The sequence below is a fragment of the Saccopteryx bilineata genome, chromosome 2, assembly GCF_036850765.1.
Source record: "Saccopteryx bilineata isolate mSacBil1 chromosome 2, mSacBil1_pri_phased_curated, whole genome shotgun sequence".
Classification (NCBI taxonomy): domain Eukaryota; kingdom Metazoa; phylum Chordata; class Mammalia; order Chiroptera; family Emballonuridae; genus Saccopteryx; species Saccopteryx bilineata.
The window spans coordinates 355,591,175-355,662,115 of NC_089491.1; the positions used below are offsets into that span (position 1 = coordinate 355,591,175).

Genomic DNA, 70,941 nt, shown 5'->3' on the forward strand with positions numbered 1-70,941 from the left:
TGTTTTTGTCAGATATTATTTAATATTTTTATTAATATTTTAAAACTCTTGTAACATAATCTAGTTTTGCGTACCTCTTTTATTGTTTTTATTTAAGAATTAAATGCATGAAATACTGAACTACCTTTTGGTCTATCATTTTTTTATACCGTACTTAAAACGGTCATTAGGGCAGAGAACTGGTTGTTAAGTTATTTTAATCCCACCACTGAATCTACCGTATACAAAATTCAAAACAGGGGTTATAAGGATGCTCAAAAAACTTAGGGGAAGAATGGATGTACTCAGTAAAAATTAAATAAAGAGACAGTAAGCATAATAAAAGGACACAGAGACAATAAAAAGAACATTCAGAAATGAAGAACACAATATCTGAAATGAAGAGTACACTTGAAGGAATCAATAGTAGCTTAGATGAAGCAGAGTATTGAATCAGTAATTTGGAAGACAAGGTAGCAGAAAACACCCAATCAGAGCAGCAAAGAGAAAAAAGATTTTTTTTTAATATTTTTATTTTTTTAATGGGGCGACCTCAATAAATCAGAATACACATATTCAAAGATAACATGTCCAGGTTATCTTGTCGTTCAATTATGTTGCATACCCATCACCCAAAGTCAGATTGTCCTCTGTCACCTTCTATGTAGTTTTCTTTGTGGCCCTCCTCCTCCCCCTTTCCCTCTCCCTCTCCCCCCTCCCCCTGTAACCACCACACTCTTATCAATGTCTCTTAGTCTCACTTTTATGTCCCACCTACGTATGGAATAATGCAGTTCCTGTTTTTTTCTGATTTACTTATTTCACTTCGTATAATGGTATCAAGATCCCACCATTTTGCTGTAAATGATCCGATGTCATCATTTCTTATGGCTGAGTAGTATTCCATAGTGTATATGTGCCACATCTTCTTTATCCAGTCTTCTATTGAAGGGCTTTTTGGTTGTTTCCATGTCCTGGCCACTGTGAACAATGCTGCAATAAACATAGGACTGCATGTGTCTTTACGTATCAATGTTTCTGAGTTTTTGGGGTATATACCCAGTAGAGGAATTGCTGGGTCATAAGGTAGTTCTATTTTCAGTTTTTTGAGGAACCACCATACTTTCTTCCATAATGGTTATACCACTTTACATTCCCACCAACAGTGTATAAGGGTTCCTTTTTCTCCACAGCCTCTCCAACATTTGCTATTACCTGTCTTGTTAATAATAGCTAATCTAACAGGTGTGAGGTGGTATCTCATTGCAGTTTTGATTTGCATTTCTGTAATAACTAAAGAAGATGAGCATCTTTTCATATATCTGTTGGCCATTTGTATTTCTTCCTGGGAGAAGTGTCTGTTCATGTCCTCTTCCCATTTTTTTATTGGATTGTTTGTTTATTGTTGAGTTTTATGAGTCCTTTGTATATTTTGGATATTAGGCCCTTATCTGAGCTGTTGTTTGAAAACATCATTTCCCATTTAGTTGGCTGTTTGTTTATTTTGTTATCAGTTTCTCTTGCTGAGCAAAAATTTCTTAGTCTGATGTAGTCCCATTCATTAATTTTTGCCTTCACTTCTCTTGCCTTTGGAGTCAAATTCATAAAATGCTCCTTAAAACCCAGGTCCATGAGTTTAGTACCTATGTCTTCTTCTATGTACTTTATTGTTTCAGGTCTTATGTTTAGATATTTGATCCATTTTGAGTTAATTTTAGTTAACTGGGGACAGACTGTAGTCCAGTTTCATTCTTTTGCATGTGGCTTTCCAGTTTTCCCAGCACCATTTATTGAAGAGGCTTTCTTTTCTCCATTGTGTGTTGTTGGCCCCTTTATCAAAAATTATTTGACTATATATATGTGGTTTTATTTCTGGGTTTTCTATTCTGTTCCATTGATCTGAGTGTCTATTTTTCTGCCAATACCATGCTGTTTTGATTGTCGTGGCCCTATAAGATAGTTTGAAGTCAGGTATTGTAATGCCCCTAGCTTCATTCTTTTTCTTTAGGATTGCTTTGGCTATTCGGGGTTTTTTATAGTTCCATATAAATCTGATGATTTTTTTGCTCCATTTCCTTAAAAAATGTCATTGGAATTTTGATGGGAATTGCATTAAATTTGTATATTGCTTTGGGTAATATGGCCATCTTGATTATATTTATTCTTCCTAACCAAGAACAAGGTATATTCTTCCATCTCATTATATCTTTTTCGATTTCCCTTAACAATGGTTTATAGTTTTCATTATATAAGTCCTTTACATTCTTTGTTATGTTTATTCCTAAGTATTTTTTGTTGTTGTTGTTGCAATCGTGAAGGGGATTATTCTTTTGAGTTCGTTCTCAAATGTTTCATTGTTGGCATATAGAAAGGCTATTGACTTCTGTATGTTAATTTTGTATCCTGCGACCTTACTGTATTGGCTTATTGTTTCTAGTAGTCTTTTTGTGGATTCTTTGGGGTTTTTGATGTATAGGATCATATCATCTGCAAAAAGTGATACCTTTACTTCTTCTAGAAAAAAGATTTTTTAACAATGAGGATAGTCTAAGGCAGTGGTCCCCAACCCCCGGGCCGTGGACCAGTACCAGTCCATGGGCCATTTGGTACCTATCCGCAGAGAAAGAATAAATAACTTACATTATTTCAGTTTTATTTATATTTAAGTCTAAACGATGTTTTATTATTAAAAAATTACCGGATTCCCTCTGTTACATCCATCTAAGACTCACTCTTGACTCTTATCTCGGTCATATGATACATTTAGCCGTCCCACCCTAAAGGCCGGTCTGTGAAAATATTTTCTGACATTAAACCGGTCTGGGGCCCAAAAAGGTTGGGGACTACTGGTATAAGGGACCTTTGGGACAATGTGAAGCATAATAATGTGAAGCATAATAATATCTGCATCATATGAGTGACAGTAAGAGAAGACAAAAAGCAAGGAATTGAGAACCTACTTGAAGAAATAATGACTGAAGACTCCCTAATCTGGTAAAGGGAAAAGACACACAAGTGCAGGAAGTGCAGAGAGTCCCAAACAAAATTAACCCAAGAGACCCGCACTAAGACTTAACATAATTAAATTACCAAAGGTTAAAGACTAAGAGAGAATCTTAAAACCAGCAAGAGAAAGACGGTTAGTTACTTAAGACTGTCAGCTTATTTCTCAACAGAAACATTTCATGCCAGAAGGGATTGGCACAAAATATTTAAAGTTATGAAAAGCAAGGGTTTATCAATAAGACTACTCTACCCGGCAATGCTATTATTTAAATTGAAGGAGAAATAAAGAGCTTCTCAGACAAGAAAAAGCTAAAAGAGCTTATTATTACCAAACCAGCATTACAAGAAATGTTAAAGGGACTTCTTTAAGAAATAGAAATACCCCCCCGCCATAGTTATAAATCATAAAATGGCAATAAATATATACCTATCAATACTCATTTTAAATGTAAATGGCTTAAATACTCCATCAAAAGACATAGGATAGTCGAATAAATAAGAAAACAAGACACACACACACACACACACACACACACACACACACACACACCGTCCACAAGAGACCTACCTTAGAATATTAAAAAGAGAGACTGAAAGTAAAGGAGTGGAAGAAGATATTTCATGCAAATAGAATAAAAGAAAATCTGGGGTAGCAATACTTATGTCAGACAAATTAGACTTAAGAACAAAGGCTATAGCCTGACCTGTGGTGGCGCAGTGGATAAAGTGTCGACCTGGAACGCTGAGGTCGCTGGTTCAAAACCCTGGGCTTGCCTGGTCAAGGCACATATGGGAGTTGATGCTTTCTGTTCCTCCCTTCTCTTTCTCTCTCTCTCTCTTTCTCTCTCTCTCTCTCCTCTCTAAAATGAATAAATAAATAAAGTTTAAAAAAACACCAAAGGCTATAATAAGAGAAAAGGAGGACATTACATAATGATAGAGGGAGAAATCCAACGAGGATCTAACCTTGTAAACATTTATGCACCCAACATAGGAGCACCCAAATATTTAAAGAAAATTTTGATAAACATAAAAGGTTAAATAGATAGTAATACAGTGATAATAGGGAATTTTAGCACCCCACTTTTAAATATAGATTATATTTATATTTATTAATTTTAGAAAGAGGATATATAGAGAAAAAGGCAGGGGGAGGAGCAGGAAGCATCAACTCATAATAGTTGTTTCTTGTATATGCTTTGACTGAGCAAGCCCAGGGTTTTGAACCAGCAACTTCAACCTTCCATGTTGATGCTTTATCTATTGTACCATCACAGGTCAAGGAACACCCCACTGGCATCAATGAATAGATCTCCCAGACAGAAAATCAATAAGGGAACAGTGGCCTAAATGACACATTAGATCAGCTGAATTTAGTTAATACTTTCAGAGCATTTTACCCCAGAGAAGCAGAATATACATTTTTCAAGTGCACATGGAACACTTTCTAAGTGGCCACTTAGAAACTAACACTTTCTTTGTGGCCACATGTTAGGCCACAAAAAATAGTCTCAATAAATTTAAGAAGATTGAACTAGTTTTTAATTTCTCTTGAGACTTTCTCTTTGACCAATATACTATTTAGAAACATGATGCTTATTTTTTTTATTTTGGAGATTTTAAAAGGCAAAAGATTTATACGATCTGAAGAGAAACCAGAGCATTTAAAAAATTTTTTTTTTTAATTTTTATTTTTTTACAGAGACCAAGAGAGACTCAGAGAGAGGGAAAGACAGGGACGGAGAGAGATGAGAAGCATCAATCATCAGTTTTTCATTGCGACACTTTAGTTGTTCATTGATTGCTTTCTCATATGTGCCTTGACTATGGGGCTACAGCAGACCAAGTAACCCCTTGCTCAAGCCAGTGACCTTGGGTGCAAGCTGGTGAGCCTTACTCAAACCAGATGAGTCTGCACTCAAGCTGGTGACCTCGGGGTCTTGAACCTGGGTCCTCCGCATCCCAGTCCGACGCTCTATCCACTACGCCACTGCCTGGTCAGACCGGTTTTGGAGATTTAAAAAATTACCTTCTGGCCCTGGACAGTTGGTTCAGTGAATAGAACATCTGCCCAGCATACGGACATCCCGGGTTCATTTCCTGGTTCGGTCACACAAGAGAGGTGACAATCAGCTTCTCTTCCCTCTATCTCCCTTTTGTCCCCCTCTTTCCCTCCCACAGCCAATGGCTCAATTGGCTCAAGTGTCACCCGGGATGCTGAGGATAGCTTGGTTGGTCCAAGTGCTCAGCCTCAGGTGCTAAAAATAGCTTGGTTGATTCAAGCATTGGCCCAAGATGGGTTGCTGGGTAAATCCCTGTTGGGGAGCATGCAAGAGTTTGTCTTACTATCTCCCCTCCTCCCACTTAAAAAATTACTTTTTTTTTTTACAGGGACAGAGAAAGAGAGAGTCAGAGAGAGGGATAGATAGGGACAGACAGACAGGAATGGAGAGAGATGAGAAGCATCAATCATCAGTTTTTCATTGTGACACCTTAGTTGTTCATTGATTGCTTTCTCATATGTGCCTTGGCCGTGGGCCTTTCGCAGACTGAGTAACCCCTTGCTTGAGCCAGCGACCTTGGGTCCAAGCTGGTGAGCTTTTTGCTCAAGCCAAATGAGCCCAGGCTCAAGCTGGAGACCTCAGGGTCTCGAACCTGGGTCCTCCGCATCCCAGTTCAACGCTCTATCCACTGCGCCACCGCCTGGTCAGGCAAAAAAATTACCTTCTTGTTATGTATTTCTAGTTTATCCATTATGATCTGGGAACATATATTTTAAAATTTCAATTTGTTTAAACCTGTTAAGGTAGTTTTTTTATGATTCATGATATGATATATCTTGGTGAAATTTATGTGATATTTGAAAATAATGTGTATTTTGTTGTTCAGTGAAGTGGTCTATAAATGTCAACTAAGTTTTATATTATATAAACATAGTGCAATTTTGATCTAAGTGCCAACAAATATATTGGAAACAAGAAAAAATAACTTTAATATTCATATAGAAGAATGAAAGTCTAAATATGTATAAAATTTTGTGTAAGAAATTATGACAGCCTGACCAGGCAGTGGCGCAGTGGATAGAGCATCAGTGGAGGACTCAGGTTTGAAACCCTGAGGTCGCCAGCTTGAGCACAGCCTTACCAGATTGAATGCAGGGTCGCTGGCTTGAATGTGGGATCATAGACATGACCCCAAGGTCGCTAGCTTAAACAAGGGATCATTTGCTCCTCTGTAGCCACCCCCCAGTCACAGCACATATGAGAACGCAATCAACGAACAACTAAGGAGCTGCAGTGAAGAATTGATGCTTCTTATCTCTCTCCCTCCCTCCCTGTCTGTCCCTATCTGCCCCCCTCCCTGACTCTCTCTCTCTGTAAAAAAAAAAAAGAAGAGAAATAACTTACTCTAAATCTGCTGAAATCAAATTAGTATGATATTAGTCCAAGAAGAGAAATTAAATCAGTGCAACAGACTACATGTCCAAAAATATATACAAATATAGTTAGTAACTTAACAAGTGACAAATTTCTTATTTCAAGCTATTCAAAGAAAACAAAATATAATATATTCTATAAATCAGTTATTCGTTTGAAATAAAATGAAACCAGACTGTTATCTCATACCCTAAACAGAAATAATAAACTCCAGATGAGTTAATTATTTAAATGTAAACATTTTCAGTAAAAAAATATTGAAACAAAATTTAGGTGCACGTATAAAATTAGGATGGGGAGCTCTTTCTAACCAAAACTAGAAATCCAGAAGCCATAAAAAATTGCCAATATTTTTTGATTACTTAAAAATGACAGGAGGTGTGGGGAACATACCAAAAGACATTATGTTGCTAATATACTATTTGAAACCACCTGGGGAATAAGGCAAAATGAAGCACAATCCCACAATCTATCTTTCCTCGCGCCCAATGAAATGAGCAGAGTCACCACCATCGCCATCCTGACCAACAGCTACAGTTGCTCCAATAACACCTAAACTCAGAGATTTTCACATATCTGACATAAATTTTGATAGTGAAGATTTGAAAATAAAAGATATTTAGCATTTTTAGCATTTTTAGTATTTAATCATTTGTGTACTGCTTCTCTGGGAATTTTTAAAGTAAAATTATATCATGTAGCAATAAGACCACTTTCTATCTCTTTCCATCCTCATATGTTTTATTGATTTGTCTTGGGTTTCTTTTGCACTGTCTCGTAAAATCCCACAAAGAATTGGTGACAATGACATCCTTTATCTTGTTCGTAGCTTTTGAGAAATGTTCCTTTTCATTTTACTTCAGGGAAATTTCCTAACCTTTCATCTTCCAATTCAACTAACTTATTCACTAGGTTATAATATTTTTTACTTTCCCCTAGTGTATTTATATGTATATACCCTGATAATATAAAAGAATTTTAAAAAATAACAGAAGAGCATTCCCCAGAGCTGAATAACTTAGTAATCTCAAAAGGAAAAGAGCCAGCAAATTCTATGAACTATGAATGACAGCAATCCATTACCTAGTCCCATTGCTATGAATTTCAAAGTATCATGTAGAGCAATAAAATAATAGAAGTGTTCCATAGAGAAAAATTGGAAGGTAATCACTGAAAGAATAAAAACAAGGTAATTTCTAAACCACTACAAGAGAGAAAATACAAGAAATAAAACAATGATAAATCTATCAAAAGTTAGGAAAGAAAAAAAGGGCAAGAAAATATGGTAGATTAAAAACATGAAATTATGTGGCAGGAATAATGCAAATATAAGAATCATTACATAAATGTAAATAGGTTTAATTCTACTAATGACAGAAACTCACTCTTAGATTGGATTTTTAAGAATCCAGTTACATGATATTTAACACAAAACAACACCAAATGTTAAATAAAGAAAGGGAAAAATATTTTAGACAAATGCTAATAAAAATAGAGCAGGTGAAACATTATATGACAAAAGAGACTTGAGTAGAGGTGGTTATCACCTATTGATTGATAAAAGGTAAAATGCATATAAAAAGACTCATGGATAATTATATATTCAAAGGGGTAGATCCAAATCACAGAGAACAAAAGTTTATGGAAATAGAAGGAGAAACTGATAAAGTTGGGTTCTATTACTGGTCAGGGCACACAGGAGAAGCGACCATCTGCTTCTCCACGCTTCCTCTCTCCTTTTTGTCCTTCTTCCCCTCTGGCAGCTACTGGCTCAATTGGTTTGAGCGTAGCCTTGGGCACTGAGGATAGCTCTGTTAGAGTACATCAGCCTCAGGAGCTAAAAATACCTTGGCACTCCAGCATGGCCCCAGATAGGGTAGCTAGGTCGATCCCGGAAGGTCGTGGCACATGTGGGAGTCTGCCTCACCATCTCCCCTCCTCTCCCTAAACAAACAAACAAACAAACAAACAAACAAACATGACCCCATCTCACTTCACTGCTATATTTTCTCCAAAGTGTTTGTCACCCTGTGACATTATGCCATTTTTACCCATTTATTGTATCTGTCACCCATCAAAATGGAAGTTCCATGAGGCCAGGACCTCATTTGTCCGCTCACATCTGAAGTACGTCTCTACAGAAGGAGAGCATCTGGCATATTGTAGACGATCAGTAAGTACTCATTGAGTAGATGCTTGAATGCATGTGTGCGTGAATGGAGGAACATACCATGTTCCCTGCGGCAATGAATAAACACTGAAAAAGTTAATTCTATCCAAATTAATATGGGAATAAAGTGCAGTATTGTAATAGACACAAAGATGAGCTACCCAGACCCCCTCCCTTCCAGGAAGGACTTGGTACCCAGTGTGGCGAGTGTGGCCCGAGCAGACAGCCTTCTCCTGTGAAGTCACACCCCTGCTGGGGTGACCCATCTGGTGACTGAGCAAGGTGGGTGTTAAAGTCCCAGATTCAGCACAGTGTTGGACACCCTGACAGCCACTGTGGTTTGAAAGCCCAGAACACCTGCTGGATTGGCTGGAGTTTGTGGGGTCTTTACAGTAGTTTCAAGTCTCCCTCTGCCCACTCCTCCCTTACCCCATCCTTTCACAGGTATTGATCCCTAATAGACAGCTTGCACCTCAACTTCAGATAAATATTTATACTAATTAGAATACCAATAAACAAATACAAGCAGGACAAGAAAACCAGCTGGAAACAACATAAAAGTATATCAATAGTGAAATCTTAGTAAGCAAATTATGGTGCATATTATAAAATGAATGAAGAAAAGAAATGAATAAAGGATATTTTATCATCTGAAGTCAAGAAACGGTCCTGGTACATTGTTAATTAAATTTTAAAAAGCAGGTAGCAAAACATAGTTCTATTTTACATAGAAAATATCTAAAATTTACTTGCTTCCTTCCTACTTTTAAGACACTAAATTTCCTTAGTGTTGAAAAGATAGCATATAAAACGTTTAGTTTCCAGGATTAAATTGAGTCCTGTTCATGAAGATAGTGTGTGGGCAGAGAGTCCAGCCCAGGTTACTGGGCAGCCCCATGCGTGAAGTCTGACTTACCAGGCGTGTGACCTTGGGCAGGTCTAATGCAATGGCTCTAGCCTTCGTCCAACATCCAAAATGTCTCCCACAGTTCTTTTGGGAACTGAATTGCTAAAGTACAGCAAGTGCTGACAAAGCTCAAATCACAATGTGATGTTCAATAAAAGTTTGTTAGGGTCCCCAGCTCTTCCTGTCCAATCGGGTCAGAAATCCTACTTTTTATCACCCTCTGCTCTCCTGGGTAGAGAGAGTAAAGCTAGGCTAGAGTGGGGTAAGCTTGGTGGCTGAGGCCCAAGAGGAAGCTCAGATGCAGGGATTCCGGTCATGATTGAGCAAGAGCAGAGCAAAGGCTCCTCTGCACTTTGGTGTTAACGATGGAGACACTGTTAATTCTAAAAAACTCAGATGCAGGAAGTGAAAGGGGTGTGGGCAGAGGAGAACAGAAGACTGCACCTGTGGATGTGTGCTGGAAAGTGTTCTTCTCCAAAAGGTTAATAATGAGGAAGTCAAGAGAGCTAACAAGAAGCTGAAAGGACGAGACACACCCTGGAGGAGGAGAGCAAAGCGGGCCCCATATATAACTCCTTCACACACACAATCTCTACCTGTGTTCCAGTTGTTATCGCCTGTCCAGAGTTCAGGAAATGGGAGATCCGAGATTATAGGCTCCTGGGCTTTCAGACAAAGAGACCAGCAGGACTGCATCACTTATGTGACTCCTCCCTTGGCCACCTCTACCTCACTCTCCAGGACACTCTCATTGTGTCCATCTCTGCACATTGCTGCACAGCAAGCCACAACTCACAGCCTCCAGACTTTGCACAGGTAACTGGGCTGGGATGCAGGTGAGACCAAGGGGACAGGGAGGGAGTTCGAGAAGGCAGGGAGAGGGAGCTGTGGGTCACAGGTGGGACTGAATAGGAAGAGATGTAAAAAGGTAGCTCAGAGACTTAATGCCTGAGTGGAGATTGTAGACTCGATTCAATTAATGGGATTTGGTTCAAGTATGGAGCCAAACCTCGGTCACAAACTGAGACTCACACTCAGCCCCATCTCTAGCCCAATTCCAGCCTTACCTTCAGTCTCAGGCCAGCTACACCCTGAACCCCAATACTAACCACAGTTCCTCTAATTCCCAACTCCAGAGTCAACATGAATCTTAACACCAGCTCCAACAAAAATTTCTAGTTTCAACTTCAGGGCCAAATTTAGGCAACCATGGCATCAACATGAGTATTGACCCAGACCTTGGAAGAGACTCAAATTTAATTGCCACTCCAGTGTTACGCCCACTCCCCGTAATACATTTAATTCCAACTTTACCTGCACTTCAATCTCACAGTCAACCCTGCCTCAGCCCAAAGACCAGTGCTGACTGCACTTCCAACCTCTGCTGCAAAGCCAAGACCATTCCTGTTCCTGGCCCTGACACCTGGCTCTTTCCCAACCTGCACTTCTTCTCTTACCTCAACTCTAGGCCTGACCACAGTTCCAACCTAGACCCAGCCTCCCCTGTCCCCAACCCCAGTGCTGACCTGGTCACAGGCCCTGCCTCCATTTCAGCTCTGACAGCCTCAGAGTTGGCCCTGGCATGTCCATGAAGTATGAAGACCTCCAGTCCTTGGAGGGTGAGAAGAAAAGCCAGATGTTCAAAAATGGTAAGAGGAAAGGAGAAAGGGTGTCTCCTAAAATACCCTCTTAATATGTTTAGAAAGATTACTGCTGTCACCACATGACTGCACCTCTACCATGGGTATTGCTGGGTCCCCACTCTGAAGGAGTCGGGCCCAGGGCCCTGTGAGCTCCCGTGGGAAAAGGATTCAAGGACCTTAGACCGACAGGATAAGGGAGAACAACAGCGGGCCTGGCTGCCTACACTCAGGGGAGGGGTGAGCGATGGCACTAGGGGAATGAATAGTTGTGTTTGGAAAGGAAATGTTTCCTAACCTGACGATACAGATCAGCATGAGCTCACTGAGGGCCTGGCTGCCCCACCTCACTCTGTGCTCTCCTGCCGCCTCCCCCAGCCCTGATAATGAGACCTTACATATTGTCTGTCATCACATGTCGCCAGGCAGTTAGGGGCCTATGTGACTGAGATCTTGTGCTGGTCCATGAAGGGTCAGAGGACTGGACATCCCTGTACCACTGACCTCCCCAGCTTTACCTGCACCAGCCTCCATGCCTGGCAGGTCCCTGTGCCGTCTCTTCCTCCCCTGTCCCTCTTGTCCTGAACCTCCTTGTCCTGATGTCCTCCCTTCTTGCAGGACTGCCTTCTCCCCAGGCCTTCCTGCGGCATCTCTGCTCTGGACCCTGCTTTCTCCTGCTCTCCCTGGGCCTCAGCTTCCTCCTGCTGGTCGGCATCTGTGTGATTGGATCCAAAAGTGAGGGTCACATGGTGGGCCGGCATGGGAATGAGAGGGGGTACAGGGATGTGGCATGATGATGACCATGATGGATAGAGATGGCTGCTGGCTCTGCTGCTTATTCATGGGTAATGTAGTCAAATTACCAAACCTCTCTAAGCCTTAGTTTCCTCATCTGCAAGCTTGGATAACAACAGTGCCTGTCCCTTTGGCTTGGGTGTCTGTGAGGACCCAATGAGACAAGGCGTGTCAAGTGGCCTGCTCAGGGCCAGCACAGAGAGGACCTGATAAATCTGAGCACTCTTTGTCCCATCTGCCTGATCAGCTTCCAAGAATCAGAGGGACCTGGAGACTCTGACAGCGAATTACAGCCACTTCACTTCAGACTCTGCGGCTGAGGTGCAGGCACTGCACTCCCAGGGTGAGCCTGGCTGGAAGGGCTCTGGACTGCGATGGGCCATGGTGGGGAGGGCGTGGGAGCGAATCCTGGACCCTGAGTCCCCTTGTCCTGCAGATGGCACTCTGCGAGAGACAATAACATCCCTGAACACTGAGGTGGAAAAACATAAGCAGGAACTGCAGGCAGGTGAGAGACCCCCAGGAGTGTGTGTGCAAGGGTAGGGCTGGGCTCTCAGAACCAGGGTGGTGGGAGCAGCCTGGGTGCTGAGTGTCCTCCCCTCCAGCCCGTAGCTTGAATGACAACCTGTTTACTCTGGAGAGCAACCTGGAGAAAGAACAGCAGAAACTCGAAGCAGGTCTGGACCCTCTCTCCTGTGCCTGGGTCTGATGTGGTGGGAGGGCAATGCAGATCCTAGCTAGGCTGGCCCCTCTTCTTGTTCCCACTGCTTTTCTTTGTGTGTCCCAGGTTATTCTCAAATCCTCCAGCGAGTCCAGCAGCTGACCAAGGACCTGACCTCCTTGTATTGCCAGATGGCTGTACTCAAGAGCAATGGTGAGTGACATGCAGGGCAGTGCCTGGCCCATTAATCTGTCCACGTCCCACTGGGCAAGCACCTCAGACCTTCCTCTGCCACACCCCCAGGCTCTCAAAATACCTGCTGCCCTGCGACCTGGCTGGAGTATGAAGGCAGCTGCTACTGGTTCTCTCGCACCAGGAAGCCCTGGCCCGAGGCTGAGAAGTACTGTCTGCTGGAGCATGCGCACCTGGTGGTGGTCGACTCCATGGAGGAGCAGGTGAGGGCTGGGAGGGCTTGTTTGGGAGACGGTTTGGTCTATGGAGAGGTCTTTATTCTTTTTCTCTCCCCTCAGGTATTTGTTGAGGAACACACATCTGCTCGGGACACCTGGATTGGCCTCACTGATCAAAATGGTACCTGGACATGGGTGGACGGGACAGACTACAACAGCAGCTTTCAGTGAGTGTTTGCTGTGCACTCTGTCCATTCAGCCCGAGTCCCGCCTTCCCTGTGGGGTGGGTCTGAGGCAAGCGGGCTCTGTGGCTTGACTGAGGGTCTGGCTTCCTGGACCCACATCTATCTGGTCTTTGTAGACACTGGAGACCAGAGCAGCCAGACAATTGGAGCGGACATGGGCTCGGGGGAGGCGAAGACTGTGCCCACTTCGGGTATGATGGACGCTGGAATGATAATGTCTGCACAAGGTCCTTCCGCTGGGTCTGTGAGACAGAGCCGAACAGGACCAGCTAGGAGCCTCCTGTCCTCTCATTTATTTCCTGAACGCCTTCACCTGCTGTGGGAACCTGGATTAGGGAGTCACCTTTCTGAGTACCTCCTGTATTTTCTCATGGATTTTCACCTAGGATTTTAAGGGAAAGGGGCAAGGATGGTGTCTGAGTAACGTAGAATAGTGTTTGATGCGGTGCATAAATTGAAAGCTGTGTCACTTACTGCAATTTCGAGGTTATTACTGTTAACTATTCTTTAAAGTAAAAGGAAAGTTTAAGTCAGTGGTTCTCAACCCAGCGGGGTCGCCTAAAGCCATCAGAAAATACATAATGCATACCAGGTATTTACATTCCGAAACATAACTGTAGCAAAATTACAGTTATGAAGTAGCCACCAAAATTATTTTTTGGTTTGGGGTCACCGCAACATGAGGAACTGTATTGCAGGGTCACGGCATTAGAAAGGTTGAGAACCACTGTTTTAGGTACTAAACGTTTTGCGTTGTCTGGTTATTGGGGATTAGGAATGTGCTTAGTCTTGTTGGCACTAGGAAGCCTTGGGTAGGCAGCAGGGAGTTGTGAGAACTCTATGGGCTTTAGGAAAGATGGCGGGAGTCATTAGTTACAGGTTATGATTGAGGGCAAGTTACTCTACTTTCTACTTCTCAGCTGAAAAATAGTGTTGTTCCGGGGACCACCCTCCTTCCAGCACTGTCCCCTCCCAGAACAGAATCACCCCTGTGTGTTGAGTGCTTCTGAAGCTTCAGATGAAACTCCTTGGTGTTTGTTGTGTGCATTATAGTGAAGACAAGCAGCATCCACAGGCAACACATACAACAAATTAAAGCTGTGGCTATTCTTGACTCATGTTGTGGAATTTACTACAATTTCTCAAAGGTTCATAAACCCCAAATATGCAGCCTCTGGTCTTGGCATGCCCTGTACCTTTTGCTAAGCAGTCCCAGGCCTGGAGTTAACTGAAGCTGACCTTGGTTCACAGATGGGCCTATTCCAGGCACCTCAAGCCCAGCACAAGCAGCAGCCATCTGCAGACTGACTCGTAACTCATGCAGAATGGTCCTGTCAGGGCATATGCAGTGACTGACCTTTGCCTGTACCTCCAGTGAAGCCCCTGAGCCAGTGCACCTGGTGGCCAGCTTCACAACACGCAGAAGCACCATGCAGCCACCTCCATGAGCAACACACACAAGGGCTACTCAGTGGGGATGTAAACACACAATACACTATACAGATGATATAGTATAGAATTTTACACCTGAAAGCTATACAATTTAATTAACCAATGTCACCACAATAAATTCAATACAAAATTAAAAAACAGAAAAGAGATTAAAATATGAATAATAAAATAGCAGTAACTATACAACTATCAACAATTACTTTAAATGTAAATGGATTAAATGCTTCAATAAAAAGACATAGCGTGGCTGATATAAGAAAACAAGACCAGACCCTTACATATGCTGTTCTACATGAGACTTAGTTCAGATCAAAAGATAAACACAGACTAAGGGTAAAGGGATAGAAAAAGATATTTCAGAGAAAAAAATGAAAGAATAAAGCTGGCATAGCAATACTTATAACAGACAAAATAGACTTCAAATATTTTTAATTGGTTGATTGATTGATTTTATAAAAGGATGGGAGACAGAGAGAGAGAAACAGAAATATTGACTTGTTGTTCCACTTATTTATGCACTCATTGGTGGATTCTTGTATGTGCCTTAACTGGGGATCAAATCAAACCCACAACCTTGGCATCCGGCAATGACACTCTAATGAATCAACTGAGCTATGTAACCAGGGCCAAATAGACTTTAAAACAAAGGCTATAAATACAGACACAGAAAGACCTAGCAATTGCACCTCTGGATATTTATTCATATAAACCCAAAACACCAATTTGAAAACACATATGCATCCACATGTTCATTGCAGCTTTATTTACAAGAGCCAAGATATGGGACAACCTAAGTGCCCATCAATAGATGAATGTATAAAGAAGATATGGAAATATATACAACAGAATATTACTCAGGCAGAAAAAGGGATGAAACGTTATCTGCAACAACATGGATGGACCCAGAGGGTATTGTACTGAGTGAAGTAAGTCAGACAGAAAAAGACAAATGCCATATGAGTTTACTTATATGTGGAATCTAAAAAATAAACAAAACAAACCAATTCATAAATACAGAGAACCTTTTGGTGGTTGCCAGATGTGTTGGGGAGATTGGTCAAAAAGCATAAGTGTTTAAGAAGTACCAATTATTAGCTACAAAATAGTCATGAGGATGTAAAGTATAGCGTAGGGGTTTAATGTATTCTCAATACATCTGCTAAGGGCTTAATACCCCAAATTTATAAGGAATTTATAAAACTCAACACCAAAACACAGATAATCTGGATAAAAAATGGAAATGGACCTCAGTAGACCCTTCTCCAAAGAGGACATACAGGTGGCCAATAGAGATATGAGAAGATGCTCAAGCCTGTCCAGGTGGAGGCACAGTGGATAGAGCATCCAACTGGGACACGGAGGACCCAGGTTCATAACCCCGAGGTCGCGCGCTTGAGCACTGGCTCATCCGACTTGAGCACGGGCTCACCAGCTGGAGCGAGGGTTTGCTGGCTTGAGCCCAAAGGTATCTGGCTTGAAGCCCAAGGTCGCTGGCTTGGGCAAGGGGTCACTTGCTCGGCTATAGCCTCCCAGTCAAGGCACATATGAGAAAGCAATCACTGAACAAGTAAGGAGCTGCATGAAGAATTGATGCTTCTCAACTTGAAATATAGAAAAGAAAGGCTCTTAGCATGAATAATTTTGGCAGAACTTTCTTTAAAACAAGAGACGTTTAGCAGGACTTTCTTTTCTAAAAAGACTCCCTATTCCTGACCTTGAGGCTGGTTTCCCAGACTGTGGTGTTGGGCTAGCTTTGCAAGGTTGCAAGTGTTCTCAGAATGTTTCTCCCTGAATTAACCCAATGTAAAAAATCTTGTTTCACTGTTTTGTGCTACTGCTATTCTTCCTCTCCTCCGTATTCCTCATTCAGTAAGTAATTTTGCCTTTAAAAGCTTGTCCTAGACTCGTCAGAGCCGCATTGATTTAAATGACTTAGGTCTCCATGTGATCATGCGGCTGGCTAATAAAGACTCCCTAATTTCTTAACTTGGCTTCTTGATTGTGTGGCAGGACGTCTGTTTCTCGCTGTTCCAGTACAACAGTCTCTCTACCTTCCTCTCTGCTGTCGGTCTGTCCTTCTCTCTTACTCTGACTCTGCCAAAAAGAGAAAAAAGAAAAGAAAAGATGCTCAATGTCACTAATCATCAGAGAAGTGCAAATTAAAGCCACAGTAAGATATCACTCCCCACCTGCCAAAATGGCTATCATCAATAAATCCACAAACAGCAAGTGTTGGAGAGGGTGTGGAGGAAAGGGAACCCTCGTGCACTGTTGGTGGAAATGCAGACTGGTACAGCCTCTGTGAAAAGCAGTATGGAGTTACCTCAACAAATTAAAAATGAGTTTGGCCTGGGTGGCACAGTGGATAGAGCGCCAGCCTCGAGTGCTGTGGTCGCCAGTTTGAAACCCTGGGCTTGAACCCTCAAGGCATATACAACAAGCAGCCAATGAACAGCTAGAGTGAAGCAACTACTTCTCGTCACCACCACCCCCGTTAAGGCAATAAATAAAATATATTTTTTTTAATTAACAATGAAACTGCCTTATGATCCCGCAATTCCTCTTCTAGGAATATATCCAAAGAAACTTGAAACACTAATTCAAAAGAAAATATGCACCACTATGTTCATTGCAGCATTATTTACAATAGCCAAAATATGGCAGCAGCCCGTAGATGAGTGGACAGAAAGCTGTGGCACATTTACACGATGGAAGGCTACATGGCCATAAAAAAGAAGGAAATCTCACCTTTTGTGACAGTATGGATGGACCTGAAGAGCATTATGCTAAGTGAAGTAAGCCAGTCAGAGAAAGACAAGTACCATATGATTTCACTCAGATATGGACCCTAACGAACAAAATAAACTAACAAACGAAATAGAAACGACTCAAAGATACAGAGAACAGACTGAGAGCTGTCCTAGTAGAAGGGGGTTGCGGGCTGGGTGAAAAAGGTGAAGGGTATAAGCCAAGAAACAAGCTCTTAGACACAAACAACAGTGTGGTGATTATGGAAGGGAAAGGAGGCAGAAAGAAGTAGAAGAGAGTAGAGAGGGGATAATGGGGATGGAAGGAGACTTGGCCTGGGGTGCTGAAAGCATGTGCCACGGACAGATCATGTGTTATGGGAAGATAAACTCAAAGCATCTGTAACCTTATTAAGCAATGTCACCCCAATGAATTCCATTTTTCAAATGTTGATGGTGCCCATATTAATATGGGAATACACTGAAGTACTGAGATGAGCTGCCCAGCCCCCTCCCTTCCCGGCGGAACTTGGTGGCCAGTTTGGGGCGTGTGGCCTGGGCAGACAGCAACTCTTGTGAGGGCACGCCACTAATGGGCTGAGCAAGCTGGGTCCAGGCTCAGACCAGCCGAACAGCTCAGACAATCACTGCTGTTTGAACTCCCAGAACCCCCTGCTGGATTGATGGAAGTTGGTGGGGTCTTCACAGCTGTTTAACATCTTCCTCTGCCCACTCTCCTTTGTCCTCCTTCCTTTGGCAGGTGGTAATCCGTAATAACTATTTTAGTTTGCACCACAACTTCAGAAAAACACTAATCAGAACACTAAAAAACAAATACAAGCAGAACAAGAAAACAAACTGGAAACAACACAAATGTCCACCAATAGTGACATCTTAGTAAACAAATCGGTGCATGTTATAAAATGCAATGAAGATGAGAAATGAATAAAGGATATTTTATAAACTTATGACAGGAAATGGTCCTGTTACACAATTGTCGTTCAAATAACATTGTTAGTTGAATTCTATAAAGCAGGTAGCATAGCACAATCCCATTTATATATATAGAAAATATTATCTAAAATGTATTTGCTTCCTTCTATACCTTTAAGACACCAAGTTCCTTTGTGTTGAAAAGTTAGTGTGCGTAGAGATTTACAGTTCCCAGGATTAAATTGAATCCTGTTTATGAAGATAGTGCATATGCAAAGAGCACAGACTGGGGTGTTGGGCAGCCCCAGGCATTGAGTCTGGCTCTTTTGCTTACCTGCTGTGTATCCTTGGGCAGGTCATGCAATGGCTTTGAGCCTCAGACCAGCATTCAAAATGTGTCCCACAGTTCTTGTGGGAACTGAATGGTTAATGTACAGCAAGCACCTGACAAAATCCGGATCACAGAGGTGATGCTCAATAAATGTTTGTTCCTGTTCTTAGCTCCTCCTGTGAAGGGAAAGACCCTGCACAAATATAAACGGTAGTTAACTTCAGAGCAGGGGTTACTGGGAGACGGGAGATCTCGGAGTGTGTTAACCGTAACAGGAGACTGGCCTGGGGTTACTTGAATGCAAGTACACAGGATTCTTGGAGAAATGCCTTCAAGAACCAGATGTCCTTTATAATTGATGAGCTCTGAGACTCTGACTCTTCTCGTGTCCTTGATCATGAGGGAAACAGTAGACGGGCAGGATTGGGGATGGTATGGTTGGAAAAAAGGCTTTTGTAGCTTTCTAGTTTTATCTCCTGAGCTGTGGCTTTTGGAACTCAATAAATGTGCAGTGGCGCAGTTTCTCAGGGCTGATTCTGCCTTCTGAGTTTCAGCCCTCTGTTCTACTACTTTCATCTGATGTGTCTTATTCCTTGTGAGTCTGAACCATAAAAAAAATCATAACACTCCTGTCCCCATCTGGTCAGCAATCCTACTCACCAACACCCTTTGCCCTCCTTCTGGTTAGAGAGAGGAGAGCTAGGCCAGAGCGAGAGAAGCTTGGTGGCTGAGCGAGATTCTCCTTTACCCTCGAGGAAGCTCAGATGCAGGGACTCTGGTCACAACTGAGCAAGGGCAGAGAAAAGGCTCCTCTGTGCCTGGGTGTTAACGATGGAGACACTGTTCTGAGAAACTGATGCAGGAAGGAAAGGGCGTGTAGGGCAGAGGAGAACAGCAGACTACCTGTTGATGTGTGCTGGAAAGTGTCCTTCTCCCAAATGTTAATAATGAGGAAGTCAAGAGAGCTCACAAGAAGTTGAAAGTTCGAAACACACTCTGTAGGAGGAGAGCAAAGCAGGCCTCATATATAACTTCTTCACATACGCAGTCTCTGCCTGTGTCCCAGTTGTTATGTCCTGCCCAGAGCTGAGGAAACGGGAGATCCCAGATTCTAGACTCCTGGGCTTTCAGACAAAGAGACCAGCAGGACTGCATCACTTATGTGACTCCTCCCTCGGCCACCTCTACCTCACTCTCCAGAATTTCATTGTGTCCATCTCTGCGCATTGCTGCACAGCAAACCACGAATCACAGCCTCCAGACTTTGCACAGGTAACTGGGCTGGAGATGCAGGTGAGACCAAGGGGACAGGGAGGAAGATCGAGAAGGCAGGGAGAGGGAGCTGTGGGTCACAGGTGGGACTGAATAGGAAGAGATGTAAAAAGGCAGCTCGGCGCCCATCTGCTTCTCCACCTCCCCCTCCTTCCTCTCTGTCTCTCTCTTCCCCTCCCGCAGCCAAGGCTCCATTGGAGCAAAGATGGCCCGGGCGCTGGGGATGGCTCCTTGGCCTCTGCCCCAGGCACTAGAGTGGCTCTGGTCGCGGCAGAGCAACGCCCCGGAGGGAAGAGCGTCGCCCCTGGTGGGCGTGCTGGGTGGATCCCCGTCGGGCGCATGCGGGAGTCTGTCTGACTGTCTCTCCCCATTTCCAGCTTCTGAAAAATACAAAAAAAAAAAAAAAAAAAAAGGCAGCTCGGAGACTTAATGCCTAAGTGGAGATTGTAGACTCAATTCACTTAAAGGGATTAGGGTTGAAGTATGGAAGCCAAACTTCGGTCACAAACTGAAACTCACACTCAGCCCCATCTGTAGCCCAATTCCAGCCCTACCTTCAGTCCCAGGCCAGCAACATCTTGAACCCCAATACTAACCCCAGGTCCTCCTTTAACCCAAACTACAACTTCAACCACAAAGTTATCTAGAATCTTAACACCAGCTCCAACACACTGTCTTTTAATTCCAACTTACGGCCCAAGCCGCAGCTCCTCTCCACCCATGGCATCAACCTGATTATTGACCCTGGTCCTAGGGGGAGACGCAATCTCAGTTGTGTTTTGGTGTTGAGTTTTATAAGTTCCTTATAAATTTGGGATATTAAGCCCTTAGCAGTGATAAAATCATAAATTTACCAGGAATTCCAAACTGCCCTCTTGATGTTCCGCTTATCTGTCAGACCTCACCCTTACTTACTGGACTATCGCCCCTGAGACAGAGGAATTCCAAAAAGCTGGCAAGCTGCCCCAAGGAGGAACATTCCAGACATACCAGGACTTTTGATTCAACACCTACTTTGCTGAAGATTCTCCTTCACCCTATAAAATTCGTCCCCCTAGCTTGTACTGGTGCCCTTCTCCCCAGAGAAGTACCCGGCAGGGTTCCTTTCTTCCTTTCAATAAAGCCTGTTACTCTGGTCTTTTCGGACTCCCATGGATTCCAACAAGCAGATGTATTGGAAATACATTAAACCCCTATGCTATACTGTGCATCCTCATGACTATTTTGTAACTAATAATTGATACTTCTTAAACCCTTACCATTTTTTACCCATCTCCCCAACACATCTGGCAACCACCAAAAGGTTCTCTGTATTTATGAATTGTTTTTTTTGTTTATTTTTTAGATTCCACATATAAGTAAACTCATATGGCATTTGTCTTTTTCTGTCTGACTTACTTCACTCAGTACAATACCCTCTGGGTCCATCCATGTTGTTGCAGATAACGTTTCATCCCTTTTTCTGCCTGAGTAATATTCTGTTGTATATATTTCCATATCTTCTTTATACATTCATCTGTTGATGGGCACTTAGGTTGTCCCATATCTTGGCTCTTGTAAATAAAGCTGCAATGAACATGTGGATGCATATGTGTTTTCAAATTGGTATTTTGGGTTTATATGAATAAATACCTAGAGGTGTAATTGCTGGTCTTTCTGTATCTGTATTTATAGCCTTTGTTTTAAAGTCTATTTGGCCCTGGTTACATAGCTCAGTTGATTCATTAGAGTGTCATTGCCGGATGCCAAGGTTGTGGGTTTGATTTGATCCCCGGTTAGGGCACATACAAGAATCAACCAATGAGTGCATAAATAAGTGGAACAACGAGTCGATATTTCTGTATCTCTCTCTGTGTCTCCCATCCTTTCTATAAAATCAATCAATCAGCCAATTAAAGTCTATTTTGTCTGTTATAAGTATTGCTATGCCAGGTGTTTGTTTTTTTTTTTTTTCATTTTTTTCCCTGAAATATCTTTTTCTATCCCTTTACCCTTAGTCTGTGTTTATCTTTTGATCTGAACTAAGTCTCATGTAGATCAGCATATGTAAGGGTCTGGTCTTGTTTTCTTATCCATCAGCCATGCTGTCTTTTTATTGCAGCATTTAATCCATTTACAGTTAATGTAATTGTTGATAGTTGTATAGTTACTGCTATTTTATTATTCATATTTTAATCTTTTCTCTATTTTTTAATTTTGTATTGAATATATTGGAGTGACATTGGTTAATAAAATTATATAGCTTTCAGGTGTAAATTCTATAATACATCATCTGTATAGTGTATTGTGTGTTTACATCCCCACTGAGTGGCCCTTGTGTGTGTTGCTCATGGAGGTGGCTGCATGGTGCTTCTGCGTGTTGTGAAGCTGGCCACCAGGTGCACTGGCTCAGGGGCTTCACTGGAGGTACAGGCAAAGGTCAGTCACTGCATATGCCCTGCCTGGACCATTTTGCATGAGCTATGAATCAGTCTGCAGATGGCTGCTGCTTGTGCTGGGCTTGAGGTGCCTGGAATAGGCCCATCTGTGAACCAAGGTCAGCTTCAGTTAACTCCAGGCCTGGGACTGCTTAGCAAAAGGTACAGGGCATGCTAAGGCCAGAGGCTGCATATTTGGGGTTTGTGAACCGTTGAGAAATTTTAGGAAATTCTACCACATGAGTCAAGAAAAGCCACAGCTTTAATTTATTGTATATACTATTATGGAAGAAAGTATGCTGGTTCCTCAAAAAATTGAGAATAAAACTACCGTATGACCCAGCAATCCCTCTACTGGGTATATACCCCAAAACTCAAAATAATTGGTATGTAAAGACACATGTAGCCCCATGTTCATCACAGCATTGTTCACGGTGGCCAAGACATGGAAACAACCAGAAAGCCCTTCAATAGAAGATTGGACAAAGAAAATGTGGTACATATATGCTATGGAATACAACTCAGCCATAAGAAAAGATGACATAGGATTATTTAAAACGTGGATAGACCTTGATAACATTATAATGAGTGTGAAATAAGTAAATGAGAAAAAACTAAGAACTGTATGATTCCATGCATAGGTGGGACGCAAAATTGAAACTCATGGACATAGATAAGAGTGCAGTGATTACCAGGGGGAGGGAGGAGAAGGAGGGGGTGGTGAGAGCAGAGGGGCATGAAGAAAACCAAATGAAGGGTGAAGGAGGATGATTTGACTTTGGGTGATGGGTACACAACATAATCGAATGTCAAAACAATCTGAGATTGTTTTCTCTAAATCCATGTGCTCTAGTTAACCAATGTCACCCCATTAAAATTAACTGTCTAATAAAATTATTTAAAATAAATAAATAGCTGGTTGGCTCAGCGGTAGAGCGTCGGCCTAGCGTGCGGAGGACCCGGGTTCGATTCCCGGCCAGGGCACACAGGAGAAGCACCCATTTGCTTCTCCACCCCTCCGCCACGCCTTCCTCTCTGTCTCTCTCTTCCCCTCCCGCAGCCGAGGCTCCATTGGAGCAAACATGGCCTGGGCGCTGGGGATGGCTCCTTGGCCTCTGCCCCAGGCGCTAGAGTGGCTCTGGTCGCAACATGGCGACGCCCAGGATGGGCAGAGCATCGCCCCCTGGTGGGCAGAGCGTCGCCCCTGGTGGGCGGGCCGGGTGGATCCTGGTCGGGCGCATGCGGAGTCTGTCTGACTGTCTCTCCCTGTTTCCAGCTTTAGAAAAATGCAAAAGGAAAAAAAAAATAAAAATAAATAAATAAAAATAAATTAATATTGTATTGTATATGTTGCCTATGGATGCTGATTGTCTTCACTATAATGCACACAACAAACACCAAGGAGTTTCATCTGAAGCTTCAGAAGCACTCAACACACAGGGGTGATTCTGTTCTGGGAGGGGGCGGTGCTGGAAGGAGGGTGGTCCTTGGAACAACACTATTTTTCAGCTGAGAAGTAGAAAGCAGAGTAACTTGCCCTCAATCATACACCTGTAAATAATGATTCCCGCCATCTTTCCTAAAGCCCATAGAGTTCTCACAACTCCCTGCTGCCCAACAAGACTAAGCACATTTCTTTTTTTTTTTTTTTTTTTTGTATTTTTCTGAAGCTGGAAATGGGGAGAGACAGTCAGACAGACTCCCTCATGCACCTGACCAGGATCCACCCGGCATGCCCACCAGGGGCGATGCTCTGCCCACCAGGGGGCGATGCTCTGCCCCTCCGGGGGGTCGCTCTGCTGCGACCAGAGCCACTCTAGCGCCTGGGGCAGAGGCCAAGGAGCCATCCCCAGCGCCCGGGCCATCTTTGCTCCAATGGAGCCTTGGCTGCGGGAGGGGAAGAGAGAGACAGAGAGGAAGGAGGGGGGTGGTGGAGAAGCAAATGGGCGCTTCTCCTATGTGCCCTGGCCGGGAATCGAGCCCGGGTCCCCCGCATGCCAGGCCGACGCTCTACCACTGAGCCAACCGGCCAGGGCCAAGACTAAGCACATTTCTAATCCCCAATAACCAGACAACGCAAAACGTTTAGTACCTAAAACTTTCCTTTTATTTTAAAGAATAGTTGACAGGAATAATCTGCAAATTGCAGTAAGTGATACAGCTTTCAATCTACGCACCGCATCAAACACCATTCTACGTTACTCAGACACCATCCTTGCCCCTTTCCCTTAAAATCCTAGGTGAAAATCCATGAGAAAATACAGGAGGTACTCAGAAAGGTGACTCCCTAATCCAGGTTCCCACAGCAGGTGAAGGCGTTCAGGAAATAAATGAGAGGATAGGAGGCTCCTAGCTGGTCCTGTTTGGCTCTGTCTCACAGACCCAGAGGAAGGACCTTGTGCAGACGTTATCATTCCAGCGTCCATCATACCCGAAGTGGGCACAGTCTTCGCCTCCCCCGAGCCCATGTCCGCTCCAATTGTCTGGCTGCTCTGGTCTCCAGTGTCTACAAAGACCAGATAGATGTGGGTCCAGGAAGCCAGACCCTCAGTCAAGCCACAGAGCCCGCTTGCCTCAGACCCACCCCACAGGGAAGGCGGGACTCGGGCTGAATGGACAGAGTGCACAGCAAACACTCACTGAAAGCTGCTGTTGTAGTCTGTCCCGTCCACCCATGTCCAGGTACCATTTTGATCAGTGAGGCCAAGCCAGGTGTTCTGAGAAGATATGTGTTCCTCAACAAATACCTGAGGGGAGAGAAAAAGAATAAAGACCTCTCCATAGACCAAACCGTCTCCCAAACAAGCCCTCCCAGCCCTCACCTGCTCCTCCATGGAGTCGACCACCACCAGGTGCGCATGCTCCAGCTGACAGTACTTCTCAGCCTCGGGCCAGGTCTTCTTGGCACGAGAGAACCAGTAGCAGCTGCCTTCATACTCCAGCCAGGTCGCAGGGCAGCAGGTATTTTGAGAGCCTGGGCGTGTGGCAGAGGAAGGTCTGAGGTGCTGCCCAGTGGGACGTGGGCTGGATATGGGGCCAGGCACTGCCCTGCATGTCACTCACCATTGCTCTTGAGTATAGCCATCTGGCAATACAGGGAGTTCAGGTCCTTGGTCAGCTTCTGGACTCGCTGAAGCATTTGAGAATAACCTGGGACACACAAAGAAAAGCAGCGAGGACAATAAAGAGGTCCAGCCAAGGACCCTCATTACCCTCCGATCACATCAGACCCAGGCACAGGAGAGAGGGTCCAGACCTGCTTCGAGTTTCTGCTGCACTTTTTCCACCTTGCTCTCCAGAGTAAACAGGTTGTCATTCAAGCTACGGGCTGAAGGGGAGGACATTCAGCATCCAGGCTGCTCCCACCACCCTGGTTCTGAGAGCCCAGCCCCACCCTTGCACACACACTCCTGGGGGGTCTCTCACCTGCCTGCAGTTCCTGCTTATGTTTTTCCACCTCAGTGTTCAGGGATGTTATTGTCTCTCGCAGAGTGCCATCTGCAGGACAAGGGGACTCAGGGTCCAGGATTCCGCTCCCACACCCTCCCCACCATGGCCCATCGCAGTCCAGAGCCCTTCCAGCCAGGCTCACCCTGGGAGTGCAGTGCCTGCACCTCAGCCGCAGAGTCTGAAGTGAAGTGGCTGTAATTCGCTGTCAGAGTCTCCAGGTCCCTCTGATTCTTGGAAGCTGATCAGGCAGATGGGACAAAGAGTGCTCAGATTTATCAGGTCCTCTCTGTGCTGGCCCTGAGCAGGCCACTTGACATGCCTTGTCTCATTGGGTCCTCACAGACACCCAAGCCAAAGGGAGAGGCACTGTTGTTATCCAAGCTTGCAGATGAGGAAACTAAGGCTTAGAGAGGTTTGGTAATTTGACTACATTACCCATGAATAAGCAGCAGAGCCAGCAGCCATCTCTATTCATCATGGTCATCATCATGCCACATCCCTGTACCCTCTCTCGCCCCCATGCCGGCCCACCATGTGACCCTCACTTTTGGATCCAATCACACAGATGCCGACCAGCAGGAAGAAGCTGAGGCCCAGGGAGAGCAGGAGGGGGCAGGGTCCAGAGCAGAGATGCTGCAGGAAGGCCTGGGGAGAAGGCGGTCCTGCAAGAAGGGAGGACATCAGGACAAGGAGGTTCAGGACAAGAGGGACAGGGGAGGAAGAGACGGCACAGGGACCTGCCAGGCATGGAGGCTGGTGCAGGTAAAGCTGGGGAGGTCAGTGGTACAGGGATGTCCAGTCCTCTGACCCTTCATGGACCAGCACAAGATCTCAGTCACATAGGCCCCTAACTGCCTGGCGACATGTGATGACAGACAATATGTAAGGTCTCATTATCAGGGCTGGGGGAGGCGGCAGGAGAGCACAGAGTGAGGTGGGGCAGCCAGGCCCTCAGCCGGCTCATGCTGACCTGTATCGTCAGGTTAGGGAACATTTCCTTTCCAAACACAACTATTCATTCCCCCAGTGCCATTGCTCACGCCCTCCCCTGAGTGTAGGCAGCCAGGCCCGCTGTTGTCCTCCCTTATCCTGTCGGTCTAAGGTCCTTGAATCCTCTTCCCAGGGGAGCTCACAGGGCCCTGGGCCCGACTCCTTCAGAGTGGGGACCCAGCAATACCCATGGTAGAGGTGCAGTCATGCCATGACAGCAGTAATCTTTCTAAACATATTAAGAGAGTATTTTAAGAGACACCCTTTCTCCTTTCCTCTTACCATTTTTGAACATCTGGCTTTTCTTCTCACCCTCCAAGGACTGGAGGTCTTCACACTTCATGGATATGCCAGGGCCAACTCTGAGGCTGTCAGAGCTGAAATGGAGGCAGGGCCTGTGACCAGGTCAGCACTGGAGTTGGGGACAGAGGAGGCTGGGTCTAGGTTGGAACTGTGGTCAAGCCTAGAGTTGAGGTAAGAGAAGAAGTACAGGTTGAGAATAAGCCAGGTGTCAGGGCTAGGAACAGGAATGGTCTTGGCTTTGCAGCAGAGGTTGGAAGTGCAGTCAGCATTGGTCTCTGGACTGAGGCAGGGTTGTATGTGGGAAATAGGTACAGGTAATGTTAGAGTTAAATATAATACTGGGACTGGGTATAATGCTGGCATGGCAATTAAAGTTGAGTCTCTTCCAATGTCTAGGTCAATACTCATGTTGATGTCATGGTTGCCTAAGTTTGGCCCTGAAGTTGAAAAGAGAAGAGTTATTGTTGGAGCTGATGATAAGATTCATGTTGACTCTGGAGTTGGGAGTTAGAGGAGCTGTGGTTAGTATTGAGTATAGCTGGTCTCGGGCTGAAGGTAGGGCTGCAGTTGGGCTACAGATGGGGTTGAGTGTGAGTCTCAGTTTGTGACCGAAGTTTGGCTTCCATACTTCAACCCGAATCCCTTTAAGTGAATCGAGTCTACAATCTCTACTCAGGCAGTAAGTCTCCGAGCTGCCGTTTTACATCTCTTCCTATTCAGTCCCACCTGTGACCCACAGCTCCCTCTCCCTGCCTTCTCCATCTTCCTCCCTGTCCCCTTGGTCTCACCTGCATCTCCAGTCAGTTACCTGTGCAAAGTCTGGAGGCTGTGATTCGTGGCTTGCTGTGCAGCAATGCGCAGAGATGGACACAAGGAAATCCTGGAGAGTGAGGTAGAGGTGGCCGAGGGAGGAGTCACAGAAATGATGCAGTCCTGCTGGTCTCTTTGTCTGAAAGCCCAGGAGTCTATAATCTGGGATCTCCTGTTTCCTGAACTCTGGGCAGGAGATAACAACTGGAACACAGGCAGAGACTGCATGTGTGAAGGAGTTATATATGGGGCCCGCTTTGCTCTCCTCCTCCAGGGTGTGCCTCGTCCTTTCAGCTTCTTGTGAGCTCTCTTGACTTCCTCATTATTAACATTTGTGAGAGGGTTTCTTTTCAAGAAGGGTTCACAGAGGCAGCTTGTCATATTTCTCTGCCCCACACCCCTTCATTTCCTGCATCTGAATTTCCCAAAATTAATGATGTATCTTTTTGCACAATGAAATCCTGAGGAGGCTTTTCTCTGTTCTTGGTAATCATGGGATTTGGGCGTTTCCAGGCCCTTGCTGTACATTAACCATTCAGTTCCCACAAGAACCATGGCAGACATTTTGGATGCCCAACCAAGGATAGAGATATTGCATGAGACCTGCCCAAGGTCACACACCCAGTATCGTATTTTTCCAAGTGAGAAGCAGGGATGGGGGAGTCAGAGAGACAGACTCCAGCATGCACCCAACGGTGATCCACCTGGCATGCCCACCAGGGGGCGATGCTTTGCCTATTTGGGGCATTGTTCCGTGCAACCAGAGTCATTCTAGTGCCTGAGGTGGAGGCCATGGAGCCATCCTCAGCGCCTGGGCCATCTTTGCTCCAATGGAGCCTTGGCTGTGGGAGGGAAAGAGAGATAGAGAGAAAGGAGAGGGAGAAGGGTGGAGAAGCAGATGGGTTTTTCTCCTGTGTGCCCTGTCTAGGAATTGAACCCAGGACCTCCACAAACTGAGCCTACGCTCTACCGCTGAACCAACCAGCCAGGGCCGAACAGGATTCAATTTGATCCTGGAAACCGTAAACGTCTTATGTGCTATCTTTTCAACACTAAGGAAATTTAGTGTCTTAAAAATAGAAAGGAAGCAAATAAATTTTAGATATTTTCTATGTAAAATGGGACTGTGTTTTGCTATCTGCTTTTAAAAATTTAATTAACAATGTACCAGGACCGTTTCTTGACATCAGATTATAAAATATCCTTTATTCATCTCTTGTCTTCATTCATTTTATAATATGCACCATAATTCGCTTACTAAGATTTCACTATTGATATACTTTTATGTTGTTTCTAGCTGGTTTTCTTGTCCTGCTTGTATTTGCTTATTGGTATTCTAATTAGTATAAATATTTATCTGAAGTTGAGGTGCAAGCTGTCTATTAGGGATCAATACCTGTGAAAGGAAGGGGGAAAGGGAGGAGTGGGCAGAGGGAGACTTTAAACTACTGTGAAGACCCCACAAACTCCAGCCAATCCAGCAGGGTGTTCTGGGAATTCAAACCACAGTGACTGCCAGAGTGTCCAACACTGTGCTGAACCTGGGACTTTAACACCCACCTTGCTCGGTCACCAGATGGGTCACCCCAGGAGGGGTGTGACTTCTCAGGAGAAGGCTGTCTGCTAGGGCCACACTCTCCGCACTTGGTAGCAAGTCCTTCCCGGAAGGGAGGGCATTAGGGTACCTCATATTAGTGTCTATTACAATACTGCATTGTATTCCAATATTATTTGTAAAGAATTAACTTTTTCCATTGTTGACTCATTCCTGCAGAGAACATGGTATGTTCCTCTGTTCACTCACACATTCTTCAAGCATCCACTCAACAAGTACTTACTGAGTGTTTATAAAATGCCAGACGCTCTCTTTCTGTAGAGATGTACTTCAGATATGAGCAGACAAACAAGATCCTGGTCTCATGAAACTTCCATTTCAGTAGCTGACAGATACAAGAAATGGGTAAAAAAGGTTTAATATCACAGGGTGAAAAGTGCCATGAAGAAATATAGCAGTGAAGTGAGATGGGGTCAGTTTTTAATAGGCCATCAAGAATAAGGTATCAAGAAAGGCCTTACTTGGAAGGTGGAATCTGAGTAAACATTTCAATGAGGTAAACAAGTCATGAGGAGCTTCCAGATAGAAGCATAGTAAGTGCAAAGGCCCTGGGGTTGAGACCCTGGTGTTTACAGGACCATTCTTTTATCAAGATACTGGTTTTATAGAGAACTGAGATAGAAGAGGAAATAGGTCACAGAGAAAAAAACATGGATCACTAATTCTTTAGAGCCTTGTAGGCTCTTCTAAGGATCTGGTTTTACTCCAAGTTAAAGGGACAGACTTTGGACGGGTCAGAGCAGAGGAGGGAATGACCTGACTTATGTGAACTGTAACACGTGAATGTTGTGTTGAGAATTTTATAGGAAAGGATGAGGATGTAAACTGAGAGTGCAGGTAAGGAGCTATGTAATATCCAGGTGATAGATGATGGTGGTATGTGCTTGGAGGTGTTTCGAAGTGTTCTCATTCTGGATATATTGTGAAGGTAGAATTGATAGGATTTTGCCAATGATTTGCATGTGGTTTTCATAAAATAATAGTTAGCCTACTAATCTCCAAAATAAAATTAAACTTTGAGCATTTCCCATAAACTGCTAACTCCCTAGGAAGTACAGCTTATTCTGAATTTTTGCATTGCTAATATCTAAAGAGGCATTTTGTACAAAAGATGGAAATCTTACCTTTTGGGACAGCATGGATGGACCTAGAGAGTATTATGCTAAGTGAGGTAAGCTAGTGAGAGAACAACAAGTACCATATGATTCCTTCCTTCCTTCCTTCCTTCCTTCCTTCCTTCCTTCCTTCCTTCCTTCCTTCCTTCCTTCCTTTCTTTTTTTCTTTCTTTTTTAATCAAGTGAGAGGCAGGGAGGCAGAGAGACAGACTCCCACATGTGCCCCAACTGGGATCCACTTGGCAAACCCAGGCTAGGACTGATGTTCTGCCCACTGGGGGCTGCTGTGCTGTTGCTGTTGCTCAGCAACTGAGCTATTTTAGCACCAGAGGTGAAGCCATAGAGCCATTCTCAGTGCCTGAAGCCAACTTGCTCATTCAAACCATGGCTGCTGGAGGAGAAAGGGGTGGGGGTGGAGAAGCATATGGTCACTTCTCCAGTGTGTCCAGATGGGAAATTGAACCTGAGACTTTCACATGCTGGGCCAGTGCTCTACTGCTGAGCCAACAAGCAAGGGCCCATATGATTTCACTTATATCTTTTATTTATTATTATTTTTTTGTATTTTTCTGGAGTGAGAAGCGGGGAGGCAGAGAGCAGAGAGCCAGACTCCACCATGTGCCCAACTGGGATCCACCCAGCATGCCCACCAGGGGGCGATGCTCTACCCATCTGGGCCATTGCTCAGTTGCAACCAGAGCTATTCTAGCGCCTGAGGTGGAGGCCATGGAGCCATTCTCAGCGTCTGGGCCAACTTTGCTCCAGTGGAGCCTTGGCTGTGGGAGGGGAAGAGAGAGATAGAGAGAAAGGAGATGGGGAAGGGTGGAGAAGCAGATGGGTACTTCTCTTGTGTTCCCTGTCTAGTAATCAAACCTGGACTTCCACATGTCAGGCCAATACTTTACCACTGAGCCAACTGGCCAGGGCCGATTTCACTTACATCTTTTATTGTCTTATTTAACAATAAAGTTATTTTATCCTGTTCCAAAAAAATTCATTGGCATTCAGATCACAATTGAATTATGTTTGCATATAATTTCGCTAATTGGTATTTATAGACCATATCACCTTGAAATAGCAGAACACATATTAATTCTAAGTACTACATGGAACTTACACCAAAATACCATATCCTGGATCATACAATAACCTTTACCAAATGTGAACCAACTGAAATTTTACAACCTATCCTCAGATCATAATGCAATTAAACTAGAAATCAATAGCAGGAAGGTAATTTTAAAATCTCCATAATCTAAAAATTAAGCAACACGTTTCTAAATAATCCATGGTTCAAAGAGAAAGTCTCAAGAGAAACTAGCAATTAATTTTGAATTGAACTACAATTAAAACACAGCATGTCAAATTTGTGATATGCAGCAAAAGAAATTCTTAGAAAGAAATTTATAACATTAGACATATTAAAAAGAAGAAAGGTCTTATGTCAAAACCTAAGTTCCTACCCTATAAAGTTAGAAAATGGACAAAACAAAACCAAAGCAAGCAGAATAAAGAAAATAACACAAAAGTAGAAATCAATGAAATCCAAAACAGACCCTCGCCAGTCGGCTCAGTGGTAGAGCATCAGACCATGATATAGATGTCCCAGGTTCAATTCCCAGGCAGGACACACAGGAGAAGTGCGCATCTGCCTCTCCAACCCTTTCCCTCTCACTTCTCACTGTCTCTCTCTTCCCTTCTTGTAGCCATGGCTCAATTGGAGAGTTGGCCCAAGGCACTGAGGATGGTCCATGGCCTCTGCCTCAGGCACTAAGAAGAGCTCAGTTGCTGAGCAATGGAGCAACACCCCAGATGGGCAGAGCATTGCCCCCTAGTGGGCTTGCCAGGTGGATCCCATGTAGGGTGGGAGTCTGTCTCTGCCTCACCTCCTCTCACTGAATAATAATAATAATAAAAAAGAAATCTGAAACAGAAAAACAATAAAGAATGTTGGTGAACCCAAAATTGGTTCTATGAAATGATCAATACAATGGAAAAAACTAGTAAGACTGACGAAAAAACTGAAAAAACACAAATTACTAATATCAGAGATAAAGAGAGGATATCACTACAGCACTGAAGAGATTAAAAGGATAATAAAGGAACATAACTCTAAATACAAAATTTTAACAACTTAAATGAAATGAAATAATTCTCCTAAAACTATAAACTACCAAAACTTACCTATGATAATATGAATAAACTAAATAGTTCTATAACTGTTACAGAAATTGAATTCATAGTTTAAATTTTTCCAAAGGTAAAACCAATCGATCATTCAATTGATCATTCTTGAGGCCTAGATGGTTTACCTAGATTTTACCATTTAAAGAAAAAATAACACTAATTCTACATAATCTCTTCCAAAAACATAGAAGAAAAAACACTTCCTTTCTACTCATTTTATTAGGCTAGCATCTTCCCTTCTACCAAAATAGACAAACATAACACAAGAAAATAAAAACACAGACCTATGTCTCTCATAATCATAACTATAATAATCTTTTTTTTTTTTTTTTCATTTTTTCTGAAGCTGGAAGCAGGGAGAGACAGTCAGACAGACTCCCGCATGCGCCCGACCGGGATCCACCCGGCACGCCCACCAGGGGCGACGCTCTGCCCACCAGGGGGCAATACTCTGCCCATCCTGGGCGTTGCCATGTTGCGACCAGAGCCACTCTAGCGCCTGGGGCAGAGGCCACAGAGCCATCCCCAGCGCCCGGGCCATGTTTGCTCCAATGGAGCCTTGGCTGCGGGAGGGGAAGAGAGAGACAGAGAGGGAAAGCGCGGCGGAGGGGTGGAGAAGCAAATGGGCGCTTCTCCTGTGTGCCCTGGCCGGGAATCGAACCCGGGTCCTCCGCACGCTAGGCCGACGCTCTACCGCTGAGCCAACCGGCCAGGGCCAACTATAATAATCTTCAGCAAAAAATTAGCAATCTGAATCCAGCAATATATAAAAAGAATAATACCCTGTTGTCAAGTGACATTTGTTCCAGGATTGCAAGGTTGGCTCAATATTCAGAAATCAATCAATGTAATCTATCACATTAGCAATCTAAGAAGAAAATCTATACAACTGTATCAATTTATTCATAATAGGCATGAAACAAATTTAATGCTCATTCATGATTTAACATGACTAAACCTCCTAGCAAACTTGACATAAAAGGGAACTTCTTCAACCTGATAAAGGGCATCATATACTAGTATTTCATTCCATTATTATAAAATAGACTTCCTTGGATTTTTTTCTATATAAAGTTATAAAATCAATTTTAATTTCAGGTCTCAAAAGTCTAGTCCAGACTGATGTAAAACTTCAATCTTATATCCAATTAAAGCTTTGTGCAGCACTGACTCAGGATTTGCAGTGGGCTGAGATTAGCAGACACTGTCAGGGCTTTGCTCATATTCTTTTAGATCATTTTCCCCTTCTCATGCACACTAGTTTCCAGTTATACTATTCTCAATATCCAGCACCTGTGTCTCTTTGTCACATGACTTCGCCTCAAGCTGCCAGAACATTCTTCAGCAGGGCACAGAGAGCAGGAAGTATCTGGGAACTTATGTTCTTGTCAACCACAGGAAGCCCTGAACCAGTAACTGTTGGGTGCAAGAGTATAAATACTCCAGATGCTTTGTTCTTGATTGGAACAACTTTGAGATTAGACCTCAACATGTGACCTTATTGTCTCAGTTTGCTCCACTGTGGGATTGAGCTTGCTATGCCACGACCACCACAGGACTTTGCTTTATATTGCCTAAAAACACTTCCTAACGAGTCACTTTCACAAGAATCCTCATCTCACGGTCAAATTTCATTGCACCCTTGCTTGCGTTCCTTCCGGTCCCCTCCCTATTCTCCTCTGCATTTTTCTAAAAACACTTTTAATGAATCACTTTTACAAAAATTGTCATCCCAGAGTCTGATTCTGGAGAACCTAGGACAAGAGTCATGAACTTTTCTGTTCTTCCTTCTTTCTCTTTCCTCTTCCCTTTCTTGATCCTCAGGGTTGAGGCGAGGGAGAGGAGAATGCAAGGAAAAGAGGCCCATGATCTGGTGCTATTGCGGTGTTACAAGATGCTTTTCACAGCAGGCATCCAACTCTGGCCTCTCATGGGGTTTATCGGTAGCCTATAACATTCCCTATGGGATCCTTTCACCATAGAAATCCCTCATGAGGACTATGAACTCTCTGTGATGATCACCATGGGATCCTGCCCAAGACTGCAGCTGTGCACACACAGTATCTTTAACCTCACTCTGCCATACAGTGCTGTTGAGCAGGGGCCTTCCTATATGATTCAAACCTGACATCCATGGAGTCCACTAGGCTTACAGGTTCTCTGACATCCTTGCCCTGACAGACTACCAAGTACAGCCTGATTAACTGAGGAACAGGACAGCTCCAGCTCAGGTTTATATCTAATACTTCCTTTGAAACAATCTCCTTAACTCCCTATTCTCTTAAAGAGGCTGGGAATAGTGGTGGTTGCTTGTTTTGCCACCTCTTAGTAAATCCTGCCTAAATATATTCCTCTGTTTTAATGTATGGGCATTTATCAACAACCATTCTCAGTTTCAGGAATCCAGCCAAATTTCTATGAAAACAGGGCAAGTGTCATTAACCTTCTATTTCATGTAGTCATGTCACTTTTCTTTTTTTTCTTATTTACAAATTTAATGGGATGACATTGGTCAATAAGAACATATAAGTTTCAGGTAATCATCTCTTCAGCATTTAAACTGTTGATTGTGTTATATGTCCATCACCCAAAGTCAAATCATTTTCCATCACCATGTATTTTGTCCTTCTTTACATCCCTTCTCCTCACCCCTTTCCTCTGGTAACTATTTCAGTTTTGTCTATGTCCATGAGTCTCAGTTTTATATCCCACCTACGTGTGAAATCATATAGTTATTAGCTTTTTTTGATTTATTTATTTCACTTAGCATAATGTTCTCAGGGTCCATCCATGTTGTTGTAAATGGCGATATCTCATCAGTTCTTATGGTTGAATAGTATTTCATTGTATATATGTACTACATCTTCTTTATTCAATCCTCTATTGAGGGCCCCTTTGGTTGTTTCCATGTCTTGGCCACTGTGAATAATGCTGCAATAAACATAGTCTTTGTTTACTAGTGTTTTCAAGTTTTTTTTCAAGTTAGATACCTAGTAGAGGGATTGCTGGATCATATGGTAGCTCTATTTTTAACTTTTTGAGGAACCACCCTACTGTCTTCCATAATGGCTGTATCATACAACATCCATTTATGATTAAAACACTCAATAAAATGGGTAAAGAAGTAAAGTACCTCAACATAGTAAAGGCCATATATGAAAAACCATCAGCCAATATAGTACGAAATGGTGAAAAACTGAAAGCTTTTCCTCTAAAATCAGGAATGAGACAAGGCTGCCCATTCTCTCCACTCTTATTCAACATAGTTCTGGAAGTTTTACCCAAAGCAATCAAGCAAGAGAAAGAAACAAAAGGCATCCATATTGGGAAAAAAGTAGAGGTATTACTTTTTGCAGATGACATGATCCTATATATAAAAAATTCCAAAAACTCCATGAAAAAACTATTAGAAACAAAAAAATATATGGGAAAGTCACAGATTCAAAATCAATATACAAAATTCTACTGCTTTCCTATACACCTACAGTGAAACTTCAGAAAACGAACTGAAAAAAAAAATTTACTTTTACAATCACAACACGTCATTTTTCTGTTCCTTAACTGAGATTGCCAAGATTGTATGTATCACCTGACCTGTGGTGGCACAGTGGATAAAGTGTCAACCTGAAATGCTGAGGTTGGCAGTTGGAAACCCTGGGCTTGCCTGGTCAAGGCACATGTGGGAGTTGATGCTTCCTGCTCTTCCCCCTTCTCTCTCTCTCTTCTCTAAAATGAATAAAAAAATTTTAAAGATTATATTTATCACAGTAGTCTTTTTGGAAATGGATCTTCATAAAGAGGATAGAAAGACAAGCTACACATTTGGAGAAAATACCTGCAAATCTCATATCCAATAAAAGACTAGCATCTAGAGCAGGGGTCCCCAAACTACGGCCCGCGGGCCACATGCGGCCCCCTGAGGCCATTTATCCAGCCCCCGCCGCACTTCCGGAAGGGGCACTTCTTTCATTGGTGGTCAGTGAGTACTGTATGTGGCAGCATCCCAAAGTGCGGTGCTCGCATCACGGCTCCAGAAGCACGTCATATCACTTGTTACGGCTAGCAGTGACAAATATGGATCCGGACACTGACCATCTCATTAGCCAAAAGCAGGCCCATAGTTCCCATTGAAATACTGGTCAGTTTGTTGATTTAAATTTACTTGTTCTTTATTTTAAATATTGTATTTGTTCCCGTTTTGTTTTTTTACTTTAAAATAAGATATGTGCAGTGTGCACAGAGATTTGTTCATAGTTTTTTTTTATAGTCCGGCCCTCCAACAGTCTGAGAGACAGTGAACTGGCCCCCTGTGTAAAAAGTTTGGGGACCCCTGATCTAGAATATATAAAGAATTCTCAAAACTCAACAGTAAAAAAAACCCCACAAAAACCAAAAACCCCACAAATAATCCAATTAGAAAATTGGCAAAAAAAAAAAAAAGTAGAAACATTTCTCCAAAGAGGATATATACGTGGAAAATAAGCACATGAAAAGATGCACGGTATCGTTAGCCATCAGGGACATACAAATTCAAACCATAGTACTATTTCACTGTGCACTCCAGAATACAGTTACTTAAAAATTTAAAATAGTGACAGCAACCAAATGCAGGTGAGGATGCAAGCAATCTAGGTCATTCATAACCTGCTGGTGGGAATATAAAATGGTACATCTGCTCTGGAAAACAGTTTGGCAGTTTCTTCTGAAACTAAACATGCAATCACTATAGAACCCAGTGATTTTAATCTTGGCCTTTTCCCCAGGGAAATGAAAATTTATGTTCATGCCAACATTTGTGCATGAATGTTCATATCAGCTTTATTTGTAATAGTCAAAAAATGAAAACAATCAGATGTCCTTCAATGTGTTTGTTCATAGCTTAAACAAACTGGTAAGTCTATCCACGGAATACTATTCAATGATAAAAAGAATGAACTATTGACGCAAACAACAGTTTGAATAAATCTCCAGGGAATTAAAGTGAGGTGTTTTTTTTTTGTTTTTTTTTTTTTAAAAGCCATTCCGAAAGGGTTACATGCTGCATGGTTCCATTGAAAACATTGTTAAAATAACAAAGGTATAGAAATCGAGAGCCAATTGGATATCACAGGTTAGGAATGGGATGGGGGATGGAGGTGGGTGTGGCTATAAGAGAGGGCAACAGAGGTGATCCTTCTAGTGATAGAAATGTTCTATATCTTGTCTGGATCAATGTTAATATTTCAAGATGTAAGCATTGGGAGAGAGTGAAAGTTACATGGGATCGCTCCATATTGTTTCATACAACTGCATGTGTATCTGCAGTTATCAAAAAATAAAGCTTTAATATTTAAAATAGTTTTTAACTTTATTCTTTCTACTATTTTTGGAATCTTCTAATATTAACTTTATTAATTCCTTCTTTCTACTATATTTCGAGTTATTGAATTTTCTAGTTTTTAAGTTGAATATTTGGCTATTTACTTTCAGTCTTGACCTTTTAGTTATAAAAGTATGAGGCTGTACATTTTTATAGAGTCCAGCTTTAGCTGTATAAAATAGATTTTGATACATTTAATTATTTTCTAGATAATTTCGCTTTGGATCATGGTAATATGGAAAAGTGTTTATTTACAAATAGTGATGACATTTTGGTTCTCTTTTTATCATTTATATATAACTTAAATTAATTGTATTATAATAATAAAATGCAACATAATACCCCTTTTGCCATTTATTAAGGTCCTTCATTAATAAATCACTGTGGAAAAATTATTTCTATAAGTATGGTATAAACAACTTTTCTTTTAATTTATTATTACTATTATTGTTATAGAAAGCTATTGGCTCCCACCATTTGTTCATCTTTCAGAGCCAATTTTACTTTATCAGATTTATTGTTTACACGCATAGGATGTACTTAAAGTTTACTTCCTTCTTCAGTGAGTCTTACCCATAACTAAAAAAACCCAGAAAATTGTGTTTATTGTCATTTTTATTTTATTCTTCCCTTACTGTTTTGTTTCATCTTGTGTTAGTGTGGTACATTTAATATAATTGATAAGCTAATTGAGACATCATCATTAACTAAAGTCCATAGTTTACACTAGAGTTCACTCTTTGTGTTGTACATTCTATGGGTTTTGATAGATGTATAATGCCATGTATCCACTTCCACAGTATCATACAGAATAGTTTCACTGTCTAAAAATTCCTTTTGTTCCACCTATTTATCCCACTTTCCCCCTGAACCCCTGCCAACCACTTTCTTTTGACTGTCTCCATTGTTTTTGCCTTTTCCAGAATGTCATATAGTTGGAATCATATAGAATGTAGCCTTTTCAGATTGGCTTCCTTCACTTAGCAATACTTGGCATTTACTCTTAATGTAATAATTTAAAAATTATATTTTCAATTCAGAATATGAATCAGTGGTTGAAAAGAGTAAGTTTGGAGTATAAAAGCCTAAAATCCAAGATTTGGAGGAAAATATGAACAAAAGTGTGATATTAGTGTTGTGTGATAGACACAAGTCTCCTGAGGTTTTCCATGACAACCCTGGGGACACCAAGCAGGAAGGAAGGCAGTGCCTGACAGAGCACATTTCCAGCAAGTAGCAGCAGAATCCTCACCATGGCACAAAACATCAACTACCCGGTTCTCAGCCGCTTCCCTCACCTCATGTTCCATTCTCCCAGTTAGAAAGGCCCGAGGAGAGCCTGGCTAACAACTGAGAGGCTCCTAACAAGGCACATCGGTGGTGAATTTCACACACCCAGGTTAAGGTCATTTTCCAAAAAGGTGGGAGGGTCCACAAAGGACCAGACCTAGAGTAGGGTCAGATCTCTCAATAGCACATTGAAAGCTGGAAAACATGGAGAACTACGAAGCATAGCAAGGAAATTATTTTCAAACTGGAATTCTATATTCCCACAAATGATTAATCAATCTATCAAAGAAAGCCCTCCACCTACCCACACTTTTCCAGAAAGCTGTAGAAAGGAATGGTTCAACAAAACAAGCTGAAAAGAACAAAGACAGAAGAACAAATCCAGGCAAGAGAGAATCCAACCCAAGAGAAAGAGAAAGGTCCAGGAATTTCTCAGGATGAGTGGAAGTCCCAAGATAACGGTTCTGCCACAGACTTAGAGACAACTTCCCTGGTGGCGTCTGAGGACACAAGACTGGCTGAAGGGCAGGAGAAGTAGGGGGAGGCACAGAAATGAGTTGACAGCAAACCTAAGGGAGCTAGAACTTGAGCGCCCCTCATGGGCCGCTTACAAGGCCCCCAAGGGCCCTAGCAATGTCCTTATGTAATTGTGTTTCCGTAAATTATGAAAACAAGTTATTTTGACTATAATCAGTTAAGATAACTACTGTCACTTTCCACTCCTCTCCCCCTCCTGCAAACTTTCCTCTGTGTCAAGTGGCTTTTGTTCATCCCACTGAGACGTTGGCTTGAGTGAGAGGGACATTGATATGTGGTTTGCAGACACATTATGTATCCTTAGGGTTGGCCCACCAGCACAGGAATGGCTTTTAGGGGTCCTTGTGTCACTCACTGTGCAGACTCATTTGGGGTGACATGATGGACCTGACATCAGTAAGGAAGACACAAGCCAGAGAAAACAGTTAACCATCTCTTCTTCTCCCTGTAGACACCCACCTTGCAACACTTTGGTCATATATAAACAATGAGTGGGCAGCAAAGAAGTGTAGAGACAATGGAGTTTAGAGATGTGTTAGAAGAGATTATCTAAAATATTATGTCATTGTTCTGGATTTTGTCATGTTTATGATAGCTTCAGCTTTGCAAATTTGTGAGTTACTTTAACTTAATATTGACCTTTATGCTTAATTGTGTATGGCAACTTTTGAATTCTTTCTTAAGGACAGCTCCCTGCAATTTCGTATACTTTAGGCTTCATAAAATTTCCATTTGCCCTGTGGCTCTAGGAGAAAAGCACAATTGAAATACCAGTTATATGGCCAGTTTGCATAAGTAGACAATGATATTGCCAGGCTTTTTACAGTCAAGGAAGACTTTGCAATAAGTTCAAAGGGTACACAGCAAATTTTTATTTATTTATTTATTTTTTACAGAGAGAGAGAGAGAGAGGGATAGGTAGGGACAGACAGACAGGAACGGAGAGAGATGAGAAGCATCAATCATCAGTTTTTCGTTGCGACACCTCAGTTGTTCATTGATTGCTCTCTCATATGTGCCTTGACCGCGGGCCTTCAGCAGACCAAGTAACCCCTTGCTCGAGCCAGCGACCTTGGGCCCAAGCTGGTGAGCTTTTTTTTTTTTTTTTTTTTTTTTTTTGCTCAAAGCAGATGAGCCTGCACTCAAGCTGGTGAGCTCGGGGTCTTGAACCTGGGTCCTTCCGCATCCCAGTCCGACGCTCTATCCACTGCGCCACTGCCTGGTCAGGCCGCAACAAATTTTTAAATGAATAATTATGAACTTCAGAAAAAACAAAGGTTTTGCAAGAAAGGAAATGTAATCAGATTATACTACTTGCCTCAGCAGTTAACAATATTGACACAGCAATAACTGATACAGATGCTGAATTACTATTTAAATAGAAATTGTTGTTCATTCAATTGGAAGATTATACCTCATCTTCAGGGTACTAACCAAATACTGTCAACAACTGGTAAATAAAGATATATTTATGTGCATTATTTAAAAATTTAGATGTCAATACTGGAAGAAACAGGAACACTGAGAATGTTTTCTCTGAACAGCAGGTGTGGCTTTTTCTAATGCTGCAGGATTTTAAATTGCATGTATTATGACTTTCATGCCTTTTTTACTTCATGCCAATCATATACATTTGGAAGAAGATGTTTGAGAAAATTTTGCAGCAGAAAATTAGGAAGTCTTTACTTAGCACAGCAAAAATTGCTTGAAATATTATGTGGGAAAGCCTATAAAAATTCCACCTACTTAAGCTATCACAGGGAAAACTTAAATAACATGGGAGATCCATATTTTGAAAGTCTCCACCCCTGCTAAGTTACATGAGGTAAAACTTCCCAGGAAATAGCATTGATTGGATCAGTGTCCACAAGACCCTGCGAAGTAGAAAAAGCCATCTGCATAGTATTGCTTATTTGAGCACATGCAGGAAACATCCTGACAGGAAATCTGTAACGATTAATTTTATGTGTTGTCAGACATTGTTCTGGGTGTGTCTGTTGGGTGTTTGTAGATGAGAGGAAGGAACATGTGAATTGGTAAAGCAGATTGCGCTCCCTAATGTGGGTGGGCCTCATCCAACCAGTTGGAACCCTGAATAGAGGAAGAAGGCTGACCCTCGTGAGTATGAGAGAGCTCTTCCTGCCTGACCCCCTTCAAGTTGGGACATTGGCTTTCTTTCTGCCTTTCGACACAAAAGGAATCACTTCTCTCTGGGTCCTTAGTCTGCTGTCTCTGTGTGGGATGACACCATTGCCTCTTCTGGGCCCCAGCTTGCCTGCTCACCTGCAGAACTTGGGTCTTGTCAGCCTCCACAACCACATGAACCGATTCTTCATAATAAATCTCTGCGTATGAGTGTGCACGTGTGTGTCTTTAAAACATTTTTTGTTTTACTAATAGTACATATGACTTGTGTAATAAAAATAAGACAAGAAATCTAATTGCTTAAAGATCCTTCTAAGACTGGTTCTAAAATGATCTTGGAAGATGAAGTTTACCCACTGTGGAAATTGTTGGTGACACTTGTCTTGGACATATGTCTAGATCTGTTTGTGGTCAATAAGTTGTAGCCACGCTGAAAACAGTGGGAAAGTGTGCTACTAGTCCTCCTCTTAGCAAACGTTTCCCAGTGGCCTTGCCAGCCCACTCCACAGTTCCCAGACTGAGGGAAGTGGAATGCTCCCTGAAATCTCTCCTGTCAATCCCAAAGGCAGAGAAAGCCGCTTTGTCCAGGACCCTCACCGTGTGGGACCCTCCCGCCCAGCCCAGCCAGCTCCTTCCCCCACCCCTAAACCCACTGCCTTCTAATGGATGCTCCTCTCCAAGCCTCTTCCTTCCCTTCCCTGATCCGTGTCCCTCAGGACTGGGTAGCAAGCAGAAGAAGTCTAGTCTTAAACTTTCTTCCAGACCCTATCTGCTCCCTCTTCTTTGCCTTCTACATTTCTCAGTTCCAAATGACTGGTCCACACAGAGCTTCAAGTATTTATTTCTTCTTTTCCTACTCCAGTGTGGAGTCTGAAAATTATAATAATCACAGTGAGTAGCAGAAAGAGGAGGTAACTGTCTCCCCAGGGTCTGAGATTCTTAAACCCTCTTTTCTGTCTTCCCTCAACTCTTCCCGGTGTCTCTGACTAATCTTCCTTTTTTCAAAATCCCCAGGAGAGAGGCTGGGGGTGGGGTGAGGAGGATGCAGGTAGAGATCTGCGGGAGATCCGGGCTCCTAGGTGGTGATGTTCTGACTCATCTCACACGCCCAGCGTTGCACCTGCTGGCAGAAATTGTCGTTCCAGCGGCCGTCCACCTGGACTTCGGCACAGTCTTCGCTTCCACCTTCCTCGTGGCCCTGCCAGTTATCTGGCTGAGTGGCAGCCCAGTTCCTAGGAAGGCAGGACAGGGCTCAAGCTCTGACCACTCCCGTCCCAGCAATTCTTTCCCACCTCAGAGAAGCACCGCCTTAGAGAGTTCAGAGAGCAGAAGCTGCAGCCTTGAAGGCTGGGAGTCTGGAGGGGAGAAGGTTGGGGAATTTGGTCCCTAAGGATGGGTGGGGACCAAAGACCCTGCCAGGGTGCCTGCCCCCTGAGCAGCTGTGAGCCAGGGCTCTTCGGTCCCTGTACTGTGTTCAGGGGCCAAAGATCACGTGGCTGTCCCCAGGATAGACTAGGGGGGTGGGGAGGGGATACTTACTTGTAGCTATTCCTATAGTCTGTGCCATCCACCCATTTCCAGGAACCATCGGTTTCAGTGAGACCTATCCAGGCTTTAAAGGGGCGTGTGTGTTGAATAACAAATTTCTGGAAAACAGGTAGGAGGGAAGTTTCTAGTCCCTTGTACCTCCATAGAGGCATTAGCTGTGGTTCCCTCAGCCTTCCCCAACTTGACCTGACCCTGAGTTGAAGCATCAGCTCCCAACAAAACTAATTCCTCACCTTTTCTTTCTTTTTTTTTAACCTTAGCTATTGTTTAGAGGACATTCACTGAGCTAAAGAACATGCTAAATGCTTCACAGGGACTATTTTACTTTTATTTCTTTATTTTTAAGTGAGAGGAGGGGAGATAGAAGACAGACCCCTACATGTACACTGACTGGGATCCACCTGGCAACTCCCATGTGGGGCTGATGCTCGAATCAACCCAACTAGCCTCAGTGCCCCGGGGCTGACACTTGGACCAACCAAGCTATCCTCAGGGCCTGGGGCTGATGCTCTATTCACTCACAGCACTAAAATCTTAGGTAGGCCCACAAGAAACTGGCACTTATAGGTCAAAATTGGTTAAAATTGGCAATTTCAACCTTGGTAAAGTAAAATACGTTTGCAATTATTCCACCATGTAAATTGAATGTATATATTCAAATTCAATAACTGTATTCTGGTGACATGTAATCATTGAAAATACTGGCTAAGGAGGCAGAGGTTCTCTGAATTCTGGCTCCATTGTGACGTGCTTGCTGCATGGCAAGTCCCTTAGCTTCCCTGTCCCTGGCTTCTTCATCTCTGCCTTCCTCAGAGTGGGGATACTAAGAGTGTTGACCTTGTAGGATTGTGAGGATTAAGGGAATGAATACATATAAGACAATGTCTGTTACATAGTAAGGACTCAGTAAATGTTACCATTAATATCTTCCGTTTCAAAAAAAAATGCCCCACCTATTCTAACAGGTGGATTCTTTCCGATGAACTTCAGTGTTTGGGGTAGTGGGCTGGTGGCAGCAGTGGGCAGGTGAGACCTGGAGGGGCTTTGAGGAACCCAGTACCCATAGCTGGTGGGTCACCGGGGCTCCTGCCCCCTCTGTTCCTTCCTCCCAACTGACTGCCACTCCTGTGGCTAGTACACAACAAGGAGGAGCTCTCAGTGCCTCTACTGTGTTCTCCATCCAGGTCCTGTCTTTTTAAATTCATCCTGTCTTGCATTGTCTTCTGACCTCCTCATCACATGCTCACCTGGCTCCTGTCCCTTTGCCGAGTCCTAGTCGTAATCTCCCACTTCTTAGGATCAGTGGCTGCTCCGCTATGAACCCTGGAGTTCTGCCAGACATCTGCTTCCGCCTCTCCCGTAGGTTAAAAAAATAAAGCGGGCCTGATCTAGCCCCCCAGAGTTTGCATTCCAGAGGTTTCCTCCCGCCTTTAGGAAGACTGTGGACTCACCTGCTCCTCTCTGGAGTTGATGACGACCAGATGCGCGTTCTCCAGCTGGCAGTACTTCTCAGCCTCGGGCCAGGTCAGTCCAGAGCGAGAGAACCAGTAGCAGCGGCCTTCATGCTCCAGCCAGTTAACAGGGCAGCATTCTGTGCCTGTGGGGAGGGAAGTGGGCAGGGGGAGATGAGATCCTGCTGGGGGGCAGGCACACTGGGAACGGAGACCCCCACTGTCCCTACCATTGCTTCGCAGGAAGGCCATCTGACAAGCCAGGATGCGCAGATCAGCTGGGAAGTGCTTCAGGTGGAAGAGCAAGGTGGCATGATCTAGGGGACAGAGTGACAGTGATGTGGGCAGTGTGGGCACCATACCTACTAAGACCCTGTACAGGACTCCAGCCTTTGGGAAAACTCAACACACACTCACACACCACACATACACTCACACACACAACACACACCTCACACCACACATCACACATACATTCTCACGCACACAACACACACCTCACTCACACCACACATCACACATACACTCTCATGTACACAACACATACCTCACTCACACCACACACATCACACATACACTCTCACGTACACAACACACACCTCACTCACACCACACACATCACACATACACTCTCACGCACACAACACACACCTCACTCACACCACACATCACACACACATTCTCACGCACACAACACACACCTCACTCACACCACACATCACACATACATTCTCACGCACACAACACACACCTCACTCACACCACACATCACACACACATTCTCACGCACACAACACACACCTCACTCACACCACACATCACACATACATTCTCACGCACACAACACACACCTCACTCACACCACACATCACACATACATTCTCACGCACACAACACACACCTCACTCACACCACACATCACACATACATTCTCACGCACACAACACACACCTCACTCACACCACACATCACACATACACTCTCACGTACACAACACACACCTCACTCACACCACACACATCACACATACACTCTAACACGCACACACACTCTCAAATGTCACTCACTCATGGGAGGGGCTCGGACCTTCTTTCAGGTCCTGCTCCTGTTTCTCCAGCCTGGCTTCCAGAGATGTCACGCTGTCACCTATGCTGCCTCCTGAAAAAGAGAAAAGCTAAACTGTTTTCCCTCCATTCTGCCTCCTAACAGCCTCCATCATCACCTACTGGAGCACCAGTCCAAGCCACCGTCACCTTCATCTGGGAGGTTCGGGCTCTGCCCCGGGCCTCCCCGCCTCTGCCAGTCTCCCCACACTGCCACCCTGGCTTTCTGAGGAACAAACCTACTCAGGCTGCTCCCCTGCTTCAATCCCTTGCATAGGCCCCATTTTCTCAAGATAACGCCTCACTTTATTAACACAGCGGTTTGCCTGGCGCGGCCCCTACCCACCTCCCGGCCCACCCCTCGCCACTTAGTTCCTGCCACGCTGGAAGTGTTTGCAGTCCCCAAACATGCAGTGGTCTTCCTCACCTCCTGGTCATTCCAGATTTGTCCTCTCCACCTGCCACTGACCGCCATCCTCTTCACCTGCCTATTCCCCCCTCAGTGTCCCTAGAAGCCTTGCCCAGCTCCTCAGGCTGGGTTATCTGTCCACGGCACCCCAAACACATCCTTTTGCAGACCAGACCCTGGGCACCCACCTCAGAGTCTGGCAAACCTGTCCTGGTAAACCGGTGCCTCACCCACCCAACTCGCCCTGGCATGTCCCCTCGGGGAGCACCTGCTCACCATGGGAGCCGAGAGCCCGGATCTCCATCAGGGTGCTGGAGGAGAAGTTGCTGAAAGCTTCTTTTAGGGTCCAAAACTCCACTTGCATCTGTGTTTCTTGTCAGGAGGGAGAGCGCACAGGACGGAGTGGAGGGGTCTGTGCCCATGTGACAGCCCCGTCACGGTCATGGCACTGTCTCCCTCACCACCCCCTCCCTGCCCCAATACTCGCTCAGCACTGCACCTCACTGCCTCCATCTCTTCCCATCCAGCACTGCCCATATCTCTGCCTCCTCATCAGGGCTTCATCTCCACTGGCCCCTGTGACCCTCACTTTGGGACCCAATCACACAGATGGCCATCAGCAGCAGGATGTTGAAGCCCAGGACCAGAAGACTGAGCCAGAGCCTGGAGCAGAGACTCTGCTGCCCACGGGGCTGGGAAGGAGGCGTCCCTGCAAGAGAAGCGGTGTCAGGAGGAGGGCTGGCGAGAGCCAACCTAAGGGAAGCAGGGGAACAGAAGTCTGAGGAAGTACAGCCCAGGGGGTGGAGGGAAGTACTTGGGGAGGGATTGGGGAGTCAATGGGCTGTGACCCCAGCATGTAAGTACTGCACACACAGTTATCTGCACAAGTGCACCCACGTTTACACATGCAAATATGCACACATGCCTACACAGGTGTATGCAACGCATCTGCACACGGCATTGCTATTCACATCATCTGTGTGTAAAGTCCCAATCTTAGACCTGGGGGACCTAGAGGACAGCCCTGTGTTCTTCTTAAACAAAGTCCAAAACTGGACCCCCCACCCCGATTCCACTGGGATATTTAAGTTCAGGGCATTTCAGCCCAGACCACTCCCCAAGGGCTGCCCTCTAAGCCCATCCTCTCATCTCCCACATCTCTGCCCTTCCACCTCAGAAACCCTTGTTCCACTATAAACTCCCTCCCCTTAGACTCAGTCACCTCACAGAGACCTCTCCTGCCCCTTGGTCAAGCTGAATCCTGAACACACACACACACACACACAATTTTCCATTTCACTCCCACACTCATTAGTACATACACACTCACCTCTGCCAGCACTGCCAGCATCTCCTCTCATCAGGGCTCCACCCCTACTGGCCCTTGTGACCCCCACATTGGGACCCAATGACACAGATGGCCACCAGAAGCAGGGTATTGAGGTCCAAGACAAGCAAACACTTTATTAACACACATCCTCACACACACATCAACATGCACATTCTCACATCTTACAGCACACAGTCACAAGTCTCCTCACACAGATACACACATTGACACACACGTCCCCACATGCACACATGTGACCACATCTTCATATGCGCAGCCCTGGCTCCACCCCTCCTGACCTGTCCCTGGGCCTGGAGCAGTGTCTGTCCTCCCAGGCCCAGGCTGCTGCCTTTGCACCATCCTCTTCTAGCAAAACGCTTCCTCCCCTGTGCTTCAGACCCTGCCCTTCCCTCTCTTCTCGCCGCCATCACACCCAGGGGTCCTCACATCTTGGGAATGCTCAGTCAGGGGCCCAGAATCTTTCTCTCCAGTCCATCAGTTACCATCAACCTGAGCTGACACTGTCCCTGTGAGTGACCACCCAGAACTCTTGGCCATTTTACACCAATGACTGTCACCTTCCTCCACTCCAGCCACACCCAGGACCCCATCTTGACCCAGAAAGGCCATGTTTCTGACACTTCCACCACCTGTTCCCCACTCGGAACACTGCCTCCCCTCTGCCTCTCCCCACCATGTCGTCTGTGATCGCCCGTGCGTCTGTCCATCTAGAAGCTCTCACTAAGCACAGTTCTCCCCACCCGCTGGGACCCTATGGCTGAGCTGACTGCTCTCTCCAATACTGTCCACTTAGTGGCCTTTGTCCTGCTTCTCAGCCTGACCTATGACCCATAAACCCTCAACTCTGGGTCAGCTCAGCAACCTGTCTCTGCGCCTCTGCCCTGAAACCAGACCACTCATGGCTGAGTCTTAACTCTGCCACCCACTAGCTCTGAGATCATAGGCAGGTCATTCAACCCTCTGGTGCCTCAGTTTTCATGTCCCCTTTGGCTTATACAGTCTAAAGTACTCAGTCTCATAGAAACAGAGAGTAGGATGGTGGTTGCCAGGGACTGGGGGACAGGAAATTGGGAGTTGCTTTTCAATGGGTGTAAAGTTACAATTATGCAAGAGATCTAGACACCCGCTGTACAACACTGTGCTTAGAGTTAACAATGCAGTATTGTGCACTTCAAACTTTGTTAAAGGGTAGATCCCATATTATGTGTTCTTACCACAATAGAAAAAATATGTAGGTAAAAATAGTAGTTACCTGATCGGGTTGTTCTGAAAATGAAATGAGCAAGTTTGAAAATAAAAGTTCTGCCCAACATGGAATAATAAGGACTAGATTTGCCCTCCTCCCAGAAACAACCAGAATAAGAAACAGATACCTATAAGAAACAAACATCTTCAAGACACGAGTTCAGGAAACAGGACAATTGATCCCTGAGAGACAGGACACTAACAAGATGAGCCCTATGATTGTCCCAGCCCAGTGCTGGGAGAAAGCGTTCAGGCCACGGGGCAGGGAGGGGCGATCCAAGCAGAGCCCAGCACATGCTCCCAGTTGAGGAGATGGGGCCAAGAGTCTAAGGAGACCAAGGTCACTGGACCTCAAAGGACAAAGTATCAGAGGAGAGAAACCCAGCAATCTGTGGAGGGTTCCCTTCAAGCACTCAGCTGAGCACTGAGCAGTGTGTGCAGGTAAGGAAAATGACAGCCACCCAGAAAAACAATCTAAAAGGATTAGGACATGCCTGGCACTCATCCAGGGCCAGAAATAGTGCCTATTCCTACCAACACAACCCACCAAGCATGGGTGTGGGGACCAAAAGCCCTTGCCCCATAGCGCTTCAGACCTGCCTAACAGGTTATAAAAACAACACCAAAAAGGACCAAAGTGACTCCAAGTAAATTGACTACATCCCAGAATAAAGTTCAAGAACTTTTAGAGGAATACAAATACACCCAGCACACAAGGTAAAATTCACAATGCCTGGCATCCGACAACAATGACCAGATGTACAAAGAAGCAAGAAAACACATTGTATAACAAGGAGGTTAATAAATCTATCAAAACTGATCCAGAAGTGACACAGACCTTAGAACTAGCAGATAGGAAAGTAAAACGGCCATTATAACTGTATTCCATATGTTCAAAAAGTTAAGTAGAATATCAAGGAGGATATTTCAAAGTCCCAAGTTGAATTTCTAGACATGAAAACTACAATGTCTGAAATAAAAAATATACTGGGTACAATGAATAGAAGATTAGACATACATAAGGAAAGGTTATAAACTTAACATAGCATTATGTTAACATTACATAGCAATAGTAACTATATAAAAAAGAAAAACCAAGAGATAAAAATGTTTCTAATGGAAATAGTGGCCCTGGTCTGGCAGCTCAGGGGAGAAAACATCCTACTGGCACACTGAGGTCGTGGGTTCGGTCCTCCGGTCAAGGCACGTAGGAGAAGCAATCAACGGATGCACAACTAAATGGAACAACAAGTTGATGCTTCTCTCTTTCTCTCTCTCTCTCTCTCTCTCTTCCTCTCTTTCTCTCCCTTCCTCTCTCTCTCAAATCAATGTAAAATTAAAAAAATAATGGAAATAGCATCAGTGAACTATAGGACAACTAATAGATGCAGAATTGGAGTCCTTGAAGGAAAAAGCAGAAGGGCAAGGCAGATAATGAGCAAAATGTTTCAAATTTACTGAAAGCCATGGGCATATAAGGGGCATGGATGAGTGGAAGATGGTTGTGGGTGGGCAGGTGGTAGATGTCAGCTCACCTGAAGGCCACAGAGGCTGCTGGAGAGAATGCGCTGACGGTGGTAGCACCTCAGAGGTGCCCCGTGCGTCATCCATCAGGCCTTTGGGGTGAGCTTCTCCCACGAAACCCAAAACCTCTGGATTCTCGCCAAGCCTCCTGCTTCAACTCTGAACCGTCTCACCCTCAGAAGATCCAACATCATCCAAAAGCATTTCTGAGTGTTCACTACATGCCAGACATCACGTATATCTCACCAGGGGAGTGAGACAGATGTGGCCCCTGCCCTGGGCAGCCTACTGCCCGGAAGGAAGTCCTGCCAGCCCATCACCCCAAGGAAAGGAGAAGCCTTCGTGAGAACGCCTGTCCCCCCTGCAGCTCCTGCCCTGCCAGACCCCACCCTCACCCGCAATAGCACCAGCCCCTGCAGTCTGCCAGCCTCAGAAAGGGGGCTTTCTCTGCCCAGCCCAGGCTAGCCAATTCCTCTTGCCGAGCTCTGAGCCGCAGCCTGTGCTCTCTCCACAGAGCCCCACTCCATCACCAGCGCCCACATCTCACACACCCTACAGCCCTCCCCTCTCCTGGCTCCTGCCCTTCAGCTAGGATGGCTCAGGCCTCTCTTGCCTCAAAACCTTTTCTCAGACACGGGGCCTTCCATCAGGATCTGCTAGAGAAAGACCCAGGTGGGGGCTTGGGGAGAGAGGGACTTTTCCACAGTATCTCTGTGTCCATTGTCCCACCCATCCCCACACCCTCCCACATACAAATCCACTCTCCTGGCTAAATGTGCTGTCCTTGCCCACACAAAATGTGCACAGACAGGCCCGGCCCATGTCACACACACAGCACATGTCAGAAGGAAGGTTGGAAGGAAGAGGGGAGGAAGTCACCTCCATCTTCCACTTATTCCCTTCCCGCTGAGCACATACCCTTTCCTGAGTCCTAAGCACGGAGAGGAAGCTGAGGTCAGGGGGCAGGCAGAGCTGCTGGTTGGCACCACACACCTAAACACCTACGGGGTGCCCAGGCCCTGCTCATGGAGTGACTGTGACAGCGGCCTCAGAGAGACAGAGCAATCCGGAGCAAGACCGAGGTGAAGTGAAGCCCCCAACACTGGACACCTGCCTTTCCAAAATGCGTCTTCTCTCCTGGGATTGTACCCACGGGCTCCTGGCCCCTCACCCCTACCGAGCGGGTGGTCATTTTCCTCCGAGTCTAGATGCTGGATGTCTTGAAAGTCCTTGGCCATTCTGGGTCCAGTGCAGCAGCTGGACCTGGGTGGAGCCGAAGCTGCAATCAGGGCTGGGGCCGAGTGCAGGGCTGATGCTGTGCTGAGATGCTAGTTCAGATGGAGGCTGGCACTGGGAGGGGGGGTAGGGTCAGGGTAGGTCAAGGCGGCAGCCTGGGTTGGGTCTGAGGTTGGAGGTGAGTTTGGGGAGGTGAAATACAGCCTGGTCCTCTCCCGTCTCAGGTGTTGGCTTAGGCTGTGCCATGGCCAAGGAGAAACATCCCTCCACATGCTCATCTTCCCATCCAGCCCCCACTGTTCCTGAACTATGGTCCCCTTAATCCCAAACATCCCCAGGCCTGCCAGCCTCCCCGTCCTCCCCACCCTTGGTTACCTGTTAACAACGTGGAGGGCTTACTCTGGAGCTCCTCAGGCTCCTGGGCCCCAAGGCTAAGGAGGAGCTGGAGCCAGGGGAAGTGGGGCATGTGGCGCTAGACAGGAGGGAAGAGGAGGGGATGGGCCTGGTCCCGGTGAAGGCCCTGAGCCCCTGTGTCTGAATGTCCAAGTGGTTCTAACCTGGCATCTGCTCACCTCAGGACTTTGGACAGTAAACAGGAGAAATGGAGTTGGAATTCAGGCAAAACATAGTGGGGGCTGGGGACAGGACTGTCTGTTTTTCCTAGAGAAAGGGTCTTCTGTTCTGTCCCCTTCACCCCTATAAGACGGTCACCTCACTCTTCACTGCAGTTTGAAGGAAAGGCCAGACCAGGGGCTTGTGGGTACAGTTCAGGGTTTCCTCTCGTTCTCCCCTCTTTCACTTCCTGCCTCTGAATTTCCCAGAATTGCTAGTGTCACTAAATACCTCTGACCAGGATCAGAGGGGCCGGCTCTCTGTCTTGCTCAATCTGGCATCTGAGCCTAGGCCCCTGCTTCCTCTGGGCTCAGCCACAGGCTCCCAGCTCTGGGCTAACAAGCTTCACCCTCCTGGTTCCTGGGGAACTGGAAGTGCAGGGGGAAGAGAGGACAGTGGCAGAGGGCAGCCATCCTGGGGCAGGAGGAGCTCAACTCCAATAAGCCCCTTGCGGGGCCCTGGCAACACAAACCTTTGTCCTCACTCCTAGCCAGTGTCCCCTGTAACTCCCACAACACAACACCCCAGGAGGGGGCTGTTATTCCCATTTTACAGAGGAGAACTTGGAGCCTCAGGGAGGTTTACGTGACTTTCCCAGGGGGACGGGTCAGAGGGGAGGGAAATGGGAAACTAAACAAGATAAAGAGGAAAAAAGTCATACCATAAAAGAGAGGTCCTCAAGGGAAGTTGGGGTTCATGAACTGAGGAACATTTGTAACCATCTATACTCACAGTAACAATAGCTTGGGGGAAGAAAACACATTTTTTGTCCTTGATTTTTAGACCCCTTGTGCTGGGAATTTTTAATGGAGTGTAATTGACATACAATGTTATATTAGTTTCAAGCATGTGCTTTTCTTGTGATGACACTATGACAAACACAGGAAGTAGGCACACAATTCGATATCCTGATGTTCCTATGAAGCCACTAGGGCAGTGGTGGCTGCTTTGCTATTTGACTGCGACCCACAGTGAGAGACGCATTCTACAGTGTGGCCCAGAGTGCACACGCGAGCAGCTGCGCACACACTCGTGTGCTTTCCTTTCTCCTGAGCCCCAGTGCCTGGCACAGAAAAGCTGCTCAACAGGCATTTATTAAATAAACGGGTGATTGAATGGATGGATGGATGAGTGAATTTGTAGATATACTATTGCCATGAAAGTTTCATGAAACAATGTTTACCTCCCTACTTGCATTCCATTGAGTTTCCTGATCCATGAATGGGCCACAAATCAAAGTTTGAAAACAGTCACGGAGCCCCAATCTTGGCAAGGATGTGGTTTTAGTGTGCCAAGATATAGACAGGAGCCTAGTAACTAGATTACCAACTGCTTGTCAGGGTTCACTGACTGCCATCCACGGAATGAGTTTCACTGGCCACAAACCTCGACTGAAGTAATCCCAAATTTCTGTGTACAACCCCTCGCTCCTGGCACGGTGAGATAGCACAGAAAACAAGAGACATCCTCTGCATCCTATTCTTTCTAACTATTCAAAAGTCAACATTTTAATTAACCAAAATTTGACATACACATGGGCTATTTCTTTAGTTTCCATATTGTCTCCTTACCTTTTTGCTGGGGTTTTTCTGATTTGCTTACAAAATCCTGCTTTATTTGGGTGATTTTGGTTTGGGGTGGTGGTGTACCTCAGGCACAGAAAGTTAGGTTAGTCCATTTCTGGGTTTATGACACCCAGTCTTCCTCTGAGGTCTGACAAGATCTTTCTCTTGTTTTATTACTTTCCCAACACCGATTCCTCTACTCTTCACAGGCAGCCAAAATGATGTGTTTCCTATATGTGGCAGTCTCCAAAGATGGAAGCCATCACTTCTCCCTTCACTGTATGTGCACGTGACAACACCCCTCCAGAGGAAGTGTCTATTCCCCTCCCCTAGAATCCAGAATGACCATGTGACTTGCTTTGACCAATAGAAAGTGCTTCAAGTGACAGTTATGCCAGTTCTGGGTCTAGCCTTTAAGAGACAGGGACAGAGGTGGATTTAACTGTGGGTGCACCCTGTGTGCCCTGGGCCCTGACATCTGAAGGGCCCCACAAAACCCCAACTTTACACTTTTTTTTCTAACATAAGGGGCCCAATATTTCCTTTTGTGCCTGGGGCCTAAACCAACCTTAATCCGCCTCTGGACATGGAAGCTTCAGTTTTCATTCCTGGAAGCCAGACACCCATGCTGAAAGGAAGTCCAGATATCCTGCCAGAGAGAGACCTCATGGAGAGGTGGAAGGAAGGGGGGGAACTTATGAGAGGGTGGTGAAGAAATAATACGGAGATAGAGAGGGAGAGAGACCACACAGAGGAGCACAAGGTCTCCAAAAATGTGAACAAGGCCTTCTGGGAGCTTCTAGAAGCCCAGCCAACAGCTGAAGACATCCAACCATGCAACCTAGGCAATACCACATGGTCCACCTGACCTAGCTCAGCCCATATTTCTGACCCAAAGACTCTCAAGAAACAATACGTAGTTGTTTGTTTTAATCTATTGAAATTTTGGCTTGTTATGTTATGTTCAAATAGGCAACTGAAGCAATATATATTCTTAAATATGTGGTTGTACAGTTTGCATGTTCTATTTTTTTATATACATAAATATTTGTGGAGTTGACTTGTGTCCCTTTTGTTCAATTTCATAATGTTTTATTTTCTCAGCATGTAAGAGCTACCATTCAAAGAGTGATTTAATAAGCTGACAGTCGTGACTCTACCCTACTAATTTACCTTGTTTACCTTTTCAGTGGTCAAGCCAGCACTCGATTCCAGCCAAAGCAGCTGGAGTCACCATAATCTAGCCACACCATGCCCGTTCCTACTTTTGTTTGTGCCTTTGGCCATCTAAAATTCCTTTATTTTGCTCTGCACATGGAAGTCCTATGTATCTCTGAAAAGTCAGCTCAAGGTCATCTTTCCTCATAAAGCCTCCCTGAGTACTCCAGCCCCACTAGTCCTAGTCTTTCTGTCAGATTTGTCAGCATTTGGAAGGGGGGGCAATATAAGGCATGCCACTCTCTTGAGAATTTAAAAATATGGTAAATAGTCTTTTAAGAATGAAATACCGCCCTGGCCGGTTGGCTCAGCGGTAGAGCGTCGGCCTAGCGTGCGGAGGACCCGGGGTTCGATTCCCGGCCAGGGCACACAGGAGAAGCGCCCATTTGCTTCTCCACCCCTCCGCCGCGCTTTCCTCTCTGTCTCTCTCTTCCCCTCCCGCAGCCAAGGCTCCATTGGAGCAAAGATGGCCCGGGCACTGGGCATGGCTCTGTGGCTTCTGCCTCAGGCGCTAGAGTGGCTCTGGTCGCAACATGGCGACACCCAGGAGGGGCAGAGCATCGCTCCCTGGTGGGCAGAGCGTCGCCCCTGGTGGGCGTGCCGGGTGGATCCTGGTCGGGCGCATGCGGGAGTCTGTCTGACTGTCTCTCCCTATTTCCAGCTTCAGAAAAATGAAAAAAAAAAAAAAAAAAAAAAAAAAGAATGAAATACCAAGATCAACACATCATGAGCAGAGCAGAGATGTGTCTGTACCACTAGGTAGCAGCATCACTAGGTGATTCCAGTTCCTTTATAACACATTTTTGGAATCTGGCAGGGTAAGCTCCTGCTCTTTGATCTTACGTTTTCATACATTTCATGGCTCTTCTTGAATAATTTGTCTACCAAATATCAGCTGGCCTGTTTTTGTTTAACAAACTGTCTTGGAATTTGAATAGGATTGCATTGCATTTGTAGGTTAATTAGAGGAGAATCGACATCTTTACAACATTCCAGGAAAGCGGTATCTCGTGTTGTGTATTCTTCCTAGTGTCCTTCAGAAGAGTTTTGACGTTTCCATCATGTAGGTCTTAGACATTTCTTTTAAAGTTTATTTTTTGTTACTCTATGGATTTTTATTGATATTGTAAATGGGCTCTTTCATTTTCTAATTAGTTATTTGTGATATATAGGAAAGCTATTGAGATTTGAATGTTGAGCTCTTGATTTTGGATTTAGCCATTTTACTAAATTGTGCTACTTGCGATAAAATTTTAGTCAGTGCTCTTGGGCTTTTTAGGTTGTGCATCATCTCATAATTAAATACGTTTTGTCTCTTTCAAATAGTTCAATTTCTTTCTTATTAAATTGATTAGGACTCCAACAATGATGAATAGTAACAGTAGTAACAGGCATCTCACCCTTGTACTTGACCTTAAAGCTGCTGTGTAGGTTTTTGAAAGGTATTTTTCTTCTCTTAATTCTAAGAGGGGCTTTTTTGTTTGTTTGTTTGTTTTTGTTTTTTTTAGTAGGGGTTACCGACTGAATGCCAATAAAACGCATTGTCAGCTGCATGCAAGACCCTAAGTTAGGGACTGTGGAAGAGTCCAAGGTCTATGAAAGAGAATTCCTGTCCTTGGAATCAAGCATTTACTAATTTAACAAAATTAAATCAGAATTGGAATAGAATAGTTCTTGAATTTACCTTGTGTGGGACTTCTGAGAATACGTAGCTGGAACTTTGAAATGTGGATGCTCTGATGACTACAGAAAGCAAAAGCTCTGGTGTTGTCTTGGGCTTTAAGAAGTCTACCTTCCTGTGAAATATGTGAGGAAGGGATTCAGTATTGATGCTAAAGGTTTCAGAAAGTTGATACAATAAGAGGTCCATCCCTACATGAGGCCAATCCTGGACTCAATTCCATTTAAAAACCATGGGCTATGGGCTAGACACTGGGAATTAGATGCAGCCCTTCTCTTCTTGGAGTTTATATGCTAGAGGTTGGGCCAGACAATAAACAGGAGTAAAATAAAATAGAATGTGTAAAGGGCTATGAAGGAAGCAAATTGGGTGCTACCTACAGTGTTTCAAGAAAATTATGTGACATGCTGGTTTTCCACCTTAAGTGACTTTTCCATGTGTGCACATGGGGTAGACCTATGAAAAGTGGCATTGTTACTTTTCTAGATTAAGGACTGTGTTGAGTCAAGGTGGGAGGGGGACGTTTTTCTGTACCCTTGTAAAGTAGTTATTCACTTGATTTCAGACCCACTTTTCCAGAATGAATTGCTTACCCTCCAAAGCCCCATCTAAAAATGTTATGGAGTCATCACTGATTCAGTGGTAGCCCCTATCTGATAGAGTGGTGAGTTAAGAATCAGACATGGATACAGAGAATTTTGAGAAAATGGCAACATTTTGCCTGCCCACCACCCCACCTGGTGTTCATTTTGTAGGCCAGCTACCTGGAGCAGTATGGCCAAGGGGAAGAAGAATGTCTCTGAGTTTTCAGCTTGGAGGAGGAGTTCAGATTGCCAGAACTGGACCAGCACTTCTGAGTTCCTGGGGTGGAGGCCCTGTGGCTTCCTTGAAAAGCTCTGCACCATTCCCCAGTTCCACCCCTCCATTAATAGCCCCCCTGTCCCACCAGCCCTGTGCCACTGGAGTCTGGGCCACCCAGGTGTGCAGGCCCAATCTGGCCTCACTGTGAGGGCTCAGGGGAGACCCAGTGGGAGTTAGCTGTGCCCTCTGCAGGGGAAAGGGACTTCTTGGTTCCCAGTGATTCTAGGTCTAGGAGAAAGGTTTGCTATTCTGCAGTCATCTCAGCCCAAAAGTAGTAAAGGTTATATAAATACAGGCTGGGACCAGAGGAGGGGGTGCTTGGTTGCTAAGAGATGCATGCGTGACATGGCTGCCAATTATGACACGGCTGCCAATTGTGACACGGTGAGCAATTGTGACACCGGTGTCAATTAATCACTTTATCTCAGTGCATGGTACTGGTACCTCATTTACTTAGGTCACGTACTGTGAACTACTTGTCTGGGTCACTTTCCGTGTCCCAATTGTGCGAATCGCTCTCTGTATCCCGAATATCATGTCCGGGATGCACTTCTGGGCCCCACAGCTCCTACTTATGTGGCAGCTGTTGTGGCTCCTGGTCCAGGCTCGCCCGCTTCCGGAGCTGGCCCTGAACCCTGACCTGCTGACCCCTACCACCTGGGGGCTCACCGAACCCTGGCCTCAGGATCAACAAAACCTTGCCAGAGAGCCCTCATATACTGCTGGAGAAGTAGAATTTCCCTCCCAAAAGGAAGTCTCAGCTCTGCAGACAGAGTCCTCTGAGGAGGAGGAAGAGGAGCCTATAGAAGTGCCTCCAAAGAAGGACTCAACTCCACCCCAAGTGCACTTTGCCAGTGCAGAGCTTTCTGCAGGTAATGAAGAGGGTCCTGCTCAGCCTCCAGAGATCCCTGAGGCAACACTTCTTCATCCAAAGCCTGCTCAGGCTCAGCAGCCAACCCCGCCTGCAATCGCGGTTGAGTCTGTGGACCTGGGGCTCACCATCACCCCACGTCCAATGGAGGAGGCTGTACAACCTACCACCCTGCAGCACACTACAGTGTCTCCAGAGTTCCCTGAGGTGACACCTCCTCATCCAGAGCCCTCAGAAGTCCCTGAGGAGGAAGAAGAGGAGCCTATAGAAGTGCCTCCTCTTTGGGGCTCAACTACACCCCGAGTGCACTTTGCCAGTGCAGAGCTTTCTGCAGGTAATGAAGAGGGTCCTGCTCAGCCTCCAGAGATCCCTAAGGCAACACTTCTTCATCCAAAGCCTGCTCAGGCTCAGCAGCCAACCCCGCCTGCAATCGCGGTTGACTCTGTGGACCTGGGGCTCATCATCACCCCACGTCCAATGGAGGAGGCTGTACAACCTACCACCCTGCAGCACACTACAGTGTCTCCAGAGATCCCTGAGGTGACACCTCCTCATCCAGAGCCCTCAGAAGTCCCTGAGGAGGAAGAAGAGGAGCCTATAGAAGTGCCTCCAAAGAAGGGCTCAACTATACCCCAATTGCACTTTGCCAGTGCAGAGCTTTCTGCAGGTAATGAAGAGGGTCCTGCTCAGCCTCCAGAGCACCCTGAGGCAACACTTCTTCATCCAGGTCCTGCTCAGGCTCAGCAGCCAACCCTGCCTGCAATCGTGGTTGACTCTGTGGACCTGGGGCTCATCATCACCCCACGTCCAATGGAGGAGGCTGAACAACCTACCACCCTGCAGCACACTACAGTGTCTCCAGAGATCCCTGAGGTGACACCTCCTCATCCAGAGCCCTCAGAAGTCCCTGAGGAGGAAGAAGAGGAGCCTATAGAAGTGCCTCCTCTTTGGGGCTCAACTACACCCCAAGTGCACTTTGCCAGTGCAGAGCTTTCTGCAGGTAATGAAGAGGGTCCTGCTCAGCCTCCAGAGATCCCTGAGGCAACACTTCTTCATCCAAAGCCTGCTCAGGCTCAGCAGCCAACCCCGCCTGCAATCGCGGTTGAGTCTGTGGACCTGGGGCTCATCATCACCCCACGTCCAATGGAGGAGGCTGAACAACCTACCATCCTGCAGCAGACTACAGCTCCTCCAGAACACCCTGCGGTGACACCTCCCCGTCTAGGTCCTGCTCAGGCTCAGCAGCCAACCCCGCCTGCAATCGCGGTTGAGTCTGTGGACCTGGGGCTCACCATCACCCCACGTCCAATGGAGGAGGCTGAACAACCTACCATCCTGCAGCACACTACAGCTCCTCCAGAACACCCTGTGGTGACACCTCCCCATCCAGGTCCTGCTCAGGCTCAGCAGCCAACCCCGCCTGCAATCGCGGTTGAGTCTGTGGACCTGGGGCTCACCATCACCCCACGTCCAATGGAGGAGGCTGAACAACCTACCACCCTGCAGCAGACTACAGCTCCTCCAGGACACCCTGAGGTGACACCTCCCCATCCAGAGCCTGCTCAGGCTCAGCAGCCAACCCTGCCTGAAATTGCGGTTGAGTCTGTGGACCTGGGGCTCACCATCACCCCACGTCCAATGGAGGAGGCTGAACAACCTACCACCCTGCAGCAGACTACAGCTCCTCCAGGACACCCTGCGGTGACACCTCCCCATCCAGAGCCTGCTCAGGCTCAGCAGCCAACCCCGCCTGCAATCGCGGTTGAGTCTGTGGACCTGGGGCTCACCATCACCCCACGTCCAATGGAGGAGGCTGAACAACCTACCACCCTGCAGCACACTACAGCTCCTCCAGAACACCCTGAGGTGACACCTCCCCATCCAGAGCCTGCTCAGGCTCAGCAGCCAACCCCGCCTGAAATTGCGGTTGAGTCTGTGGACCTGGGGCTCACCATCACCCCACGTCCAATGGAGGAGGCTGAACAACCTACCACCCTGCAGCACACTACAGCTCCTCCAGAACACCTTGCGGTGGCACTTTTACATCTGGATTCTGTTCAGAGTCGGCAGCCAACCTTGCCTGGGGTCATGGAAGGTACCATATCTCTGAAACCAGAACCATCTGAACTAGTTCCAATTCAAGAGAAAGCCACCAGGAGCGTGTGTCAGCTCTGCTCCTGCAGAAATGAGACGCTGTCCTGTGTGGCTCTCGACTCAACGCAGAGGCTCCGCAGCGTGCCTGTGCTGCAGCCCGGCATCGACAAGGACACCTTCACCACCTTGTAAGACTCCCCTGTCCTCGTTTGTTCTCTGCATCCTGCGGCACAAGGCAGCCTTTTCCTGAGGTTGTCCTGAGCTTCCCACATCTTCCCCAGCTCAGCTTGACTGATGTGGTTTTCCTTTTGTTTGTCAACTATCCCTTATCTTCATTACCCTTCTTACTATTATTTCCCATTTACTAGTATTTTACTTGTAATTGCCCATATTATCTTTCCTTATTCATCTTTTTAGCCCATCACTTCATTCCTTAACCTCCACTCTCCCACTTTTGATCCATTTCTTTTAGAATGTGGCCCCTCCCCATCTCACTGGTGGTGATACAACATAGTGGTTAAGAGTAGAGATTTTAGAGTCAGAGTGACTGGGTTTGAACCCAAGGATGTCATTCATTAGTATTGACTTTTTTTTTTTTTTTGGTGACAGAGATAGAGAATCAGAGAGAGGGACAGATAGGAACAGACAGACAAGAAGGAGAGAGATGAGAAACATCAGTTCCTCATTGCAGCTCCTTAGTCTCCTTAGTTGTTCATTGGTTGCTTTCTCATATGTGCCTTGATGGGGCCTGCAGCAGAGTGAGTGACCCCTTGCTCAATCCAGCAACCTTTTGGCTCAAACCAGCGACCCTGCGCTCAAGCTTACAGCCCCGCACTCAAGCTGGTGAGACTGCGCTCAAGCCAGATGAACCTGTGCTCAACCCAGCGACCTCAGAGTTTTGAACCTGGGTCCTCTGCATCCCAGTCTGATGCTCTATCACTGTACCACCGCCTGGTCAGGCCCATATTCATCAACTGTAACAAAGATTATGATAGTTATCATCTCATAGGATTGTTGTGATATTTGGTTGAGTTAATATAAACTTAGATCAGTGCCTAACATACGTATGTGTTAGCTATTATCATTATTCAATCCTCAGTTATGTCAAAACTTATCTTTGTCTCTGGCTTTCTAGATAAAATACTCATTTTGTGCCCAATCTAGGGCCACATACTGTGTGAGCCACAGAAGTATGTCATTGTGGATTGTGACAGTGAGAGATGAGAAGGAAGATAATGTGCATAAAACAGGAGGTGATATATGATTAAGTTCTAAAAGAGATTCAGACCAGAGGTGTGACAGTTCACCACAGTCTGTAGGTGCTGGGGTGTGGAAGTCAGGGAAACCTGCAAGGATAACCTAGAACTTCAGCAGGGGCTTAAATGCTGGATATGATTTGTTAGAGAAAAAATATTGAGTAGTGTCCAGGCAAAGGCAGGGCTGCGGGAGTGATCAGGAATTAATAGGCCAGTCTCGCTGTAAAGCATTGGCTTAGGAAACAGTGAAAAATAGGACTACGCAAAACCCTGGCTGTCAGCTGTAGGGGTTTGAAAGTCACACTGAGACAGGGAGAGCTGCTGAAAGATTTCAAGTGAGAGAGACAGAAGATTAAAATAAAGATTATTTTAGATTTCATATATAGAGCAATGTAAAGAGGAATGCTTGACTCAGGGAGATAAAATGCTCTGGCAAAATTTAGGTGTGAAATGAGAAGGTGCTGAAAATGAGTGGTTGTGACAGGAGTAGGAAGAAAATCCTGGGAACTCTATAAGGAAGAACAGACAAGATTAGTAACTGCCTGGAGTTGGGAGATGGGAGGTACAGGAAAGAGAAAAGTCAAACATGACCCTGTCAAGATTTTGTCCTGGATACAAGGAGAATGGTAGTGGTGTAGCAGATGAACATACAGCAATTGGGAACGAGAGCCAGGCTGAGGGAGATGAGTTCAGATTGGGTATTTTATTGCTCAGTGTAAAGCAACCAGAAGGCTCCTGGTTGAGTGGAAATGTCCATTAGGCAGAGGGGTAAACAGGTATCTGTTTGACTTTTTGTGACCTTCCTGAAAAATCTGTATATAAACTGAATAGGTGAGTTGTTGCTGATGAGAGAGGACAAAGCTAGAGGTAAAGATTCAGAGCCATCCACAGACTTAGTGGTTGAAATGAACCTCAGGAATTGATCAGTTTCCAGTCAACATCTGTAATTCATGGATACATTCTTACTACTTTTTGTTTTTTATTTTTCTGAAGTGAGAAACAGGGAGGCAGAGAGACAGACTCCAGCATGCGCCAGACCAGGGGGCAATGCTCTGCCTATCTGGGACATTGCTCTGTTGCAACTGGAGCTATTCTAGTACCTGAGGTGGAGGCCATGGAGCCGTTCTCAGTGCCTGGGCCAATTTTGCTCCAATGGAGCCTTTGCTGCAGGAGGGGAAGAGAGAGATAGAGAGGAAGGAGAGGGGGAAGGGTAGAGAAGCAGATGGTCATTTCCATGTGCCCTGGCCGGGGATCAAACCTGGGACTTTCACATGCCGGGCCGACGCTCTACCACTTGATTTTTTTTTTTTAACATCACCAAAGTATATTGGATAAAGTGTGAAAATCCCACCTAACTCTTTCTATGTATTTCTTTTGAACTTATTTATTAATTTTAGATAGAGAGGAAGAAAGATAGGAGTCAGAAACATCAATCTGTTCCTGTATGTGCCCTGATTGGGGATTGAACCTGCAACCTTTGCAAATTGGGACGATGCTCTAACCAACTGAGCTATCTGGCCAGGCCTCCACCTAACCCTTTCTGTCACTCTTGTTACCATTTTGGTGTATGTGTACCCTTCCAATCTCTCTCTCTCCTTTGAACTCTTCCCCATAATGAGGTGATATTTACCCCTTGTTTGGTGATTTCTGCTTTTCCTATCAAATATGTCTATGAGATCTTTCCATATTAGTCCTTTTTACTTCTCTTTGCCCTTATTCTTCTAACACCTGGAGAGATTTTTACAGAGGGCTTGAGCCAAAGCTTTGATGAGGCCTGGCATAAGGTTTCTTTATATTTATTTGCTGATGTGATATCTTTTCCCATTGATTTGTAGAAGGAGTCATTTTAGATACAAGTAATTGGGGGGGGGGCGGGAGCACTCAGAGTAATTAACTGGCAGCACCTGTCTCAGGTAAGAAGGTCAGGTCTGAGGTGGTGCCTCATTGTTTGTGCCAGTGACCCCACATCAGGTCTTTATTAATTATGCAACCCGGGAAGCTGATGGCTGTGGAATGAGAAAGCTGGTGTGTTCTGCATTTGAGTATTTCCCACAAGGTCACCACGGCTGCTTCACTTACTCTGTTCATTCTTTCCCTGCCTGTTCAAGGACATTGACTGTGTTTTTCCACAGAGATTTGCGGGGAAATGCCATCGCGTCCCTGAGTGAAAATTTTTGGAAGCCCTTCCACCACATTGAAAAACTGTGAGTATATACCTCCAAAAATGAATACAAAGAACCAGCTGCATTGTAAGATCCTTCTTGGTCCAGTATTTTGAGGTCAATAGCTCTGAAAAAAGTTGTTTCCTTGTCTGCATCTCAAATTAACCTCTGTTGATTAAATCTGGTGTTTATTTAAAAAATTAAATTTGGCAGGCCCTCTTTACAATGAATCCATTTAAACTGATTTTCTATTATCACAAGTAATACACGATCATGTTTTCAATATCTGACAATGAAATAACAGGTATCATGAGAACTCAGATGTGCTCTCGTCCCCCACCCTTAGGGTAACCACTACTCTGAGTTTACTGTATCCTTCCAGACCTTTTCCCACACACTTGCCTAATTACATATTTACAGATAGCAAAATAGGGATGCCACATGATTTTCATATCACATGTTTTTTTACACCAATGGTAATGTCCTATAACTTGCTTTTTTCACCTAACGATGTGTCTTAGGTTTGTTGCCATCTTGGTGCATAGAGAGTTTCCCCATTCACTTAAACTCCTGCTTAATGTTTCAGAGCATGAGTGTATCACAGTTTAATAACCCTACTGACGAATGTTTAGATTATGTCCAATTTTCTCGTTACATGTATTGCTGCAACATTCTTGTACATGCATCTTTGTGAACATGGGCAGGTATTTATGTTGCATAAATATTTAGAAATGGAATTGTTGAGGTGCAGACTATATCGACATAGCATTTTAATTGCCCTCAAAGAACTTGTGCCAGCTTACACTGCGATCTGTGGGCCACGACAGCATTCATTTCCCTCTACCGTCCACCACTGGATAGTCTCCACTTTTTGGCTGATCTAATGGGTGAATAAAAAGGGGTGCCATATAAATTTGAATTTGTCTGTTTACTTGTGAACTTAAATATCTGCTTATATTTATTGAACATTAGTATCTCTTCTCTAAATTTATCCTGTCCTTTTTTGCCCATTTTTCTATTATTTATTTGTTTTTTATTGATCTGTAGCAAAGTTAGTTTAGACACATAAATGATTTTGGAAAAAAAATATTTACATTCAAAGTAACTAAGTGGCATATTAGTTCTTCTTGAATAAATAAGTCAAAATGCCTTCTGAATTAATAATAAAAGACATAATAGTCATAGTCATCTAAAAATAGGGTTTAGGACCATTGTAAAATATTCCTCTCTTAGTTTATCTTATTGGTAAGGAAAAAATACAAGAACCAAGCTGTTTTATTTTTTACATAGGAATTTCTTTAAAACTCTATATAGTTTATATTTCTTATAATAGTATCAGACTTGGAGATTTTATTTCCCAAATTTGTAAGAGAAATGAAAGTCATTTGGCACAAGAAATAAATAATGTGAGTTTTCTCTGAGGAGCTGAAGGGGTGGGGTAGGCTGAGAGTCAGGAAGAGGAGAAAAAACTTTGCATTGTGTACTACATACCTTTGGAATTTTGAGCCACGAGTATATTGAGTTTTATTCAGCAATATCTGCCCTAAAGAGAAAGTCCACAAATGGGAATGACACGCACACTTTTGCATGTATTCAAGAAAGTGCAGTTTTCTAGGGAAAGGGCCCATAGGCTATATGAAATTCTTATAGGGCTCTTGTTTCAAAGATTAAGAGTCACAGATGTAAGGGAGAAGAAAGACACATCTTTTCCTTTAAGGCTGTACTTACCCTCATGAGTACTAATAAATGGATGATTTGTTTTAAATAAAAGTTGTATACCTAAAAATTAACACCGGCTACTCTCTGAAGTCACTGGACAAATATTTATGAAGCATCTTCTATGTGCAAGAAATGTTTCTATGTGTCAGGGTTATAGGCCCAAGAGCAAAATAGACAAAATACCCAAGCTCTCAAGGGGTTTATAAGGATATACTATAAAAATGAATATATAAATATAATAAATAGATAGATATAATTTCAAATATTGGTAAGGTCTTTGGAGAGTAAGATAGCTGGGGAAGGAATGTGAATCAATTCCAGAAAATGCTTGCATCCTATGTATAGTTAAGTCCTCAAAAATCGCCCCCCAAACCCTGAGCCTCTCAATTCTCTGGAAGTCACAGAGGAGGTGCTAAGGAGAATTGTATAAGTGATTTAGAATTAATGACAAATATGTGAAGTTCAGAAGCTTGCCTTAGTGAAAAGAAGCCTGACCAGAAGTCAGACGTGGACATTTCTTAAAAGTTAATTTATGGCAGGCTTTGATGTTTTTCTGGTGTGAGAAAATTTTTAGATGTGGCTTTAACTCTGATTCCCTATAGTTTTTAAAATTTTTGCTTTAGTCAAAATGAATATGTGGAGTTCTACAGATCAGAGTGTTTTGTTACAGTTGGTTGCTTATTTGAAGCTCTTCTTTTTAGGTAATTTTTTGGTGACTGACTCATACTCAGTCTAAACATTCCTTCCAGGTTTAATTTACTGTTCTTATTTTAAAAATGTGTTTTGGCCTGGCCGGGTATCTCAACTCAGTAGGACATCATCCCCATATTTCAAGGTTGTGGATTTTATCCCTGGTCAGGGCACTACAAGAATAAGAATCAGCCAATGAATGCACAAATAAATGAAACAACAAATTGATCTCTCTCTCTCTCTCACTGTTTTTCTCCCTAATTCTCTCTCTCAAAGCAATACAAAAGTATTCTTAATTCTTACTGTGCTGTCATCCAAATAGCTTCACAAAAAGAAACCCCATTAATTCAAATTCCATACATACCCTTGAGTTACCCTTTAGTTGATACTCAAACTCTTTCACCAAACAGACTATGGGCTTTAGCCAATCAGAATGGACTACTTTATAATAGCTGAGGATTTGACCCATTTCTCTGTCCATACTGGATTCCTGTCAGGGTTTTGTATATATATAATGTGTGTGTGTATGACAGGGATAGAGAAGGACAGATAGGGACAGACAGACAGGAAGGGAGAGAGATGAGAAGCATCAATTCTTTGTTGCCTCACCTTAGTTGTTCATTGACTATTTTCTCATATGTGCCTTGACTGGGTGGCTACAGCAGAGCAAGTGACTTCTTGCTGAAGCCAGTGACCTTGGGCTCAAGCCAGCAACCATGGGGTCATGTCTGTAATTTCACGCTCAAGCTGGCAACCTCGGGGTTTCAAATCCGAGTCCTCCACATCTCAGTCTGACGCTATGTCCACTGTGCCACTGCCTTGTCAGGCAGGAGTTATATTTGTAAAATTATAATTGTATATACAACTTTACTTTTGTCTTGATTTCTTCATACACCATTATTTATTTACTATGATCTTTTTGTATATAATCTATATGATACACATATACCTTTGTTAAGTGATAGGGGGAAGTATAGGTTTTTCCAACTATTTATACTCATAAAAAGGATTACTATAGGCCCTGGCTGGTTGGCTCAGTGGTAGAGCATCGGCCTGGCATGCAGGAGTCCTGGGTTTGATTCTTGGCCAGGGCACACAAAAGAAGTGCCCATCTGCTTCTCCCCGCCTCCCCCTCTTCTTCCTCTCTGTCTCTCTCTTCCCCTCCCGCAGCCAAGGCTCCATTGGAGCAAAGTTGGCCCAGGTGCTGAGGATGGCTCCATGGCCTCTGCCGCAGGTGCTAGAATGGCTCTCGTTGCAACAGAGCAACGCCCCAGATGGGCAGAGCATCGCCCACTGGTGGGTATGCCGGCGACAGAGCAACGCCCCAGATGGGCAGAGCATTGCCCCCTGGTGGGCATGCCTGGTGGATCCCAGTCGGGTGCATGCTGGAGTCTGTCTGACTGCCTCCCCGTTTCCAACTTCAGAAAAATACACACACACACACACACACACACAAAGGATTACTATAAACATCACTGGACATATTTATTTGTTTTTTTCTTTGTGGATCATTTCCATGGACATATGAAATCATTATTCAAGAGAGGTGAGAAAAAAATCATAACATCACTTGTGACCATTCCGCCTTCATGCACATTCTGACCATCACTGCTCTTCTTCTGATGCAGTGAGTTTCAAATTGAGGTCAGGGTCTTTGATGCATTCTTAGGGCTTCAACAGTTCTTTGTAGGAATTAAGGTTTTTATTTTAATGGCCTGTTAAAAATGTAACTGTGTGCTGTGTAATATGAACTACCTTGTAACTGAGAACTCTCCCTGATTTCAGGTGCAGCAAAATATTCTGAACAGTAATATTTTGTCATAAGCTATGAGTAAAGATTAAGCTTTGAGGTAGAATGACGCTATGAGATGGAAATAATATAAGTGTGTCACCAACAGACTTTAGAGGGAATACAGAATGTTTCAAATGCTGAACTAGATGGAAATAGTTTCATAAGTCCACTTAGCATGTGCTTAGATCCCCAAGGCTCCTGAAGGATGCACAACTTAGTATTACAGAGTTCTTCTGTACTGGCCCTCACCCACTCCTTCTCTCCATCTTGGAGACACTGGCCGTGTGCCTTTCTGCTCATCAGGTAAGAAATGAATGCAAACTACTCCACTCCTCACCCCTACCCCAAGCATGTTTCTAGTCTTTACATCTTTATTGCATCACTAGGTAAAGCAAAGGCCTCTAACATGCCTTGGGCAGACCCAGGTGTCAGGCTTGTGTGTAGACCACTCCTGTTCCACCTCCTTTCTCATTACAGAGAAGTCATTGACTGGATCTCTCAGTTTTCTAATTGTGTCAACTGTCATTTCTGCTGCTCATATACTGAGTTTCTGTTATGAATGATAACACTTCATTTGTATAATCTTGAGTTGATTCTTTGCAGTGGATGTACTCTCTGCGGCTATTCTGAAGTCCTCTTGTGCTTCCTTTGTTAACTCTGATACATTGGCTATCAGCTTTTATGTTTGTGTTTGTTTTCTGTCCGTAAAGCAGTTGGCTTTCTCAAGTTGTTCGCTCCTTCCCCAGTGCAGTTTCATCATTGTAACTGAGATCCCACTGCTCCTGTGTTCTGGCCCTAGGGGAGAGGTCAAATGGACTGCTGGGCTTGTCCTAATGGATTCCCTGAGAATAAGGGAGAGGTGGAGACACCCTCCTGGGGCTAGCAGGGAGTGCATACCCTATCTAATGCCAGCTGCTCCACCTGAAGGAAGACACCCTGGCTGCCCGGGCCAAGGAGGGAAGATGTGGGGTCCTTGTGCTGCCAGCTGCTCCTACTGCAGTGTCCCAACTGCTCACGTGCAGGGTGCTCCAGGGCACTTCTGGTAGGGAAGCATTTATGGAGCTGCTCTCATGCTTTGAGCTAAGGTTGTGCTTCATAAATGACATCTTTCCCATTATTCTTAGGGATTTTGGTGAAGGTTGGAGGGCTAGAGACTTGGCATGTTTCAATCTGCCAACGTAACAGAGCATATCATTTTAGGAAAACAATTTTGTACCCCTATGATACCTTAGAGAAACTCAGGCAAATGTGTATCAGGATACAAGTACAAGAATGTTCAAAGCAGCATTGTAATAACTGAAAACTAGAAAAATCTTAGTATCCACCAATGGTAGAATGAATAAATAACATGTGATAGAGTCATACAATGGAACACTGTTCATTAGCTACATAATGCAAGCCACACGAGTAATCTTAAATTTTCTGGTAGCCATTTAAAAATAAAAGTTAAAGGACACAGTGAAATAAATGTTAATATATTTAATTCATTTGCAAAATACTGTCATTTCAGCATATAATATAGAATAACTCCATTTATAAGTCATACTTTTTTTCTGAAAAATTTGGCATCTTAAATACTGGGTGTGTCTTATACAGTGGTTGATTTTTATACTTGCATTTTCCCCTTTTTTATTTTGAAATTTTATTTATGATTTTAATTTATTGTGTTTACATAGGTTCAAGTGTCCCACCGAGTATATCTCCCCCCACCCCCTTGTTCCCACTGGCTCCCCCTTTTGCCCCCTCCTCCCAATGCCTTCCCCCATTCCCACCAGGATTTGCTGTCCTGTTCTCTATAATGCTGTGCTATGTATATATAATTTCACTAATCTCTTTGCCTTCTCTAATCCCATCTTCTCTTCCACTTTTCCTCTGAATGCTTTCCCTCTGGTCCCTTTGATCCTGCCTCTGCCTCTGTTCTGTTCCTCAGTTCACATTGGTCATTACATTCCTCAAATGAATGAGTTCATATGATATTTTTCTTTCTCTGCCTGGCATATTTCACTTAGCATGATATTTTCCAGGTCCATCTATGTTGTCGCAAAAGGTAAGATTTTCTTTTCCCTCCCAGCCGCGTAGCATTCCATTGTGTAAATATACCACAGCTTTTTAATCCACTCATCCACTGAAGGACGCTTGAGCTGTTTCCAGATCTTGGCTCTTGTGAACAAAGCTGCAATAAACATGGGGGTACATTTCTTTTGAATCAGTGATTTGGTATTCATAGGGTATATTCCTAAAAGTGGTATGGCTGGGTCAAAGGGCAGTTCCATTTTTAACTTTTTGAGGAATCTCCATACTGTTTTCCACAGTGGCTGCACTAGTCTGCATTCCCACCAGCAGTGCAGGA

The 70,941-nt window shown here is 44.5% G+C and overlaps 3 protein-coding genes across 7 annotated transcripts; 1 reads left to right on the forward strand and 2 right to left on the reverse strand.

Annotated features, from left to right (window-relative positions):
• The first annotated feature begins 10,072 nt into the window (after positions 1-10,072).
• Positions 10,073-14,467, forward strand: LOC136323496 (C-type lectin domain family 10 member A-like). The gene is made up of 10 exons (XM_066255340.1): positions 10,073-10,315; positions 11,054-11,148; positions 11,758-11,874; positions 12,182-12,277; positions 12,371-12,442; positions 12,540-12,611; positions 12,722-12,808; positions 12,899-13,050; positions 13,126-13,232; positions 13,367-14,467. The coding sequence occupies exons 2-10, from the start codon at positions 11,082-11,084 to the stop codon at positions 13,521-13,523; spliced, it is 927 nt and encodes a 308-aa protein (XP_066111437.1). The 5' UTR covers positions 10,073-10,315; positions 11,054-11,081; the 3' UTR covers positions 13,524-14,467.
• A 10,030-nt stretch (positions 14,468-24,497) lies between these two features.
• Positions 24,498-28,247, reverse strand: LOC136326653 (C-type lectin domain family 10 member A-like). The gene is made up of 10 exons (XM_066262930.1): positions 27,954-28,247; positions 27,125-27,219; positions 26,398-26,514; positions 25,995-26,090; positions 25,829-25,900; positions 25,659-25,730; positions 25,466-25,552; positions 25,225-25,376; positions 25,043-25,149; positions 24,498-24,908 (listed from the first exon to the last, which is right to left on the reverse strand). The coding sequence occupies exons 1-10, from the start codon at positions 28,181-28,183 to the stop codon at positions 24,752-24,754; spliced, it is 1,185 nt and encodes a 394-aa protein (XP_066119027.1). The 5' UTR covers positions 28,184-28,247; the 3' UTR covers positions 24,498-24,751.
• Positions 28,248-43,033: 14,786 nt separating this feature from the next.
• LOC136326654 (asialoglycoprotein receptor 2-like) lies at positions 43,034-52,842 on the reverse strand. 5 transcript variants are annotated; one of them, XM_066262936.1, is made up of 9 exons: positions 52,643-52,842; positions 52,012-52,097; positions 47,304-47,423; positions 46,991-47,086; positions 46,289-46,360; positions 45,433-45,519; positions 45,203-45,348; positions 43,743-43,849; positions 43,034-43,435 (listed from the first exon to the last, which is right to left on the reverse strand). In XM_066262936.1, exons 2-9 carry the CDS (start codon positions 52,070-52,072, stop codon positions 43,279-43,281), a joined length of 846 nt encoding a protein of 281 aa, XP_066119033.1. In that variant the 5' UTR covers positions 52,073-52,097; positions 52,643-52,842; the 3' UTR covers positions 43,034-43,278. The 5 variants fall into 5 exon arrangements, with proteins under 5 accessions (XP_066119033.1, XP_066119031.1, XP_066119032.1 ...); XM_066262934.1 differs by having other exon boundaries at positions 51,949-52,097; XM_066262935.1 differs by lacking the exon at positions 52,643-52,842 and adding an exon at positions 52,446-52,636.
• Positions 52,843-70,941: the final 18,099 nt, after the last annotated feature.

What these genes read in the sequence shown, in the direction of transcription:
- LOC136323496 (XM_066255340.1), top strand. Translation starts at nt 11,082, where the DNA reads ATGTCCATGAAGTATGAAGACCTCCAGTCCTTGGAGGGTGAGAAGAAA. An exon ending in CTGTGTGATTGGATCCAAAA is followed by an intron (nt 11,875 to 12,181) that starts GTGAGGGTCACA and finishes CTGCCTGATCAG; the next exon opens with CTTCCAAGAATCAGAGGGAC. An exon ending in ACAGCAGAAACTCGAAGCAG is followed by an intron (nt 12,612 to 12,721) that starts GTCTGGACCCTC and finishes TGTGTGTCCCAG; the next exon opens with GTTATTCTCAAATCCTCCAG.
- LOC136326653 (XM_066262930.1), bottom strand. Translation starts at nt 28,183, where the DNA reads ATGCAGTCTCTGCCTGTGTTCCAGTTGTTATCTCCTGCCCAGAGTTCA. An exon ending in GCAGGCACTGCACTCCCAGG is followed by an intron (nt 25,901 to 25,994) that starts GTGAGCCTGGCT and finishes CTTGTCCTGCAG; the next exon opens with ATGGCACTCTGCGAGAGACA. An exon ending in TAAGCAGGAACTGCAGGCAG is followed by an intron (nt 25,731 to 25,828) that starts GTGAGAGACCCC and finishes CCTCCCCTTCAG; the next exon opens with CCCGTAGCTTGAATGACAAC.
- LOC136326654 (XM_066262934.1), bottom strand. Translation starts at nt 52,072, where the DNA reads ATGGCCAAGGACTTTCAAGACATCCAGCATCTAGACTCGGAGGAAAAT. An exon ending in CTGTGTGATTGGGTCCCAAA is followed by an intron (nt 47,087 to 47,303) that starts GTGAGGGTCACA and finishes CCTCCTGACAAG; the next exon opens with AAACACAGATGCAAGTGGAG. An exon ending in GGCCTTCCTGCGAAGCAATG is followed by an intron (nt 45,349 to 45,432) that starts GTAGGGACAGTG and finishes CCCTCCCCACAG; the next exon opens with GCACAGAATGCTGCCCTGTT.